The sequence below is a fragment of the Gasterosteus aculeatus genome, chromosome 8 (genome assembly GCF_964276395.1).
Source record: "Gasterosteus aculeatus chromosome 8, fGasAcu3.hap1.1, whole genome shotgun sequence".
In the NCBI taxonomy this organism is placed as follows: domain Eukaryota; kingdom Metazoa; phylum Chordata; class Actinopteri; order Perciformes; family Gasterosteidae; genus Gasterosteus; species Gasterosteus aculeatus.
Genome location: NC_135695.1, coordinates 13,744,684 through 13,816,521, shown reverse-complemented (window position 1 = coordinate 13,816,521; position 71,838 = coordinate 13,744,684). Strand labels below are relative to the sequence as shown.

Genomic DNA, 71,838 nt, shown 5'->3' with positions numbered 1-71,838 from the left:
CCGTTGCCACAATTAACAGGCTGCTCATTTTCCCACAATGCCACACAGGTAGTTAAAGTTGTGTAGTTAAACACTCCTACATAATGACTTCATAAAGAGATCAACAACACAAAGGTAGTTTAATGTTACTGGTTTCTAAAGAATATTGTAATTAAAATGTAGTGATGTATAACTTACTTCTCTCCACCATTTCCTTTGGTGCCACCATCACTTTCATTTATCCGAAAAAGAGAACATTTCCAACAGCATCACTTTAGATACTAGTATAAGTTGTACACTGTTTCCACCAGGCACCGGGGTGTGCACTTGGCAAAATGTTTCTTTTTCTTTGGGCTAAAATGTGACCATTTTCCAAACTGTCCTGCACAGAGTCGCTGGCCCTTCTGTTCTGTCGCTGAGCAACATGCAAACACACAAAGTTTCATTTGTAAAGCAGACGGTTATATGATACCCTTCCACTTTAGTCATGGTCTGGGTTCCTGGTTTTCTTATCCATAGCAGCAAGAAAAACTGAAAGTATAAATTTGACTTATTTTATATTTCAGCTTTTCTGTGTGCAAAATAACTTAACTGTGCTGTACTGTATTTTCAGCTATTTCAAAAAGTACAAAATATATTCCCTTTTCACCTTAAATTGATTGCATTTGGATATAACATAGAAATCCTGTCCATCCTGTTTCTATGTCTTTAACCTGAAGATCCTCCTTAAATGAATTGCTGGTGTGAATGGATGACCTTTAGGAATGGAGCATATCAAATGCAAGTGTTAAGTTATGTTTATGACAATGTAAAATGTTGTAATTTTATCTTTGCCACAAGTGGAAAAGAAAACAACAATTGCCCCAACATGCCTCCAAAAGCAAGGGCAGCTTTAATCTGGTATTGAACTCATTGCAGGCTAAATATCATGTCAAATATTATTACTATTATTATTATTATTAAGATGTTACACATCATTACTAGAGTACGTCCAATATTCGTTGGGGCGTTTTTAGGTTGTGCATATTATCCAACAGGCAGTACTTGCGGTGCCCATTGATCTTTTGAGAAAATGAAACATTACCTCAGCTATTCTCCAGAAGTAATACAAACTCCGGTCAGTTGTTTACATTTGATTTTTAACTGAAAAGGTGAAGAAGAAAGCGAGAGGGAGAAAGATTGTGGTTGAAGAAAATGTGGAAGGGGATTCAGATAAACTAATATTTCAGTGAATGTAAAATCAGCTGGGTTTATTTTAAAGCAGCCCACTATTTTTATAGTAATTTGTGCTGCTCATTTCATAATGTTAGTCTTGGACCTGGCCTGGTGAGAGTGCAGAGCCACATTAGATTAGCCATCTGCACAGTGTAAACAAAGACCTATTCTGCTAAGAAAACAAGTGCAGGGATGAGATGATGTTAGCACTATCATGTTAAAGTCCCATGTAGGATCAGTGGCATTACTTAGGCTTTATATTCACACATCATGTTGAGCCACGTCAATGAGAGAGGCAATTGACTGAGGCAGAGTCAATCCCCTGCATGACTGTGATTGACTATAATTTAATCATGTGTGCATACCTATAGCACGGGCTCGGCCACATCAAAACAGCGTGAACCCTCCCTGCTCAGAGAGAAGCTGAACCTGATGAGCACATGGCAAGGGCGTTGGCCATTAAAGCAAACCCCTGAGTTTTTCTCACAGCTTCCTGGGTTCGCACGGCGGCTTTTTAGGTGGTCCTGCGGAAAGTCAGGCACCGGAGGGCTCAAGGTCTGCACAGTCTTGAACAACCCCCCCACCCCCCTCCCCAATGTAAAGGCTAAATGTTATTTTTTTTTCCTTTCTCTCCCTCGCTACTCAGCCCAGTTCTCCCTTGCAGTCGCCTTAGTGAGACACCAAAGACGAACGAGCCGGAGCCGTGATCTAGTTGGCTTGGTTGGGTGAAAAATGCATGTTCGTGTTGAGTTAGCGAGTACGGTGAAATGAGAAGGTCCCAATAGTTTCATTGCAACACTGCTTTCTTTTTGATGTAATCTACAGTGGAAGTAGTTTGAGATTAGCTTCATATTCAGATTACAAATGTGATATTTGAATGCAAATGCGCGTAAAAGCGTGACTGGTGTGACTTTTAAGCAAATTACAGATGTCCTTTTTTGTGAAAGTAACATTGAGCATTAAAAACAAATCAGTATGGATCACAGCATAATAAGGTTTGAGTGAAAAATGGGAATATATAACATGATAAAAGAAAAATTGGGGTTAAATGTAACAAACTATATTTGAGTCTCCCGTCCTCTTTGTGTAATGTGAGACTGAGGAGCAGCTCCAGAAAATCTCTTCATTTCCTCTTTTCTTCGCCTCACACTAGGGGAACTTTGAAGTACATCTTGCTGACCCTTCCTTTTCCAGCCAGGAAAGGGAGGGTTCACATTGTTCCTCAGATCATATGTAAAGTTCAGTCTGAGACTAGGATTTTTTTTCTTCTTATTCTGACCCATATTTTACAATTCAATGTGAAAACCCCTGAAGTGGATTTCTATGGTTATGGATGGCAAATTGTTTCATATATTCATGCTTTTGGTTTGGATGGATGAAAATATGCAACAAAAAAAAAACTTGATTAATATCAAATGTGCAAATATTTGTAGGAGTGTCTGTGAGTAGTAAAACGTTGCAGATAGCAACTGGAGGGACTGCATCATCTTGCATTTTGTTCTAAATTTTAATTTCATTGTTGAAAAGTTCTTGACAGCACATGAACTGTATTCAAAGTTGAAGCGCACATTGTTTAACATGTATTCAATATCAGAATGGCCACATTCCCATTTAGGACTGGAACTTTAGTTAGTTGCAGCCCAGTATCTGCTCTTGTTAAAAGCGTAATAAACTCTTAAAGGTTTGATATTGTGAGTTATCAAGGAGTTTTCATGACCCAGACGACTGATTCAACTTAATCACTGTCTGAATTAATGAGGTCAAACTGTCACAGAGAGACTTTTACCTCGGGCATGGAAATAATAACCTTTGGCAGCTATCAAGCACACCATGTGAAGTCAATAATTAAAGTTCATGTCACGAGGACAGTGAGCGTAATACCAGCAGAACACAGAACTGTGTGAAAATGCATTTAGCATTGGCATTAATCCAAACTTTAATCTGTCCAACAACTAAGTCACTGAGTAGGATTCTATCTTACATTGACATAAAAACAAATACATATTTCTTTTCCGAGGGAAACATTCATACAAATATTTGTAAAGTATTGAGTGAACGCATTTGAAAGCATTTGCCAGATGATTGCACTGTGTGGACTTCATATGCTCTCCCTGCTCATAACACGATTACAGACTAATTAAATTATTTGATTTTGCTTCCTAAAGATATTCCAGACATCATTCCAGATTTCCCGTGGCATGCCTCTCCCTGAACACACATTTCCCCAAAACAGGTTAAGTCATTTTATTTGTTTGTTTCAATGGATCATTTTAATGTCGTATTGCTAACCTGCCGCGGCAAGCAACCATTTCCCAGCCAGGCACTCATTCGCTTTCCCTCCTACCATCCGTTCTCCGTGAGCTCATTACGTTTGTTAAATAGAAATGTTCTTCTTTGGAAGTAGCCTCTGAATATTTCCAACGTGGTCATATGTTGAAATGACCTCACCAGGGATTACTACACTTGATACGGCAATGAGAGGACATCCAATCACTGGTCGGCCCGGTGACGCAAACAGAGGAGAAGCTTTGGGATGCTCAGGCGTAATAACTTTTCGGGATGCTGGTTAGCGACACTGAGCAGTTGTGTTGATTGGCTTTTTGTGTGTCTTTTTAAAATGTTGGCTTTCATGAGCTCAAGGGAGAAAACTATTCAATCATACCATGATAGTTACTCAAAGGTACTTTTTGCTCCACCGTGAATCTTACATATAGTAGAATGGAGCACAGTATTTGTTCAACTCTAGAACTGTCAGAATATATTTATATGATGAAATGGTAAGAAGGATGTAGAAAATCAGTTCTGCCCTAATTTCTTGAGGAACAGTAAAACAGTTGTTTTATCACCACATGTAGTGTCTTTCAAATTTTTGGAACCACAGTATGTTTTTTGCAATAAAAATATCCCAGTTGTAAGACTTCCGGGGACCATGGCTCTGTGAGCTGTTCCCCACCCACTAAGCATAACGGTGTTGGTGAAATCTAATCCCCCATGAAAGTAAACCCAAAAGAAGGATAACTCAAGCTTCATTGCCTCGAGCTCGCAATTTTTTTTCTTTTTTTAAATTTAAAATATTTTGCTGTTCGTCTCGTCATCTAATAGCATCCTCTCCCGCGCATCATTCAAATCTGCTGTCTTAAATTACAAGGTCATTGCTGCATTACAGCCATCCACTGTTATGGAAGAGCGTTCAATTACTTACACAATCAACCGCTGGCAATCATGAATAATTTGCAGGAACTTGGACATTCTCCCAATTTAATTTCCTTCTTCTTTTTGATAGTTCTTTTGATTTTTGGGACATTTTTCCGCCGCACACCTGACGATCACACTCACAGGCACACTCTTGTGCGCGCTGTCCTTTCCAAAGACGCTTATTATGCACAAGTGGCTTATCTCTATCTTCCAGTGTCTCCTCTTTTATGGATTTTCCCTGCCTTTTAATGTGGGCTAAATGATCAATTCCATCCTGAGGGATTTACATTGACTCTGTTTTTCCATACTGTGTCTCACCAAATCAAAGTGATAGTCGTCAGTGGGGGTGAAGAAAAGGAGGGCAATAAGAAATAAAAAGAGAAAAGGATGGAAGGATTGTGTAATACAGCCCTAGGGATCCGTGGAAATGCTTTCTTCCTCCATAGAAGCTCAATAATGACCTCAGCTGTTTTTTTTAATCACAAAATTACGGCCATTAACTTCAGATAAATCATCATCCCTTTCACTGAGAGGAAGTCCATATTGGAAGAAGATTCATAGAATGGCCTCTTGTGGTTGATGAGCTCAAACTTAGTAGTAGTTTGTAAAACCGGTTGTCTTTCAGGTTAATGATACCAATGCATTCATGTGTTGTTATTTTCATGTTTTTCTGACTTAATTTGGACCTCTGCTGACCTGCTGAGAGACTTATTGTCCTTTTCCTTGAAGTTCCTGCCTTCATCTACGCATGACTTGCGTGCACTGTAAGTAGGCTGTGTATTTTCCATGAAGGGTGTTTCCCTTCCCCTAGGTGGCCCAGATACAATTCTGATTAAAAAAAGGCATTTGTAGTTTGGCTAGAGACAAATAAACTAGGGGAAAACATCTCTCAATAATGTGGCTGCAATATCTGAGATCCACTGCTTGTGCATAATTGTGTTAGAACAAAAGTTTCTCTGCCAAATACCTGGTTATTACACAGATGTATAACATAGTTACAGCAAATTGAATCAAATGTATTTTTCATGTGTAAAATACGTTACATTTTATCTAAAGCATGGGAATAAAGTCAGGTGGACTCTAAGAGACTTTTCTTTAAAAAAGAAAAAACATCCTTGTGAGTTGGCGTGATTTCTGAATTTACATTTAATGTCATAGGAGTGTTAGAGTTTGCAAACAGAGGTGAATAGTAACAGAGCTCTGGGCAAACAAAGCAATCATACGGTACATTTCAATACTTGTTGTCTTAGGTAATTATTCTTAAATGCACAACCTTGGTCAAGTTGCCTACTTAGCCTTCAAGGCCTGAGACAATATAATTTCCAAATCTGACATATGACATTGCACGATAATGCTGAGCCTCTTTCAAGTCTGTTCCTTTCTTAAACACCTGTCAACTCTATTATATTACTTCCCTGTACAGACATGAAATGTTTCATCAAAAACTAGGATATTTTTCTCAAAACATAAGATTCTTTAACTAATCGCTGTATATGCAGGACAAATGATCTGATGATGTGAGAAATGTCACTGCCAACCCACGCAAAATCTTAGGTGTGTACACTGGGATCTGTTACACACCACCCGTGAACCCCAGATGCACAAATACAGAAACAGTAATGTGATCCGCCATCTTTTCCCCACTAGGCAGATTTATGCACATAAATCATTTCCTAGGCTGTGTTTTGGGGGATTTGTAGCAATAATAGCCCATCTCTGCCATTCCCATCCTGTTCCCTCCCTGGGAAAAAACCTCAAAGTCTTAACTTTTGGTCACATCGGGTTTCCAGTTGCAACGTTACCTTTCCCTAACCTCACGGCCTCTAAACCTAATCGCGGAGTCTCTGCGGCGTTACCTGCCCAATCTCGACTCCGAGCACTTTAAAAGAGTGGCAAGCCGCTGCTAACAACGTTTTGGAACCTGCTGTTTGACCAAGTTGGTTTTACTGGTAACGTCTGCTGCTCAACAGGGAGAAAGCTTGACCAGTAATATCGCCGCTGTCATGTTTAATAGATTTCTTGATTGTGTGCGTAACTTTCAACTTTCATTCTCTCTACATCTGGACTGCAAACATTGAATTGCACGCACCCACGAAAAGAAAAGAAAAGAAAAAAAACAAACAAATATTTTCTGGGGCTGTAGCAGGACTGTATGTGTGATTGGGCCCAAATGTTCTGAGTGGACTGGCTACCTTCCCCTCTGTCTAACTACCCTCCATGCCCGCCTGCCCAGTCGGCCCGCCTGTGCGTATTTTACCAGTGCACTAATTGCCCGCCACTTGAGTCTCCCACATACTGCCGGCTAAAATAAAGATTGGCCACGAGTTGAAAGTTGTAAATAATCAGATGGGAAAATACATAAAACCCAAGAGTAGCTGTTCAGGGAATTAGCGGGAGAAGAACCAGACACCCTGATTTGATGAATCTATTATTGTGACGCACAGTTTAGCCGATGACGGTCATCTGCTGGGGATTAGTCAGCCATGTTGTGTATTCCCACTTTGTTTAAGACGTCAAACTCAAATTTGGTTCTTGACAGTAAAACTTTCCTGAAGACAGGGAACAGTTAGTTTCTTTGTAACCCTCAAAGCTTTTTAGACCCCCTCATTCAAACGTCAACAATGGATGACTGTCCAATCTCAATGACACGCTAAAGTATCACTGTGTATTTCAATTTCCAAATGCCACAGAACACAAACTGTTTATTTCCAGTGGACTCAACTCACCAAGTTTGAAGCCTTTGGAGATATGCTTCAAGTTGAGAAGAAACTGTACATATACATTCTCCCATGTCAGTTACATTTTTATCGTAGAGGTGTCACCATAATTTACTTATCATTAAACCTTTGCACAAGAAAGCAGATGGAGTCACAGATGAAGTTTCAGTTCAGCCTTCAGTGATGAAAGATAGAATTTGTCAAAACTGCTTCTAAGAAATGAATGTCCTTTTACTCCTAATGTACTGTTTGGTTGACCTCCAGAATAGTGTCAGCTGACAGGTGGCCGTCGGCACACATTTGATGTCCAAAGTCTTCCTACTCTCTTCCACCCATTCACATCTTGGGCATTTAGCCCGACGCTCTAATACAATAAGTCTCCAAATGAATCGGCCGCTTGGACATTTGAAGTGGACACGTGGCTTTACACGGACTCATTGACATTAGTGAAGAGCAAATGTGAAGTCCTCGGCACTGGGCCGCAGGGGGAAGGCACAGCGGGCTGAGCGATATATGTGGTGGGTAATAATGGGGGATAACATCATCCCGAAGGGGAGAAACCCATCAGAGTTCACTCCTTTTTATGGCCATCATAAATGGATACTGCGTACTCATTTCCCCTGAAGTACCTACATAACTTGTCTTGTGTTTTAATATCACCTGGAATTTATATCTTGTATTTTCTTTTGTATATAATTTAGACTTTATCGAATACATAATTCTACCCGTGTGTCTATTTGTTAGCCTTCAGTAGGATAGAGCAGAAATTTCAGAATAAAACCTGGTGTCTGCTGCTGATAAACTCTTGCTGAGTGATGCCGCGCTTTTGTGGAAGAATACAGTTTACTTCAAATGCTTTAGAATAATTCCAAACCTAAACATCCCCCGGTGGTAGTAACTGCATTCAGGCTGTCGGAGTTGCAGATGATGATGTGAGTGTGATTTTTTTGGTACTAGCTGTTTTAAATGTCATCAAGATCGTTAAGTTGATCCGTTAAACTAAACCAGTGGAGGAAAACACATTTTTTTTCCTCCACGGCCTTTGCGCACATCTCCAAAAGCTGCTTTTCTGCAGCGTAACAGTTGAGATGCTGCTGTGCCCTTCTGAAGTGAGCAGCCATCACCAAAGTAGCTGGAGAGATATTTTGGTTCAGCCACTCAATGACATCATCGAGGAGTGCACTGCCATTAGCAGGAGGGAGGGAGAGCAATTGGCCGGAGCAATTAACCTTTAAAAGGCTGCCTATCTGAAATGTGCGAGATTAATAATAGTTGACTCTAGTAAACCCCCCACCCCCTATCTGCCCTAGTGACTGCAGATGTGAATGGCTGCAAGGGCACCATTGAGGTGCTTGGTGATGCAGGCATGGAAGAGATTGCTAATGCACACATTTAAAAAAAATAAAACGTCCTACTAAGAAGTGTAAGTTAAATGTATTACCCTTTGCGGCGGTGTAGGAGGGAATAGCAGGAGATTCAGCGGGGGGGAGGAGGGGGCATGAGACAGTGGGATGAGAAACGATTCAGTGGGATGCCGCCATGGTGACGTCTGAGACGGCTGCTGGTGTGAGAGCAGATCTCGTGGGTGTGTGTTTGTGCGTGATAAGGGTCGCTATGCATTGTGGGTTATTGTCCATGCATTAATCTCCCTCCACCACCTCAGCTTGCCATCCACCTGCTTCATTACCGATGGACAAAGGAGGATGCATGTGAGTGTGTGAAGGCGATAGGGAACGGAGGATTGGCCTAGATTTCAATATTTTGTTCCTGTAAATAAAAAAGTTATCAAGAAATGTATGTGTGTTTTTTTATTGGCCTTCTTGTCTTAATTTTGTAAGATGACAAGCTTTGCAGTGGCGTGTGTCCTTTAAAGGGAATTTCAGATAAGGAAATGTTATATTAATCATTTCCTATTTTTTTGCTAATGCCTACTTTTTGAGTTTTCAGGGATCCAGTGCAATTTCACCGTAAACAAGAATCTGTGCTGCAGATCTCAAACATGAACACCACATGGTCTCAGACTGCGACTCCTTGTTTCCCTCCTACAGAGCGAAGAGAAATGATTGCTGCAGGACAATCACATGGGTGAGGAGGTGTGAAGAGAAGAACAATAACTCCAATTATCCATGCTAATTTGTTTTCGCATGCATTTACATCCATCTTGTCAGACTATTGTTCCTTATTGTCGGCAGGCTGGGTGCCCAACGGCCCAAAGTGTATTTATAACTATGACTAAATGCAAATAACCCCCATACTAAAGAGCCTCCATTTAAAGCCTAGTTTATGCTTCTGCGTTTTCAGAGCCACGCAGACGCAAGCCCCCCTTGAGTGTCCCTTGCGTCGCTTTTCACACCTCCTTGCGTCCTTGTGTGTGTAGAGCCATTTTTGCAGCGCAGCGCACCAGCCTGCGATTGGTCCGCTAACTACATCCTTTACAGAGTTTCACATTTCCGCTTTCATAGCCCGATACGGCCATTAATAAAACGAAGAATGTTTACAAGAGAACGGATCAGATTTAAGAACTTTTGTCGGAAGAAATGCGTAAACAGCCGTCATTGGCGGGTTGGATTCATGGTGGGAGATCGCCGCAAACGCCGGTTTGCCGGTCGAGAGGTGCACAAAGTTGTGGAGGAAAATACGGGACAAATGTGTCCGCGATGAAAAGCAGCAGTGGCGATGCACGGGGCAATAAAGTCTATGATAAATAAATAAACAAATAAATAAATAGATGTGACTCTCTAGGTCGTCTTCAACAAAAACACGTTACTCCGCCTGTTGTTCTGGCGGTGAATTGCTCTGCAACACACGCAGAACCATGAATTGAAACGAGTGCCTCGACGTAACGACGCAGACGGAAACGCAAAAGCATGCGCCGGCCCTAACACTGACTTTCCCCTACACCTTCTCAAAGTTTCGCATTAAACATCCCTGCTGAAATCACACGTTTGTAGCTGCGAATGTTTTACGGTGTGTTGACTGAAACCTGGAGCATGTCCTCAGATGTCACGCTAGACTGTAATTCACCCTGTAAGGGCATGAACAGTTTTCCGAGAGCAAGTGTAATGTTTTACAGTTGTCCTGCTGCTGCCAGGTTTGGAGTTTAGTTTAATGATATCTGGATAGTTTGACTGCGTTTTTTGGGGGGGGGTGCAGAGGTGTGAATTACTGATTGAAAGATCCAATTCCTCCCGTCAGATGATGGTAATGCTCAAAGCTGATGGAGAGAGGCATAAATATCTTGATGTAATGGGTCGCTCGTAAGCGCTGTGGACATCAAGTGAGGATTTATTGTTTTTTAATTGAAGACAAGTGCAGTGCTTTTTAAAAATGTGCCTATTTAGAATAAACTGATTTGCTTGCTGCTTGCAGTTTTCTCTAGTTTGCATCAGACGCTGGAGCTGCAGCCAGTATGCTACAAGATTGGTGGTATAACCTCTTTGCAACTGAAACACTTAAAAGGGGTCTCTCCTCAATACATCATACTGTTTGGTCATAACAAGCTAACAATAACTCTGTACTGTTTTGGTCATAACAAACTAACAATAACTCTGTGTGCTTGCAGTTAGCATTGTACTTCCTTGGGTACTCAGCCACATACCCGTTGGAAGATAGTTGGATGATCTGTTGGTGCGTTGAAGGACGGAAGAAGAAACTTTGTTTTCTCTATTTCATGAATTCTTTTTGCAACCTTCCACAGCACTAAAAACATGTGCTACGTGTGCATGGGTGGTTTGCTGTATGTGTGTGCCTGACTTGTTTTCAAGTAAGGCCACATTTTCTTTTTCTTAATTAACTTTAAGCGCTCCTCATCAAACTTGTTTTTCAGAATCGTCAGCTCAGCCAGATGAGATGCAGGATAACGCACGTAGCGAAATCTTATCAAAAACACTGAAACGGCCCAATCTCGCTTCTGCAGTGTTAAAGCAACATTTACAGACATCGTCCAAATCGTTTGATTCCCTGCCAGTTAGTATTAAATCAGGGCTGAAGCAGGTGTATCCCCATAGACAGAGAATACAAGATCTGCACAGCAGTGAGGTCCAAAGGCAACGCAAACACACATGGACACACATACTTGATAAAGACATATGCATGTTAAGTGATGTTTTTGCAAATATTTTCATGAAGTATTGATAAAGTTGATACCTGTAAATTGGGGCTGGATTAATGTGGAAGTGTTCACAAGAACTACACAAACAGGTAAAGCTCCAGTAACTCACATTAGTGGAGGTTTTCTGAGGGGCTCACTTTTTGTTTCTTTCAAACAGATGTGAGCCATTAGGGCACTGGTACACTGATTACTGCACAGCGCACACACACACCTATAAACCTATAAACACACTCACGCACGCACGCACACACACACAAACTTATTCACGGACAACTCTTGTTGTGAAGGCACTTTGCCAAGGACAAAAGGCTTCTACAAGGCTTGTTTTGTAATTGACTGAATGTGACAGATTGTACTGTTAACAGTCTGAACAAGCTGCCAAGTTGGGTCTAAAAGGTAATGGTGTATTTAACTAGATCATTTAAGGATAACAAGTCAACGATGTAACATCTGTAAGCGGAGTGATGTAGAGTTAACCAGCACAATTGGAGGGCAAGAATAAGTTAGATGTTAGATGCCGACAGAAAAGACAAAACCAAACACACAAACCCAGGAGACCACAGTGGAGCCGAGAGAAACCGACTAAACCGGACATCTTTTGCTTCATTTGAGCCAGCCGTCATGGTGCACAGCAATGAACATTGGATTTGTTTTGTCTGAATAGAAGTGTTTTACATAAACTGTTTTGCACTTGTTCCTCTACCAGGACATCTCGTGTGCAATCTTGTGTGCAGACAACTGCACTGATTAAACTGAGTGTCTGATTGACGGGAGGCATTTGTGGTTTGTATCACTTCACGCCAACATTACAGCAGTGGTCTGTACCCTCCTTAATTACTGTTCTGTTTACGTATTGATGTGGTGTGGATGATGAGTTAAACAGGGGAATTCACTGTTATAACTGTGTTTTTTGAAGTTCAGATTTGATTATTTGATCATTCAGATCCTCAATAGTAACCCTTATTATTTGAAGAAATTAGCTCTGTTGTTTTGGGGAAAATGGAAATGATGTATTCACGTTTATTGCTTGGAAACAATACATTTCCTCTTCGTGGTTGTAATATTATAGATTAACAGGGTAAATAACTGACCAGTAAGACAAAATAATCTTTCAGATGAACAAAAAACGCAAATTCAAATACTCATGTCGGAGTTAGACTCCTGATAGCTTCGACCTTAGCTTCGAAGCAGTCCGCATCAGTTCGGAACTGAAACCCTTTGATTTCACAAATGCAAAGGAAACTTTATTTTCTTTTTTTTAAACTATTTTTCTCTTCCCCCTCAAGCATTTTGTTGATACCAGATGGCTGATATTTACAGCATAAGGACAACTCCGATAGCCTCTGGTTAATTGTCAGTCTTGGAAAAGTATATGGAATTGACCTTTAATCATGTCTAAGTGGTTGTCTAAACTTTCCTGGATTCATTGTATTTACCCATATGGTAATCCCCGGCCATCTGGCAACAGATTGGACAAAATCATCTGCAGTTCCAAACTGTGTTTACACTAATGTCACAGTGGCATATTTTTGGAATGCCTTCTTTGTTAAACCAAACTTATTTTCGGCAACAGTTTTAACATTTCCCATGATTAATATCAACCCCCTAGCATACATTTACATTTAAAGTGTTTTTATGAGTACGTAGAATAACAAAATCTATAAATAATGCAACTTTCTTCCATCAACAAGGAGATTCCCTTTCTGAGTTCATATCTTAAAACGTTGGACGGACAGCAGGCCAGATATGTTTCAGTACATGACAGAATATTTTGTCATCTAATGTCTTTCAGTAGTTTTCTCTCCTGACCTGAAGACGCACCGTTTTTTAAGGGCCGTAACGTGGGCCTTAAGTGGTTTCCCATGAAAATGTATCCATACCTTTGGTCTCTGAGTTTAACAACTATTACTTTCTTTGATAGCAGGCGCCTGATGTGGCTCCCTTTGAACACTTGAGAAGAGTGGAGGTCATTCTGGTATAGGTTTTGTCACCTAGAAGATGTGTTGCACCAGCAGGAGGACGTGTGTGTCCTGAGTAGCTCCGCTGCTGGTGATCAAGGGTGAAATTGCTCAGATCTTGGAGGACGATTGCGCCAAAGATAAAAGGGAGTAAAAGAGGTGCAGGGGGACAAAGCTAGCAAGACTACACCAGTGACCCTTGGCTGAGCTCTCCCACCAACAACTCGCACCAGAGGAAACGGGGGAGGTTTGGGGAGCAAAAGCTGCAGTAACACTAAAGAGGGGAAGAGTGAAAGAGAGCGGGAGGCCACAGGGAGGGACGAACAGAAACACAGGCGAGGGCTGGAAATACAGAGAGAACGAGACAGAGTGCGCAAGGGTGATTAGAGGTGCAGGTTTACCAAAACATGACTTAAGCAATTGACTGTGAACGGCCCAGTGGAGGTCATCGGAAAAAGGTAAAGCCCCTGCAAAGGAATTTAATTGCAAAGGAGTTTTAATGAAATCATTCTACAGTTGTTAAATGAATGAATTATTTACAAGAGAATGCTGTTGTTGCTTTCACTGAGTTCCATATGTCATTTTAAATGACATTTGAATGAATCATTTTTTACTATAAGATTTGCAAAACCCACCTTCCTTCTTAGACGTCAACATGCGTTGCGTCCATTCTTCCAAGGACCTTTCATGGATAAGAGACACTACAGTTGCATCATTCCAATTTTATATCCCAATGCTTGATGTCTGTCTTGAAGTGTGTCACCGATGGATTATTTTTTCAACTGTTACGCCCCAGTCTAGGGGTGCCTAAGGTGCAACATGAATAGGCCCCAATCTTCCCCGTCTCCCAAATAGCCACACACACTTTAAGTTTGTATAGGGGATATTTATTGAAAAAAAGCTCTAGGTTGAGAAAAACCCAGTATGTTGAGGCAAAGACAAACCACGGCTTCGCCGTTGCCCATCCCCAATATAACAAACAAACCAAAAAACGAACCTAGCTAGAAAATAAGACGCTGACCTACCAAAACAAAGGAGAAAAATAATGACATCAGTCTTACCTACCTAACTACTTTAAAACAGGAGAAAACCAACTCAAAAGAAAAACAGGGTACTTATTCAGCTTCACGGTATGCTACAAGTGGCTGGTTGGAAGAGGAGGAGGAGGACGAGGGTTGTGCTCTGCTGCTGTTCTCCCCTGCTCTGGTCTGCTCCGCCTCGGACGCCATCTTGGCTTCCATTATATGCCGGCTGCAGCCAATCACAGGACGGGTGGGAGACCGTCCACCAATCCGCGCCTGGTGGTGGCACATCCCTGTTTGAATAAAGAAACCAGAAAGACACCAAAAGAAACCCACAAACACTACACAGATGACCCCAGTCATAACACCCCCACACCCAAGAAGTAAACCTTCCCCTAAAAGGTTTACTTCCTATAAAGCTGAGCACCTGGATAAGGCGTCTGCGATTACGTTCTCCGTACCCTTTTTGTGGCGGATCTGCAGGTTAAAATCCTGCAGAAGGAGAGACCAGCGCATCAGCCGCTGGTTAGAGTTTTGCATGTGAGCCAGAAATACCAATGGGTTATGATCTGTGAATACCGAGACAGGCTGTGAACTAGACCCAAGGTAAACTTCGAAATATTGTAAGGCTAACAATAGCGAAAGAGCTTCCTTCTCAATGGTACTGTAATTAAGCTGGTGCTTATTAAACTTTTTTGAGAAGTAAGACACGGGGTGATCAATGGACTGACTGTCCTCCTGCAAGAGGACAGCCCCTGCGCCACACGCACTGGCGTCAACCTCTAACTTAAAGGGTCGCGTAAAACAGGGCGCTGCGAGAACTGGTGCATTGCACAGTAATGCCTTGGCCGACTCGAAGGCAGCTTGACAGGCGGGGGACCAAATAAACGATTTTAAAGGACTCACAAGTCCTGTGAGAGGAGCAACAACGTCCGAAAAGTTTCGACAAAAACCCCGATAATACCCACACATTCCAAGAAAACGGCGCAACGCTTTCTTGGACGGGGGGACCGGGAAATCAATAATCGCCTGCACTTTTTCAGCCAAAGGACGCACCTGCCCCTGACCTACCTGTTTACCTAAATAGGTAACAGTGGCCCTACCAAATTCACATTTTGCGAGGTTGAGGGTGAGTGAGGCCTCACGGAGACGACTGAAAATGAGGGACAATGTGTGGAGATGGTCGGCCCAGGTGGAGGAGTAAGCAACAACATCATCTAAGTAAGCTTCGCAATTTTCTACACCAGATAACACGATACGCATCAACCGTTGGAAAGTAGCGGGTGCATTACGCAGCCCGAATGGCATAACAGTGTACTGGAGGAAAGTATCGGGTGTGACAAAAGCTGAAATTTCTGAGGCCCGTGGCGTTAACGGTACTTGCCAGTAACCTTTTAACAGGTCCAGCTTTGTCACATATTTAGCGGAGCCTACACGATCTATGCAATCTTCCATTCTGGGGAGCGGAAATGAATCAGGTTTTGTGACTGAATTTACTTTTCGGTAATCGTTACAGAAACGAGGAGTGTGGTCGGGTTTCGGAACCAAGACACAGGGTGAGCTCCACGCACTGGTACTGGGAACAGCTAATCCATGCTCAACCAGATAGCTCACCTCCTCCTGCATCATAGCCCTTTTGGCCGGATTTACGCGATACGCATGTTGCTTAATGGGTTTGTGACCCTCCACGTCAATGTCATGGAACAGGACAGACGTTTGCCTAGGATGGTCAGAGAAAAGCAATAGGTTATTCTCTATCAAATCCCTAACATCTGCAAGAGCTGAGTCCGACAGATGGGCCAAAAAACCCTCCAAGTTACTCAGTACCTCTGAATTTCTCAAACGCGCGGCTGGCATCAAACCACTTTTCTCTGCCAACCCATCATCGGCTAGGTGGTACTGAGGAGGAGTAGCGGACACGGACATCACGGGTGCAGCAAGAGACAGCGGGGATTCACTCACTCTGGAAAAATAACGTTTCAACATGTTAATATGGCACACTCTAGATTTTCTTTTCCGATCTGGAGTTTGAACAACGTAGTCAGTGTCACTAATTTTCCTCTCCACCGTGTACGGACCCGAAAACCGAGCATGCAAACTGGATCCCGGCAACGGAAGAAGCACCAAAACCTTGTCACCTGGTTGGAAGACACGGAGGACAGACTTTTTGTCATAACGACTCTTCATTTTAGCTTGACTTTGTGACAAGTTGTCACGGGCTAACTGACACACATAATTGAGACGCTCACGAAAGGAACTGACATAATCTAGCAGCTTATGTTCAGTTTTTGGCGACTCTGCTAACCACTTTTCTTTAAGTAGCCGAAGGGGACCGCGGACAGTATGGCCAAAGACCAAATCACAAGGACTGAACCCCAAAGACTCCTGAGGAGTTTCACGCACGGCAAATAACAGGAGAGGGAGACCTTCATCCCACTCTCGGTTAGACTCAAGACAATATTTACGCAACATAGATTTTAGGGTTTGATGGAACCTCTCAAGTGCACCTTGAGACCCCGGGTGGTAAGGACTTGAAGTTACATGTTTAACTTTTAGCTCTCTCATTACCTGTGCGAACAATTTGGACATGAAATTTGTGCCCTGGTCACTCTGGATAGTTTTAGGCAAGCCAAACGTTGAAAAGAATTTAGTGAGAGCTTTCACGACTGGTTTTGCTCTGAGAGTGCGCAGGGGAATAGCTTCAGGATACCTCGTCGCGGCGCACATCACCGTTAGAATATACTGATGTCCAGATTTAGTTCTGGGTAACGGCCCCACACAATCTATCAACACTCGTTCAAACGGCTCACCAAGCACCGGGATCGGATGCAGAGGAGCCGGCGGAACAGGTTGGTTGGGCTTTCCCACAACTTGACATGTGTGACAGGTGCGGCAATACTTCGAAACGTCAGTTTTTAATCCGGGCCAAAAGAAATTGCGCAACACACGATGGTACGTCTTTTTAACACCCAGGTGGCCAGCTAAGCTGGAGTCATGTGCCAGACTCAAAATTTGCGCTCGGTAGTCAGTTGGCACAACCACTTGATTTACAGCGCACATCTCACTGGAGTCGGGACTCCACCGTCTCATCAGGACACCGTTGTCCAAAAAAAACCGAACTGGTTTGCTGTCTTCCTCGGCGGCTACAACAGAGGACAGACACGAAGTTAGAGACGGATCACTCATCTGGGCTTTAGTCAACATTTCTCGGGTCACATTTAAACTTAGGTCTGTGTCAGCAGGAAATAGATCAAACTCATTGATGCATTTTAATACATTTTCACACTCATCGGATGACACTGAACAGGAGGGCTCACCCTCAACTAGCGTAGCCATAAACGACTCAGACAAATCCACATTTTCACCCAATTTACGAGCCTGTGCACGCGTAATTGCGCACACAGGAAACAGATTTGGCACAGACACAGCAGAAGAGGCAAAGGGTGAACAGCAAGCAGACACCGACGAAATTGGGTCACTAACTACTTCGGGCAGAGGAAACACTTTTCCTCCGGCCAAATCGTTACCCAAAATAAACGAAACGCCACTAATCGGAAACTGTGGGAGCACGGCAACTTTCACCTGTCCAGACACAAGCGCTGAATGCAAGTGAATCATGTGCAGTGGGGCATGAAGTTCACTCATTTTGATTCCCCACACTAGCAAATCAGAAGAACACGACGTTTCGTTGGAGAGCGGCAGCACATTAGCCAGCATGAATGAATGATAGGCGGCTGTATCTCGAAGAATAGTTACTGGCACTTTTTCCGATTGCTCGCCAGTTAAAGAAACAAACCCGTGAGATACGAACGGCTTGAACCGAGGGTCAACCTCCGCGTATTTTTCTTCAGGTAACAGCTCAGTATGTTTTACCGGTGGTGACACGGTGTTTATGAAACCCACACCGGCAGGAGGGTTAGTACCTTTGTGTGGTCCTTTTTTCCTAAGAATCGGACAAACCGCGATCAAATGGCCTGGCTCATGGCAATAGAAACACTCACGGCCCTCACCCGCTGTTGGTGAGGTGCTTTTACGCATCATCTTTGGCGACCGAACTCTGCGCTCAGGCATTACTTGAGAAACGCGAGGCGCCGGCATAGAAAAAACGCTTTTATGAGTTAGAATGAACTCATCAGCCAGAACAGCCGCTTTCGTTACCGATGATTCTTTTTGTTCGTTCAAATAGACCACAATTCTTTCCGGCAAACACTTTTTGAATTCCTCGAGCAAAATGAGCTCTCTGATTTCCGCCATGTTTTTAACATTACACGCCTGGCACCATTTATCAAACAGAATGCTCTTGTCACGCACAAACTCAACATATGTCTGGTTAGCAGTTTTATCACTATTCCTAAATTTTTGTCTGTATGCTTCCGGGACCAGCTCGTAGGCCTGTAACACTGTCTTTTTCAGTATTTTATAGTCAAGACTATCCTCAATAGACAGACTGGCACAGACTTCTTGAGCTTTCCCCACTAATTTACACTGGAGGAGAAGGGACCAGAACTCTTTAGGCCAACTCAGGGCAGCAGCTATCCGCTCAAAAGCGCTAAAATATGAGTCAACCTCTGACTCGCGAAACGGAGGGACTAAAGCTATGTGCCTACTAATGTCAAAGGCCGGAGTAGAAATAGCACTGCGGTCAAGAGGAGACATCGGGGTGGAGACTACCGGGGCTCCCTTTTCCAGTTCGAGAGCCCTGATGCGCAGATGCATTGCTTGTACCTCTAGCTGTCTGTTTTTGGTCTCTACCTCCTTTATTTGGAGGGCTATGCGGAGATCCTCTGTGGTCATGTTACCCATGACAGGATCTATGACCGGCTCAAGTCCTACACCCGTAGCGAGCATGCCAGCAGCCCCTGCCGCTTTCACGTCTGCCATCGGTGCGTCACCCGCCGCGCCGCCCGCAACAGCAACATCAGTAGCTGGTTCAGGTATGATGCCCTGCTCCACCAACTCTGCACACAGCAACCGTTTGATCTCCGCCTTATTGGCACTGTAGGGCACCTGCACATTATAACAATTTGCCACCATCAAAAGGTCCTTTTTCTTACATTTTTCAATTTTAGCAAAAGATGGACCAGCCACAAACTCATCCAGTGAAAACTCCATAATTCCCCCCACACACCAAATCACTGCCAACCAGACAAAAAATCTTCCATAGAACAACACAGAAAACGAGGCGAGACAAGAAGACGGACGAGCCCCCAATTCATGTTACGCCCCAGTCTAGGGGTGCCTAAGGTGCAACATGAATAGGCCCCAATCTTCCCCGTCTCCCAAATAGCCACACACACTTTAAGTTTGTATAGGGGATATTTATTGAAAAAAAGCTCTAGGTTGAGAAAAACCCAGTATGTTGAGGCAAAGACAAACCACGGCTTCGCCGTTGCCCATCCCCAATATAACAAACAAACCAAAAAACGAACCTAGCTAGAAAATAAGACGCTGACCTACCAAAACAAAGGAGAAAAATAATGACATCAGTCTTACCTACCTAACTACTTTAAAACAGGAGAAAACCAACTCAAAAGAAAAACAGGGTACTTATTCAGCTTCACGGTATGCTACAAGTGGCTGGTTGGAAGAGGAAGAGGAGGAGGAGGACGAGGGTTGTGCTCTGCTGCTGTTCTCCCCTGCTCTGGTCTGCTCCGCCTCGGACGCCATCTTGGCTTCCATTATATGCCGGCTGCAGCCAATCACAGGACGGGTGGGAGACCGTCCACCAATCCGCGCCTGGTGGTGGCACATCCCTGTTTGAATAAAGAAACCAGAAAGACACCAAAAGAAACCCACAAACACTACACAGATGACCCCAGTCATAACACAACGAATAAATATCCAGTTACTTTCATCTTACTTTGAAGGAGTCAGTGGTTGTCAAAAGTTGTGCACAGGAATATTAGATGTGGCGTACCAGACAGAGTTGACAGAGATACTAAACAAAGACGTTTGTCTGTCTTTAGAAATGAGCCCGAACTGCAGTTGTGTTTATAACTTTGTACCAACAGATTGTCGTGCTTCTGACGCGTTACAGCTGCTCTTTATTTTCATAGGATAGTTAAGTAAATTATTTAACACATCATTAAAGTACTCAGACATTCCAACCTGCAACCCTCTCTCACAGCTTACATCTTTCCACGTTAAACCTACTTTTAAAGTCGTCAGAGAACTTAATTGTTTCCTTGTTGCTAAAAATATACAAATAGGCTTGGCTCATTTATCCATTAAGTTGTCATCGTAAAACAAAAGTGTATTAAATACTTGGTGGAAAATGCTGAAATCCCAATGAGATTTTTTTAGTCATATAAGTAACCAATATTTCACTATACACTCTTGCAAATCTCTCCTGTAGATCGGATACCAGCTTCATATCCCGGCAGCTTGGTTTTAATCCGTGCATACAGATACTACAAATGCAAACAAACATTTGACATGCCTATATTTTAGAAGTCCAAATGATAAACCACTATGTAAACAAGACTACTGGCAATGTAGTTACAGATAGGGAGATGAAGTCAGATCTGTGGTTTTACACGCTCAAAAAGTAATACCTCAGTAGTATTTGTGTAAATCGCCACATCTTGACTAACCTTCGCAAAGCAAGAGTCTGTCCATGTGAGAGGAGCCTTAAAACAGGTTCATTTGTAAGACAAACAAAAGCTCGAAGACTGAAAAGAGAGAGGGGGAGAAAGCTGAAAAAGGCCTTTGAATCAGTGATCGATGAGATGGCTTTCCTTGACATCAAAGACTCATAGAACTGTTCAGACGGAGATTTTCGTTCCCTGTATTCTCTTTCAGCAATGCACGTGATGTGCCTCAGTCCTTGCTGAAAGCCTACCCCTGCTGTTGCAAGCAAATCAAAACAATGCTACTTTCTCTTCGTCTGCTGCAAAATTTCAATGACTTTCCCTAATTTCCCTCTTTTTCCTTCCTTTTTGGCATTCATTTTTATCAGTGGCCTTGTTTTGTGCCCATTGCCCAATGGTCCCAAAGTAAAAGAAGTTGGCATTCTTTCCCTGTTTTCATTTATGAAGAGGGGCATGCTGGGAATATCTATGGCTACTCATACCCTGCCTCCCCCACTTTGTGATTTTGGCGTCTTTCTTTGTGCTTGATCTGATTGATGTGGAGCATTGTGACTTAATCATGCAACAACTAATTTAATCAAGGAGGCTAACAGTTTTCATGTGCTAATGTTTGCTCTTTTTGGGCATGTGAAAAGGGTTCCACTTCCAATTATGAATGAAAAACATAATTTGTACGGAGCAGACAGATTGTAGCCTTAGCGTGTTGGTTTTATTCTCAGGCCTCTGCCTGGGCGATTTGACAAATATTAATAATGCCTGACAAACTGGAGGCAGTTGTAGAGGCATAAGTTTGAGCTACGATACACATTCACGTAGATGTCATCCCCTTGTCTGGCCTTGTACATGTACCTACTTTTACCTCAAAATACTTTTGTTTTGGTCAACCCTCCTGAAAATAATGCAGTCAACTAGCGGTCAACTAGCGGTTGACTCCTGCTAAGACCGCCAATACATTCTGATATGTGCACAAACTGAAATACGTATTTATTCATTGATGTACAAATCTAAATCATTTAAATACATTTTCACACAGATTTTAGATTGGAGCATGATATTTTTTGTGTTCTCTTATTTAGTATTCCGATTTAATATTATTGTTGTAAATAAGATACCTAAAAATACACATTTGTTACACTCTAAAAACCAATTCAAGTCAATATCGAAAAGGAATCTTAGTAATATGTTTGAGGCGATAACATCCTGAACTTATCTCTTACGCACTATGACCAATCTACCTCTTCACTAACAGATAGAGCCGTACTCTTCTCAAATCACAAGTACGCCTCACATATTGCACAGAGACTTGTAAAAAAGACTTCCTCATAACTTGCGCACTGATTACTGTAATACCAGTCTCCACATGTGCATGTGAGCACAAAAACCTCACTTCCTGTGAACTGTTTTCCTCTGATTACTCACCTCAGCGGATGTGTGATTCACCTTCTTTACAAGCTACTCTTTAAGATCCGGGCAAATGCATCACTCCAGTTCATTACTCCATTCATTGGAGTAATGAATGCAGGTGACGATAAAGGGACATGATGAAATTGTAATACATGTTTGCTGTCAGTGCATCAACAAGGCCCCAGCGATCTATAACGTCACATAGTTGGAGGGTTTTAGAGTGCGAGTGGGCTCTCACATCGAAATTATCACACTATTCTAATTTTGGATATGTTTTTCTTCCGTTCACTCCGTCAGAGTAAATCTCTGGTGCTTTTGGATGTATTCACTGCAAAAGACTTTACAGGACGGAATGCTAATTTTCTTGGCAACCTGGACCCCCAGGCAGCGGCGCTGAGCGCCATCCAATAAATCCACGACTGAAAGCATATAGCCTGCCTCCAAAATACAAAGCATCTTATGAATATATGTATAATAATTATTGCAAGCCAAGCACAGGTCCAATGCGAAGCCGAGATTTGAATCCTTCAGCACTTTGCATGTCAGAGATTGTCGTCTCGTGGGAGTATTGTTTCATGTTTCTTAATGTTTCATAAGCTCAGTCATAAGGTATATGGAAAAAAAAACATGAAATAGTACAGGGACAACTAGTGCTGATGCTGTTGTCATTGACAGTTAAAGAAAGTACAACTGCAACAAGGACAATTACTTGTGGTCTGTAAAGGTGGAAATGTACAGGGCTGTTTTGGAAATCAAGGTTTTGTCCAATGTTCGCTTCATGAATGGAAAAAGAACCAGATTTGAAATGGAATGTCGCTGGTAATTTTTTTTTTTTTTTGGAAAGTCCATCAAAACAAATGCATGCTGATGGACGGAATGTATGAGGTACAGGTCTGCTCTAGCATTTGACCATTGCTTTGACTCAAATATCTCCTGCTATGGATACAGTGTGGGACAACTGAGTGCATGTGGCATAGCATTACAGTGGTGGACGGTGGCTCCGTGAACCGGCGTCGTTTCCATAACAACTAGTTTTTGAGTAAGATCATTTTTTGACATAAGAGTCAGATCATAAAAGTTGACAGGCTGCCATGTTGTTATCCTGTGTTACTCTGTGTACAATGACGCAACGAAATCCAATTCAACTCGGAGACTTCTCGACTGATGATTGAAATAATCTGGTATTAGAGTGGAGCCGCCGCCATTAGATGTCTGTGTGAATAAGACATTGCGGACAGTGACACATCAAGGCTGTGGACAGGAAATCCATTATGGGCCCAGCACACTTTAACAGGGACTCGTTTCCTGCCTTATTATCATCTGCACAGATGTGACACAGAGGGTAGAGCGGAGTGGAGTAGAATAGCGCTTTCCCATACATCAGGTCTATTTTAAGAGGAAGGCAGGGAGCAAAGCTTCCATCCTGAGGTATGATTCGGAATCTGAGTTTGTCAGTGTTTCATTGCGTCAGGTCAGGGTGCAGTACAGTGCAGCAATGGACTAGTTTAATATTGGGGGTGACAACCCCAGCGCCAACAACCCATCGCTCACATGTCGTCTGCTTCCCTGCTCTTCTGCTTTCTAGTTTGGGATGCTGCAGGGTAATGCTGATTTACAACACACATTTAGATGCAGAGGGAAGCTGTCTGGGAATGATTGTGAGTCTTTTTAAGGATGACATATACTGTTTTTTATTATCTAATCTTAAACACTTGGAATCCGTGTTAGAAATATGCTTTACAGGTTAGTTTATCTTTCCAAGTGGGCTTCCTCCACCTGACAAACCTAAGATCATCCTTAAGGTCGTTAATATCCAGAGGCAATCTCTCCGCCGACCCTCATGCACAATGAATAAAGATTTTCTTTTGTGATGAATGCTCTGTAAAGTAATCATACCCGTTAGAAGCGAGTTTGTAACCTGGTTTTGTTTTGTTTCACTTAACTATACTATTTACAGTGGTCTGTATTTTTCTAACAACCGAGTCATTCAGTGTTTTAGTGTGATATAAATCTTGTAATGGTATTGTTTTAAGCTTGGGAAATTGTCTGTCTGTTGTCTTTAAATCCTTCACGGCAAGTAGAGTCTGTAAACTGATCTTTATTAGTTAAAGGTCCAGTGCTTTGACTGCTGAACTTGAGTTCGCCAGTCAGGCTTCTGTGTGATAAAGTTACAGTTTTTTTCAGTTTTCTTAGCATTGCCAGATCGCTACGTACCTGTTGGCGGAAGAGTACAAAGAGCAATTTAGTTTTCTGTGTGGATGGCGCCAAGATGCTGTTGATGATAAGGGGTCTAGTTGTCTGATTGTAAGAGTTCTCTGTAAATTATTTGAACCACTCCCATTTTAATCTGCTGTTAAGACACTTCTGACAGATTTCATGTTTTTTCAGTAAATCATTGTCTCTGTGATCAAAATGACGTCCCACGGACTGCCTTGTTTATTGTACTATACTCCTCCGGTGTCTTTTAATGGCTTTTGTGTAATGTGGTACATAAAATTCATTTATGTACACACTAAAAGACATTAAAAAGCTAAATCTGTGTTATTATTAACTTTTATTGCCAAAGTATTACACTACCATATTGAGTCCTTGAGAGCAAGGGGAGAACAGTTTCCCAGCCTACTTAGGACATCTGCCAGCAGGAGGATTGTCCAGTAGCAGGCTCCTTCCAGAAACCTGGCCCCGGGCCTCTCTGTAGAAACAAGGGACTCCACTGACTTTACTGTAGTGCTTGTGTTAGAGCTTCAGTTTCCAGAACGTTAGTGGAAAATAAGGCCTTTATCATGAAAAGGAGACCACACAAGAGCCGCATAGGTATTAAACTTTCCTACTAAAAGTTTATGGAGTTATTTTGGTTGCAACATTGCAATACCCAGCCCAGTATGGGCCCCCCAAAAATAGAAATCAGTGTAGTAGTTTTAACATGGGATCTCACAATAAAAGCCAAAGTGCCGGGCAGGTAAATGCTAGCAGGGAATCCTCAGGATGCTTCTGTAACGCACCACAAGAGACCAGAGTGAACTCAAGCGCAGAGCGCAGTTTTATTAGCGGGGTACAGACAAGGAGCAGGCGAGGTCGTAGCTGGAGGTCAGGCGGGGGGTCGAGAGCCGGGAGCGCAGAGGTAGGCAGAGGTACCGTCGGGGGTCAGGCAGGCGTGAACGAGGTCTGGGACAAAGGAGAGGTCAATAACAGGTAGGCAGAAACAGGATATCTAGAGAACGCTCAGAATGTGATGGCAACATGCACAAGACTTCGCACCGGACTCTGAGGCTTCGGCAGCTTAAATGCCCAGCCTCTCCTGATGAGAGACGAGCCACAGGTGCGTTGGTGGGAGTGGCCGCGCCCGCTCAGTGGGCTGATCCCGAGTGGCACAAACCATTGTAACGTGCCACAGAGGGGTGACTGGGATCCCGAGCTTCGGACCTTAGTATTCCGGAGACGGGTAACGTCGGTTTGTGACAGCTTCGCTGTGTGAAAGGATTTCCCACAGTTCAGGAAGTACCAAAGAAAAGAACTGCAGGCCGTCCCAAATGTGTTTTAGCTGCTGTATTTCTCCTCCTTTATGGTGGATCACTGAGGCTTCCTAGTCAACAACGTTGCCGGGAGAGTATCATTAGTGCTTCAGTCAAACCTTTGCCTGGCAATTTACTACGACTATGGGGGTCCTGCAGAGGCTGAAAAGCAAACCGGAGCTGTGATAAATCTCCAGACGTGGGCACTGGGGTGCTGTACAGACGTATTGAAGAATGGTTTTGCCTTCTCATTCTCAACTTGGGGCGCTCACGTGGGGATTTATGTGTGGCTAAGAGCTAGCGGGCCAATACTGCTAATGGTGGGACAGCCTGTGGGAATCACCGACCGTCTCTGGACGACAGTCATGGTAATACTCTGCTATTATTAGACAGTGAACCCTTGATGGGTGTGATCCCATAGAGCCACATCCATCAGACTGACATAACATGGCCAATGACGTCACTCTATCACACAAGGGGTTTTCACAAGGGCGCCAGTGTCATCCCCTTACCAAGATGGAAATCCCTGTTCATCGTTAGGTTTCCTGTTGGCTCCCTATTCGTTGTGCTATAAGTTAAGGAAAGATCTTATAGCCAAATAATAGAGGGATACAGAACAATTCCCAAATCATAACTCTATCGCACAAATACATGTTCCATTACAAAAGTGTGTAGTGCAAATGCCTAAATTACTTTTTCCCTTCCCCAGGGCAGTAATGGAAAATACGGTGTTGTTTGTCAGTTAAGGTGGAAACCTGGACAAATATGGTCTTCATCATAAACATAAAGTCCCCAGGTTAATGAAAGCAGGGAGCTGGAATTTTTGAGTTGGTATGTGCGGGCGAGTGCCCGTTTGGCTTCTACCATTGGAGGACATTGTGAAATACCTACAGCAGGGAGGTGACCTGTTTATAGGACGCAGGTGTTTTGATACAGTTTAAATTCAATTCACTCACCCTAACGAGAAGAAGCTCTCCCCCTACATACAGTAGCATATTGGGATGTCAATGGATCAATTGTCAGCTTATTGTTACCTTTTTGAAACCAAAAGTAGGACCAAATATCCATGCTACTTTGTATACAGATGGCGCTAATGCCTTCAGTTGTCACAAAGGACGAACAATTGCTCCTCTACCACTCATTGGCATTAGTGCAGCATGACATTATGGCTACTGTTACCAGTCTAGTCTAACAGTTTGGTTTTAATAATACATTTATATATAAAAGTATTTCATCTGAGGTCACTGAATTTTTCAGGGTGTGTATATATATATATCAGGGTGTAGGGATGTATGAACTAGGAGTTTGCATTTCCTTTAAGACCCCTTCAACACAATGCATATGGGGTATTTCTCATGTATTTAAATCATTAAGCTTTTGTCTACATGTACAAATGTGTTGTTTTGAGAATTTATTTGAATCGAAATTCAAAAACCTGAAAACAGACTAGTAACAGGTAAACATGGCAGATTAATGACTTGTTAAATTGTTTATGTGTATCATAATTCTATGTCTAAAGGCATTTGTGAGAGTACGTTTTGCTGTTAATGTGCCTCTAAACGAGACTTAATCCTCTAAAAATAGTATTAACATTCAAATATTTATTCCTACTCACCTTTTGACTGCTTTTAATTAGACAAAGCTTTGATAGTTTAGGTGTATTCACATAGATTTTGGAATCCTTACTTTCCAAAGTTATGGCAAATTGTAGTTGTTTACTTGCTCAGCCTTGAGTGAAAAGGCTCATTTCAGAACCGGGATGTCTTTGTCTCAACAGGAAGCTCCGGTTTTTAAATACAGATCAGTTTAAACTTCTTGGATAATAGCTCACAACAGTACCCACCGTCTAAACAAAGATCAGACAATCTGTAAAAAGGTTACCGGGTATTTCAGGTTTTCAATTTGCTCCATGTTGCCAAAGGGAAATGATTCCCTTACCGAACCGCTTTGAATTCTAATTCAATCTGTCAAACTGGAGGTCCAAAGGAAACAAGTTTAATCTTTTGATTCAACTGCCCCTCACTGAGTACATTTATCTTTAAAGTATGAGTTGGCAGCCTGAAGATCAAACTGTTGCTGTGATCAAAATAGTGACATCATCAATTTAAAATTGCTTAAATTGATTTTGGGGAGACGGGAATGTGGAAAAACCTCAAGGTTGACTGCTTTGGTTTCCAATTACTGTGACCTTTTTCAAACAATAATATATTCAGCCTTTGGATCAACCCCCGCCCAAGACATAATTCACTTACCACGTTGTTGTTTTGTTATTTTTGTTTTCATCCGGCGCTGCCTTAAGGACAAACGTCAAGCTGAGGAGGAAGAGAGTGTGCAGGAGTGTGTCCATTCTGGCAGTTGCCCTCAGAGCGAAGACATCTAGCTCAAAGTTAACGCAGTGGGGCAAAGCAAGTTCTACAGAGTTACACGTTTAGACAAACACAAAAACACACACACACACAGCAGCCATCCATTACCCCAGTCCTATTATTCAACCTCGCCTCCCTTCCTTTCTCCTATTTCTTAAGCTTTTGCTGTGTACTATGGTGCAGTTCCTGATTTTACGGGGACGGGACCAGAATGGAGATGGAGAAGCACTTCACTCTGAATTGTTAATCAGACATAAATTGCAGCTGCCAACAGAGCACAAAAACCTGAGAATGTAAATCCAGTTTGATTGATGATTGAACTGCTCCCTCATACTACCCTGTGTTACAAAGTAACGGTGTAAGTATCGGCCGCCACTACTGTTCAAATCCATTGAATGAAATCTCTTTGGTTCAGACTGAATTATTGTATGGTTGAGGAAGCGATTGTGGCCTAAATTACTTTAACTTTCTTGCAACTTATTTCAAAACAGAGTGCCTCTCTCGGCTCACAACTCGGGTGACAACATTTTAATGTTTACACACAGTTTTTCATGGGACACAAAAACTTTTTTAATGGTTCAAATGCTTTTTGTAACGTCTAAATGTTTTTCCATGGTTTGTATACTGAAACTCTTTTGGGAATAATGATTGAAGTCAACCTAAGATATAGAACTATAGAAAAGTGTAATAGTAAAAGTAAAAATCATGCTATATTTGCAGGAGGGGGGTTTCCCAGCAAGAGAAAAGCCAGTTGTATTTTGAACTACTGCATTACTCACAACCCCCACTGGCATAATTAGCCATAGAGAGAGAACGACGTGACCCTCTGCAGGCCGCGGCCAATCAGGGCAGTTCAACGCTGCCCCTTTCAGCACCAGGCCAGCCCTGGACTGATGGATGACCTCGTCTGCAGTACACCCCCTGCATGCGCAGACACACACACACACACACACACACACTCGGCTACTACCTGTGGCTGCCCCCCCTCCCCACACACACACCTTAAAGGAGCCCAGAGGAACATATCTCATCTGTTGCTGACGCTAAAAATAACGCAAGTTCATTTGGTGGGTTCTTATATCCAAAGAATGTATAAGCAATCCTATTGGAAATGGAACCCTTTACCCACTAAACGATTAGATGTTAAACACAGAGATTAGAGTGATCCACCCAGCACTCAGGACAGAAGCATCAAGCAACATCAAAGACTAAAGAGAATCTTATATCAGGAATGAGCCTGACTCAGTCTCACTCGGCCTTTTCAACCACTGAACAAACTGCTCTCCTCCACTCTGTGCCTCTTTAACACTGATCATTAATCATTCAATCATTAAGTTTGAGTCTTCTTTTAAATACAGTCAAGTTGTCGTGAGACAAGCAACATTAAAATAATCACTCCAAAACCTAAATAGAAATTGATATTATAAGAAACAAAATGCGTGTTTAGTGCTTTGAGATATATATTTCTAAACTTTGAACCATATGCGTTGTTGTTGTTTTTTTACTATTTTTTCAAATGACTGGGGGGAAGTTTTCAGCACCAAGGACAGTGCCGACGCTATTTTTTACTGTTAGTGTGCTATGGTTTGTATCAGGCTGGTAATGTAGCTGAAAATGTTTATCAAGAGTTTGTGGGTATAAAGTATGGGAAGAAGGTTTGTACCATTGTTACAACTATTTGTTGTTTTGTGTTTGGCTTGTAGGAGCCAGTTTAATTGTTGGTTGTTTCAATGATGCATACAAGCTTTGCTGTAGAGCTATTGCTTCATTGTTGTATATCACTGCCACTTATGTTTAGATTGAAATATAGAAAGATGTTCAAAGTGCATGCATATAATTGTCACATGCATGCAAACATCCAGATCCCCCTGCTGGAAATATGTTCCTTAGCTTTTGCAACAGGGTAAAATAGATCGATGCATTCTAAAATAAAGCTTATTCAATCAAGTATTAACGGTCATGATATACCTGAGCCACTTAAATCTGATTTGTTAAAAGAGAACCACGTGAAACTACACAATCCATTTTACCGAGACAGTAGATCAGGTTCAGGCGCCCTGCCTCCAATGGCCCTTTCCTTTAGACTAGAGTGTCCTCCCTCTGTACACAATCAACGGTAATTTATGTCCAAGGAAGGCTTTTAGTAGTTGTCCACCCACGTTCTCCCCACATCTGCACTTGATGGGTTAATTGTTAAGAAGGTGTCTGTTTGTATATATATTATTTTTTTTAAATTCACTGCACTGTTAATTACTAGAAGTAATTTGATACCAGAGTTAGTGTTTTCCCTGTTTTCCCAGTTTTAGTAGATGTGGAAAGAATTTTGTGCATCATTAACTGTATCACAGTTACGTATTTAAGAAAGTATTATCGTGTGTATGAAACAGATATTGATCAACACAGTAATATATCCATCCGTTAGCCATTAACCTTTTTGTACATCTTTTTTTCAATTTGTTCAGAGTAAATGAGTGGTTAAAGTGTTTTAATATTCATTATTGTAAACTGATGTGTGACACTTGTCCACAAGCGGAACTTCATGAAGCAAATTAAGCTCTAAATCTCCCCATCACTTTCAGCACTGTCACTGCATGTCTCATAGTCTCATAGACTCTTTCTTTATCATCATATGCTCTCATGTTCCAATTTTCCCTCCAAATCTCTGTGTCTTTCATTCTCTTTTTCCCCTTTTCACTGTTTTAAGTAAACTGACTTTCCCATGTGCTGGCGTGGTTTCACCCAAATCCAAGAGGGAATTATTGTGAAAACATCTCTGGTTACCATCATCTTTGTGGCTGTGCTCCTTACCAATTTTGGCAACTGGTCTGTTTGAAGTCATGAATGAAAAACGACAATACTCCAGCTCAGACCTAAAAACAGGTCGGTGTGGGCTATTCAGTGGGAATTAGTAGCCTTACACAAGTAATGAATACAAGTGCTGGACTGGCTCCTATTTGTGTGATTAAAAAAAAGGGTATTTAAGGATATTTAAAGTACTTCTACAGAAAATGTAGAAGTACTTTCAAAGAGCTACTCTTGTGCAGAATCTTAAATTTGCCAAATCTTTAATAAAAGTACGGTACAACCAACGTGGGGGGTTATTTAAGGTCATAGAATATCCTAATCAAGGGTGTTTTGTAATTAAAGGCATCCATCTAAGTCGTTATTATATGGTCATAATTTTAACCCCAAACAGGATGTTTACCACATTACATTTTACATAACTTACAGTTATTTTAACCCAGAATGATATTTCCCTACCAAGTTATTTTCACACTGGGATTTGTAAGGCCCAGACACTTGACATTGTCAATGATACACACGCCACATCGGTAAACTCGTACGCACAATGTAAGATTTGGAAGGCCAACTGGAGAAAAATACAATATTTAGTTTAAGGTCACCTTTTTAAAACATCTATAAACTGATTCAGCTTTTCCCTTCTTAGAAAACGTGCTGTCTAAAATAAACAAAAAGACGTCAAATGAAAAGAAATGCACATAAAAGAGGAACTCATGCAAAAGCTATGATTAAAGCAGCTAATACATTTGAGATTTAACAAATATTTACAACAGCTACTAGATGGATCTTGTGGGAGAGATTTGTTTTTTCTCATATTAGCTTGTAGATGGTGCAGAGTGGTGGGAAACTGCACGTCTGGCCACAATGACGGCTCAGACTGATTCTGGATCTTTCTGGTTCTCCCATAAACCCACGTAAAGACAGTCACTGAGGTTGTTAGAGCTGTGCTATTTTCTGACAGTGGTTGGAAGAAGAAGCCCCCCCTTGAGTTGAAGATAAACCAGCCTTCCCTGTGTGAACCACAATGATATTCAGACAGAGCTGTTTTGTGGTAAATTGCTTTTGTGGTATTCTGGTTATCCCAGAATGTACCAATTAATTGCTACAATACTAAACTGCATCAGTGTTCAGAATTTAAATCTAGGCTCATCACAGGCCAGAATGAATAATCAATCCTTTGAATAACATTTTAGCGAGCACAGGACTTTACTCTCCCCCACTGGCTAATAGGCTTTCCTCGGCCTCTTCCTCTTCCTCCTGCTTCTTCCTCCATCTCCTCTTTTTCTCTATCCAATTTTACGAACAATTTCACTCCAGGAAAACACCTTGAAAATGACACACGTCTGCTCATTTTGTCATCGGAACCGTGGGCAGTTTATGGGCAAGATGCCGCACTAGATGAAACACTTCAAAGTCAATTGCTCCACAGAGGCTGAATGTTGGATTAGAACGTCTCTCCACAGGGCAATCTTCTGAGGATGGCGTTTTAAAGGTTGAAATTCCAACATTTCAATTTGCTTTTTCCTAAATGTATCGTCCTAAAACACACTTTCATTTTGTCACATAGGAGAAGTGAGGTATGACTTAGTATTACTCGCTACACATTCAAAATGTACAGTGGTAGTTTACTGTACTACTCTAATTTGCGGAGAAAACCGCAAACTCCCAATTCATTTCTCCCAAAAATCTAAAAATAAATTATATGCTGAGCGCATATAAATAGAATGTGCTAAAATGATGTATGGTTTTGCAAAAACCAACACCATTTGTTGCTAAACTTGGTAAACACCTTCAACATCACTTGAAGCGACCAACAGACTGTAAAAACATTCATTAACATCTGTCACAAAAAGTGACGACATCTGTGCCAGTTTTCTGTCTTATATTAAGCTTTCCCTTCAAAAGAAAGAAGGGAGCTGAGGCTTGTGACAGTGTGACAGGACAAAAAACAATCATCTCCATCAAGTTCAAGCCATCATGCCCCTCCTGCCCTGTTTGATGTCTCTCTTACAAAAAGGGACAGAACAAGGACACAACACTTTCCATATAAATGTGGAATGGAAAGAACAATTAAAACTAAGAGTGAGCAGACGTGTCCCAACACAGAGATGACACCATGTTGTTCATCTGTGAAAAAGTACACATGTGTCTGATGTAAAAAGTCCATCGTCATTTGGGGAGCAGTGAGGAAAGACTTGTGGTGCTGAAGCTGTTGAGTGGTTGGTGATACATATTGGGAGTTTTTTTTCTGCCGGTACGTTGTCAGCAGTGCCACTCCTGCCACCTTCTGGACCTCAGTGGGACGGATGGATCAGGTCAGAAAAGGAGTGAGAAGTCAAAAGCGTGCGTGTGTGAAATCGACCTCTTCCAAACTGCCAATAGTAGGATTTTAAGAACAAGGTGATTGGGCTCTTCTCGGCGCTGAGGTGCTGAACACAACATGACGGAAACCTTTTGGAAAAGGCTGGTTTTGTCTGAGAGCTTGGGATGGTGTTCCATGTCATCTTGAGTTCAAATATTTCTTAATTGAGGGGAAGGAGTGTATAGAACCGATCAAAAAATAAAGTACGCTCACAGGCTACTGAGACGAGCACCTATTATTATTATTATTATGGAAGATGCAGTGAAAAATGAATAACAGTCACATTATGGTTATTTACAAATATGATCAAATTAAGCCCTCAACTCTGCTTTAAACCAGTTGCCATGATGATCACTGGATACGTATGAGAGCAGAGTGAACTTGGCAGAAATGTATCACCCATCATCCCTTTGTCACGTGGAGCTAAAACTTAAACAAAATAGTGGAATCCCAAAATCTTTCATAAGTGACACTTTTATTCATGTATTTTAAGCATGAATATGCAGACAAATGTAAGATTTACATCACGGTTTATGCAAAGATAATTGAGGTAGAATAATATACTTATAACAATATAAATCATTAAGACTAATCTGGAAAAACTCTTGGGAAATAAAATGACGAAGAAATGAAACGGTAAGCAGAGAAGCATCAGAGGGAGTTCTGGTTTACAGAACCGAGGCGTACACATCCTGCGTTCTGACTGACCCGTATTCCAGAACCACCATCACCTCCCCTGGCAGCCCGGTCCAACGACAGGTTAGCCGTAAAAAGACCTATCGGGATCCAATGCAACCCTGTTCCAATTCCCTGGTGAAAGCCACCCAGTCCGCCCAGCGATGCCTCAAAACCTCAAGGTTTATATGAACGAGCTCCACTCTGAATGGGAACCCAGGACCGAGGCCGGTAATAACAGACCTCAGGAAAATGAGCTTTTGACCAAAGCGAGCGCGCTGAGGAGAGACTCACCCCGATCGCCCTCTGGTTTTCTCTCTCAGCAGGTTTTGGAAGAATGTCAAACGTGCTTCCTGTAATGAATTATTTGATACAGCCCCCACTTTTGATGGCTGGGGCCTGCTGTCTATTTATCCTACAGGTCATTTACAACATTCGGCATGGTTTTGGGGGCCAGGAGAGGAAGAGAAGAACGAAATCTAAGCTGCGGGAACTAAATCGATTGCAAATGTATAGCCTCTGACTTGCCCCTTGGCCCTAATGCATTTTTAAAGGGTTTGTCTCAATGTGCTCCAAGATGCGGGGACGGCTTGCCTCTGAAATAATATTTCAACAGTGGTTACAGATGCAAAACCGGCGCCATCTCTCAGCCTGGGTTGTTCCCACCAAAGTGCAGCATAAGGGATTTTCGTTTTATTTCTGGGAGGATATGCTTTGCTGTGTAGCGGTGGTGTCCTTAAGGTTAAGAGGAGCAGGACTCACAACCAAAAGGTTTCAGGTTTGACTTCGCAGACCAAAGCGATCTGTATCCTTCTTCCACGGCTATACCACAGAGGTGCCAAGCCTTTAACTGTACGTGGAGCTGTGCACCGGCTCCAGCAGGAGATTGCGGTTGTGTTGGGTCGCTCCCAGGTCGGATAAATGTAACTGTGTGAATTTGAAGCAGGGCGTTGCTGGAAAAAAATAAAGAGCAAAAAAGGTTAAAAACAGACACCAGCACAGAGGCTACCAAGAAGCCCAAGCAACGTACGACAGTTCTATCAACAAATGCACGCGCTGAAAACGCACTTGATGCTAATGAGTTAATTTATCCCAATGGGGTGATTCTGGTCAGGTATTGTGCAGCAAGGTTTGACATCAAGATGCTCACATGGAGGCTGAGTCTCCGCTCCACTGCAGCTGAGCTCCCCAAAACATCCCTCTGAGCGTCTTATTTTCATTTAAATGGCTGAGTGGAGTCCCATTTGCTCGCTGCTTTTCCTGCAGCCCAACAGGCTCGGTAAAAACCAATGAGCTGATGAAAAGAGGAAAACTTAGTGGTTCTCTTCCACAAACAGCATATGGTTCGCTCAGTGTGGCTGCACATGGCAGCGCTCCTTCAACTTCATTTGTTCCTCTGCAGCAAGTTGTCCTCTCACCATATGGCCAATCGTGAAGTTTCCCACTCTCCAAGTTTCTTTTGTCAACACTTTACTATCGCCTGCAGCAAGCATATTAGGCATATAATGGCATTGTATATATACTCATACAGGTATGCTTGTAATTAATGTGCCATTTGTTTTTTAGAATTTATTAGTACTCGGCCATTTTTAACCATTCTCGGCCATTTTCTAACACAAGCTTAGGATATTTTTAGAGGTGACCAGTTAATCAGTGAGCTACAAAGTTGCTTCCTATCCTTCCTAAATAAAACATTTTCCAATGATTTTACAGCACGGGACATTGACTAGACTGAGAACATGGATCATGAGACATCACGTATTCTCAGTTCCCAGAGTTTGTATTGACTTCTTGACAGTCTCAGTTGACAAATTTGTTGAATCTGCCCTCTGAATATCTAAGGAGTTGGTGGAATAGAATCAAATAATTCCTGTAAACGGCCCTGGTTCCTCAGCACATGGTAGTCTGAAATGGGGGGTTACACTGAAGGTAGAGGGTGCGTTGGATCTCCCTGAACAAAATATAAATTAAGTAATTTCCCCCCTGACATTTACTCTTTTTGGGATTGTTTGGCAAAGGAAGCAAGAGAGAGGCAGTGTGTTGTAACACTCCCGTAGGTCTGTCTGTCTTTCACCAATGCACATTACAAGTTAAAGTGATGGCAGCTGAGTGGATTCAGCTCGGTAATCGACCGTTTTCACACCACGACCACTAGGCGGAGTAAAGACGGAGTGCAGTGGAGGGCTGTACCAGATACATTAAGTCTCTCAGATGAGTTAAGTATTAACGTATGTACATCTACAAACTGATGTATTCCTTCTGCCTCCTCTGGGCCCTTTTTCCTGTGCCGTCAATGAATCGTCTATTTACCTGATGCACATTCATGTTTCAATTTATGTTTGCGTAAAACATTTGAATGGTTCAGGATACAAGGAACTGTGTAGTTACTGAGCTTCACGTCCAAATTAAGACTCAGAATTATTAAAGTGTTGACATATTATAGCACAAATATTTATGGAATGTGTGGCATGACGTCATATTAGACAAAATAGTTGCTGATACAAATACCTCACTTTTGCTTTTCCAGTGTACAGAAATATGTTTTCTATATTTACCGTAGCCACACAAATACTTTTCATATTTAATTTTCAGAAAGATTACTGTCCTTTACCCTCACGTTGAAGGTGTTCTGCTGCCCTCTGGAGGAGAAAGAACTAGAGACAGAAGAGATACAAATATATATTTTACTACAATAAAAGAACACTTAATGGGGATGACTAAAAAGGTACAGACTGAAGAAGTGGTATATTGTGCATCTGAAATAAACAGCTGTATAAAGAGGCTCAGACAATGACGGCCAAAAACGTACACACAATGTGTGTGGAATAAAGTCTATGAATGACCAAATGATGAGGGAGGTTCTTCTTTGACAATCACATGACCAGCAGACACACGGCCTCACGAGCACCTCCGTAGGTTTCATTGTATGTAAAGCCGTCGTAGCTCAAGTACAAACTAAACATTTAGCCAAGTGTCAAAAGTACAACATCTCTTGTCTTGAAAAATTCACCAGTAGACAAAAGAAATATGCCACAGAATAAAAGTTACTGTTGTCCATGGCAACACTTGTCAAATCATGGTTGGGATTTAAATTGGTCCACTTTAAAATATTTTTGGGTACAAGTTCTAGAAATAAAATTTAAAAAAAGACATCGAAGGATGAAAATGTATTTCAGAGTAAAATCTACACGACAGCACACGGAAACATTATAAAGAAAACAAAATATAACAGATGTTCCCTGGATTTGTACTTTTTGAAATTTCTTCAGAGCATTCCAAAGACTTTTTCCCCCACTGGCATGATGGCATAAAACGTATCCGCTGTAGGCAACGTACTTAAGGGTATTTTTGGACTAATTCATCATTTAAACCCTTGATGAGGTGAAGGGCCTTATACCAAGGACCATTTTCATGGATGTTGGAGATCCCGACACTGTACAGTCAGTCCCTGTCTGAGGATTCACTCGAGCTGGAAGACGCAGAAGGGGAAGAGGAGGATTCTTGTTTCCTCTTCTTCTCCCTTTTTTTCCGATGCTTCCCGTGTTCCTTTTTGTTCTTTTTGCTTTTCTTCTTCCGACTTTTCACTTTCTTTTTCTTCCTCCCTTCCTCGTCCGATGAGGAGTGGGAACTGCTGCGCTTCTTTTTTTTCTTTGTAGTCTCGTCACTTGACGAGTTAGATCTGGAGAATAGAACAAAAATAATTCAAATCACTATAAAATGGTCCCAAATATTGCAAAAGGCAAACACATCTCAACTTCAAAGTCTGTCTGATCATTTAAATTTAGGGAAATGAAGCAACCAAGCATTCAATTGTTGGTGTTGATGGATTGCCACGTTAACGCATTTATAACGCCAACAATGACGTTAACAGCCCTTTTTTTGTGAGCATTGGATAGGGCTTAGACATATGTTTTTCCAGCACTAATTAAAGTATAAAACAGCGTTGGACAGGGTGGGACTGGATTGAACATAAAAAGTGCAAGGTAGGAAAACTACCTTTTTCTTGACTTTCGGTCACTGCTCTTCTTCCGTTTGTGTCGCCCTTTTCTCGCATCATTTTCATCATTACGGGAACCTGCACAGATTTGAAAACTGAGAAGTCAAGGCATGTTTTTAATGGATATAACGTAACGTAGGTCTAGTTTTAGAGAGGCCCATCGCTGTACCTCTGCTCCGGCCCAGCTTCTCATTGCTTCGGGCTGCAGGTGCGTCCTCTTCACTTTCCTCACTGCTGGTGCTGCTCACGTCCAGGACGATGTCTTTCTGAGGGTCAACCCGGACGAAGTTCCGGCACTCGAAGGTCAAGTGACCCGCTGAGAGAAAAAAATAAAATGATTGCAATTCCAGGAGGGCATGGATGAACAACTATGAACACTTGTATACAAGTTTACATTTGGCTAATTATGAGATAATTAACACATACAAATAAAACCCTCCTTTAATGACTCAAATGTCAAAGTTTTACTTACGATATCCACATTTCTTGCACCCAGCCCGGATGTTGTCCTTATTAGGACCTACGAGATGTTAACAAATACACATTTGTTAGGGTTTAGTTTGGTTAACGTTAGTTTAGTGCGTACAGTAGCAAGCGTGCACGTAGCTAACGTGTTATTCATTTCGTATGAGGGGGACAAACGACAACAAATATAACCTTCCCACAAAGAGTGGATGTCACGCTACACGTGTGGGAAGACAAATGCATCGACTACCATCGTCAATGTTAGCGCCACTTCGTTCGCCATCGTTATACTTCCGGGGCGAACTACACGGTTTATTAATCCGAGGACGTCTCATACCAACCTGGGGCGGCCATTTGGTTCTCCAGGGTAAAGCCGGAAAAGTAAACGTTATCAGACCGCAAATCAACTAAAATTTCCACCCGTCTTCACTGCAAAATAACCGTCGGCCGGAAACATTTGTTGAACGAGCTACTCGTTCTGTCTTCTTCTTCTTCTTCTTCTTCTTCTTCTTGGCCCACTTGCAGACTAAATTGTCGTCGTGTTGTCGCCCCCAGGTGGTCCGGAGTCCCAACAGATTGCGTTGGTTTAAGCTTTAAAGGACCTGCTCCTGCTAGTAGCCTCGCATAAAGCCAGTAGCGTTGAATAGCTGTAAAACAAAATGCAAACAGACAACAATTAAGGTTCGATGAACAAATAAACAAAGCCTTAAACACAATGTTCAGAACGTGGATGTGATGAGAAAAAATATATTGTCTGGATTTTATTTAAGTTTGTGTGAATAATGAACAGGCTTCTATCTGAACAACTAAGAGCAACGGGCTTTAGCTAGCATGTATCACGCGGTGGTGTTCGAAAGACCGAGCCTGCGGTTCAGTAGACAATATTCAGATATTACATCCAACTTTAAACTATTTAAGGAAATATAAACGATACAGGTTAATTTAATATGCGTTGAAACATGGTTTAAGAAACCGTTTGTTAAAATTACATTGAGTATTTATTTTTTTTTAAACTGAAAAAAAGTTACACTCTCCTAAAAATAACCCATATCCGAAACAAAATTTGCCAGATGCTTAATTGGTTTCCCAGTAAAGCCAGTTGTTGTTTTTGTCATTGTTAGTTGAAGGCAGGCAGTCATACCGACATGTTATTGTGGACAGATGTGTGGGCCTCATGCCTTCGTCATCGTGTCTGTGAATTTGATACACACAAACACACAGATGGACAAACAAACAATCTTGGTCTTTTTGATGACGTCTGTCTTAGTGACATTTCTGCTGAATACTGTAATTAACTTGATTTATGATAAAAACGGACAGATTTAGCAGTCAGTGTAACATAATCGGGTGAAGCCGCATAATAAGCTCCCTGACAGTTAAAGTTCCACACATGGGTAACGTTACTTGTTTTGAAGCCGATGTGCACAACAATGTAATTATGATAGAAAAACATTTGTGTTTTATCATCACTCTTTAAAGCCTTTTTTGTGCGAATACGAATGATTGATTTATTGATGAAATTGCAAATCATTATTTCTTGTACAACAATAGCTTTTAAGATTCCACTGATATAGACAGGAGGATATTTGTTATACATTGTTTATAGTTTATTCTGTTTGATAATGCCTGTGTTTTTATTTGTCAAAATAAGTCATTGTAGTGTTTCCGTGCATATTTTCTTTTGTGACAGTATCTCATCTAAAAAACAGCATTACTTTAGCAATATCCAACCAATTGGACAATTTTGTGTTAATTGATTGAAGTTAATTTCGTTTTATGTGTAGAATGTCTATGTGTAGACATAACTTGAATGAACTTATTTTCACTTTATCTTTGCCCTTTCAACACTGACAGAACACATATGTAAAAGAAAAAGAAGACAACATGAAGAAAAAGGGATCTGGATTACTCTGGCCTTTCAACAGGATAAATCATCCATTTATTCTGTGAGTTAGCAGTTCCTCATCATACATTTCAGTCACAGTTTTCAACCCTGGTTCTTGTGATGGTGGTTCTATCTTGTGCCATCTCTTTGTAAAAGCCTTTTAGCTGCTAGCAGCATTTTCTGCAGTTACCTGTCTTCTCTTGACACAGCATGTCCTGTCATATCACCAAATTAAGTAATTCACTTTTCAACCACTGGAAGGTGCAAAGACCAAGCAAGTCCTTTGAGAGACAATTTGTTGAATGCAATAGGCTGTAAATGCATTGACAGTACAGAGAACGAAGACGAAATGATACAATAACACATGTGCTTCCAGGAATTTCCGTTTCAAGCCCAAGACAGGAAACTGCTCAACACACACTCACTAGTTAATAACTTAATAACATAGACTACTGCTCCGGTTACAGAACTATGGGCCCTTAGTAGCTGCTGACAGGCTTATTCACCTACTTGACCTAATTTCTGCACATCATAAAAAGCTCATTCACATAGATAAGATAAAATGTTCCTCATGGGCTTTACTGCTGTTATGTGTATTCCTGACCCTACCTTCAACAACATTGTCCTCCATGTTGCCCTCTGTTAAAATCTACAAAACAAAAAGGGTCATTTGTATAAATGTAATTCTAGTTTATCTCCAGGAAAAAATGGCACTGTATTTTACACGCTGGAACATCTTTTAGTAAATACCTAAAGCTTCACTCGAACGTTCTAAGCATCATTGATTATCAGCCATGGCCATGTTAAGAACGATGCAGAGGCAAAAAAGTGATGCTCTAAATTCCGCACCCATTGTCGTCCTTTTTGACCAGCCTTTGTTATTCACTCAACAATTGAAAAGGGCCTCTGCTCGTTCTTACCATGGTGCAACAATGAAACAAAACATGTACAAATGTCATCTTACTCTCTAGATCTAGTTTAGTAAATGATGTCTTGACTGATGTAACCTGCTCAGTTACAAATAGTGAAATGAGACATTGTTGAACAAAAGACCCATCAGAATATTAAATGGATTTGTATTCCTCCAACTGAAGCGAATCAGCCGTTACACACTAACATCAACTCATTGCAAAGTATCTGATGAAAGGTTGGTAATGAGTTTATGATCAAAGGTTGACAGTTAAAGATCTTCACTTCACTGACACACTGCACAGCCAATTAAATGTAAAATGTATTTCCTTGTTTGCCAGTATTGAATCTTTTTCAGAATTCCTTTTCACATGTTTGTGCCACAAACACACGTTGAATACGCATCTTCAAACATCGGCCTCCCACAGAGTACTCCGATGATGAATTGAACCTGTTTTGCCAGCATCAATGTTGTTGTCACCCCGTTGCACCTTACCTCATCAAGCATTTTGGAGGATTGGGCTGGGGGATGTTTTACCACGATGAACGTTTTACTTCCGAAAAAAGCAAAACGTTATTGAGCAAGATTTTCAAACCTTTTGTGCTCCCTCATTTACTGTCAATCAGTAAACAATGTTTTATCAGGAGGAAGAAAAGCAACAATACTAAAGGCCTACGTAAATACTGGTGTCTCTGTAAGGGGGGTGACCACGGTTGAAAAGTTTAGCAGATGAAAGCAGGTGAAACAGATACTGCACAAGGCATAGTGTGTCTGTTAAAGGTGGGTGTGGGCACAAACGGTCATTCAATGTGATTAACAAGATTAACTGTTGTCTCTCTTTCTCTCAACGACAATAAGCAACATAAAGAAGCTTCAGGAGGATGAGATTCCCCCTTTCCGCCCACATACTACATAGTTTGCTAACCTTTCAAATGCTAAACAGCTGGATATCCCTACAAAATAATCCAGCCTCAAAAGAGTAGAGAAGTGATTAAGTAAGTGCTTCTTTCTGGATTTAATTGGCTCCCTGAAACAACAACAACTGACTGGAGAAATACCACTCACCAAACTCTTTCAAGACCTCAACCATCTTCCCGGCCCCCTGCAGACCAAGAATTAACGGGACCAAATGATCAGAGGTCCATCGACCCTGACCTCTGTGGTAATGAGGTCTTCTGAGCGCCCTCCCTACAGCGAGCGTACACAGCCAACAGGTCGGTGCACATAGCAGTCAACATGGCCCTCCAGCATCTGCACGGCAGAAACCTACGCCACGTTTTTGTCGTGTTTGTGGACCTCAGCTCTGCCTTCGACTCTATAATCCCGTCACTGCTGCAGGACAAGCGTTCCCATTTGTACGTGTCCGACTACACCTGAAAGTGGATCGCAAACTTCCTGTCTGACTCTCTCCCACCAAAGCAGTATCCCCCCCCCCCCCCTGCTCTTCTCTTTGTACACCAACGGCTGCATCCTCCAGCCGGCAGTCCCTCATGCTCTTGCAGCTCATTGGACTCATCTCCGGTGTGGATGAGCCCTTCCCACCAGACCATCTGTTCACCGGCAGCAGACTTAACGACTTACAGCTAAACACAAAAGACAAGGTAGATGGTTGTGGTATTCCGGTGGAATGCAAAACCAAATGGCCCAAACACCCCGTGTGAAGGAATTCAACAGGCCAGCGAGGAGGGCGCACTTCACAGGGGGCAGACTGCAGCGTATCAGTGGCTTTGCTGAGAGGGTAATTGGCTGCAATCTGCCGTCCCTCCATGACTGGGTCGCCTCCAGGACCCTGAGGCGGACACAAACTGTTTGAGTTCCTTCCCTCTGGCTATTTCTTCTCGACTGCAGTACAAACCTTTGCACCACTCTGACCTGTATACACACCTCTCACTTTAACAACATAGTTGTCTTAACAAGCTCTTTGTTTTTCATATGCTATTGTAAATGTTCATCTTTTATATTTTAAGATGATGTCTTTTACTGCTTATTGTCAAGTCACCAAGCCACATTCCTGGATATAAAACCATAAAAATGGTCACTCGTAATGTTACTGCGGCAACAAATGTATCTTACCACAGCAACATTTATTCTGGATGAAAGAAGATTGACCTCTTCAACAAACATTTTTCTCAAATTTCTCACGTGCAGTTCCCCCGGATGGTGCAGTGTACCCCTCAGAAAGCTTCCACCCCATTCCTTATTGGTTATCCATGCATGAGTGTGTGACCTGAATGCTTAAATTGTAAATGTAAATGTATACCACCACGCCATCTAAATACGAAGACGGCGTCCAGTTCTCCTTCCGCTACTGACATGCTCTGTCTGGGCTGCACCTGGCGGACACCAGGAGCGCCGTGGAGGATGGTTTTGGACGGAGGTCTGAGTAGCAAAATAAACCTAAGTCTGACCTCAAGCGCCAGTCGACCTCACCACCTTACACAATGTTCCTGCCGCAAGCACAAGCACCATGCCCGGGTGGCCATGTAGGAAAAGGGAACTCTCTCTTTTAGCATCTTTCAGAACAAAAAACAAAAGCTGGGAGGAAAAAGAGCAAGACTCTGATTTTCCGGATGTTCCACACTGATTGATCTCCCTGTTTTATAAAGAAAATCTTATTGGCCTTCATTTCATTTGACAAAAGGAGTAAGTAATCTTTTTTCGCTGAGTGTTTTTTGGCAACTTCCTTGTGTTCCTTACTGGCCAAGTTAACGTAAAAAGCAGCTGGAAAATTTTTCTTTTTGGTGGTTGCGCTTGCGCTCCCTCACCACCCCTGTCCTCCCATCACCAAACTTTCCTCTTGGCTCTCTCTTCCCTGAACCTTTCAGGGCATGTTTGAATGCATTTGTAATAAGGGCTATTTTTGTGTGGAGGAGATCCAGAGTAAGCAGTGGGAGGCGAGGAATGCAGGGCAGGTACACCACCATTGTGTGTATTGATTAAAACAATTGCCTCTTGAAACCAAATGCATTTCACTGGGTTTTTATGGGTTTCTGTGTTCCACACGCTCCTGGATTTCAATCAATATTTAGCTGATCAGCGCAAATCTGTTGTATATTCATGTCTTTGTAATGTATAATATCAACAGACTTGTTTATTCCCTTGCTTTCCTGAAACCCTTCGTCTCCATTTGACTCCTCTGAAACCAATTCAAACATTTCCTGCAGCAAACTACAAAGCCATAACTGACCCATGTGAGCTGCTGACAGACGTGTGTCCACAAAGGACCAAGAGACAAAAAAAAACCCTTTGATTTGATGCATCGTGGAGGATGAAGATGGGGAGGGAAATGGGCCTGCTCTCTGATTTGATGGATATTTCTGACCCAAACCGGGAAAAAGGTGAATACTGCAAAAAGTGAGTTTACCCTCTTTCTCTGCCTCAAACATAATATGCAAGCCAAGGCCACTAAATTATAGGGGTGGAAGGAAAATAACCTCTTTTTTCTTGACACCTTGGAGGTGGGAACATTTTTATTTAACTCGGCATTTTGAGTCCCAAGAAAACAGGAGAAGGGGAGCAAGAAAAGCAAAGTGGGCAGCTTTAGATACTACAGCTGATGAGGTTTTCCGGCTTAGCGGCTAGATGATGTTGTTCATGAGTTTACTTCTCCTCGCTGGATGTGGCCACGCAGGTGAGTCAGAATTTTCTATTCATGATGTTGCTAAGAGAGCGAGAAAACAGGCCTAGGACAGCAAACCAACAACCCATAGCAAAACATTTGATGTGGTCTCTGTGTACTCATGAAAGCCTTTCTTCATGACATGATGTCAAATGCATTATATTCTTCAATGCAAAACTGCTGTTAAAAGCCTGGATATGAATTTACACGTCACGACTTTTACGTCTGAAGTCAGAAATAACAACACACACGCACAGTCTGTCTCGTACAAATGCAGACTCTTCTTTTCATTAGACCCGCTCGCATTGGTCTTTTTAATTTACTCTCTCATTATCTCGTGCACGTGTACACGTGCCCACACTCCGAACTCTCATGCACATACAGCATATTTCCTTTATGAGTACAATAAAAAAAAATTAGAAGGCCCTCTTTTCAAAGCTGTCAAATGTTTGATGTCTGAAGCTGCTGTGAGCTCTTGAGCTCTGGAATTGGGACAGAAGTACCTTTTTGCAGTTCACTTGTAATTGTCCCCCAATTGAGTTGCATGTCAGTCGTAAAATCTTTTATCATCCGTTCAACTGTTCTGAGAGGGAATCTCAGTCAACAGTGCTTCACATAAAAAAGGGTTACATCATTTATGATACCTCTTTAAATTGAATTGAAGATATATTCTTCATCTGCCTTCTGGAGGTCACTCTACAAATGTGTGTCATATTCGTGACGGGGCCAAAATAGATCCCAGGCATCGTTTTTCCACTAGGGCCGTGTTTTTATTCTATTTAAGTTCTGGCGGGCCACCAGACTCCTACGTCTTTTTCTTTCCCCACTGGAAGTCTGCCTCACTCCCTTTGTTTTTATACCATCTTAAGCATCTACAACTTTTGCCATCAATTTCCACAGCTTCATCCCCCACCACCTTCGGCGTATCGGGCATTTTTAAAAAGCCAGAGAAAAGGATTTGTCTCTTTCTTTGAAATTGTATGTGTGTGGTCTGGCACCACCCACATGTATATCCTCGCTCGGACCTGAGCCTAAACATTTCCCTCTATAAATTATAGTCTTGAAGCAAACATCTGGCTGATTACTGTAATTCACACAATCTATAGGTGAAAGGAGCCTGGCGGAGGGAATGGAAGCGGTGGGGCGTATAGCATTTGTACTTTACTTTTAGGAGAGTCTGAGTCAGGGTGCAGATGCATGGAGCGAGGGGCGGCTTCTGTGAGGGAGTAGGGATTCGTGTAACTGTAAACTGGCCTATATTTCTTTACCCTTTAAAAAAAGGTCTGCTTTATGTTCCGTACGTATCAGTCTTACAGGGCAACCCCTGAAAGAACATTTTTCAAAAGGACCCAGGAATCCCAAGAAACTTGAATGTCTCGCTTTTCAATCTGTTGCCAATTGACGACTCAATCAGAGGACACAGAGGCGATTTTCAGTGTGGAACTCCAAGGCCACAATACATTATGGCTGAAACTCCCCCAAAGCTCTCATGACAGTTGGTCATTTGATCTTCAATGTTGTTTATTATGTTCAGAAAGGGATGTGGATTTGAAATAGGATTCAACTAATTAGATACGATGATCTCCACATGCTTTTCTCTTTTGCAAAATAAAAGACTCTTTGGCATAAATGTTCTCTCATTCCAAAGAGAAATATCCACCATTTGAAAATACATATACTTCCATGAGGCAATCGATTGAATGGATTTAAAATAAACAATATTTTAGTAACGGTTTGTATCCATCTCCAATGTAGATTACAGTTATTCAGAATATATATCAGATTCTATATATTTCTGGGATGGATACAACAGGAAATTGAACACATCACAGAGAAGCCGACAGAGTACGGTTTCCTCTGCGCTGTCAGCTCAACCGTCAACATGTGCTGCACTAAAAATGTCCCACTTTAATACACTTTCTATTAGATGCCTGGGACATTTTTCATACAAAGGTCAAGTTTGAAATAAGGGTATAGTTGGGCATCATCCGTAGTAGTATTCATTGGGATTTTTATTTTGAAACAGTTATTGTGTTTTGTTTTTTCTTAATTCCCAGGATTTCCCCCCCTTCTCACAAGGACTCAGGCCTCTCATGTAATCATCCAACCAAAGCTACTAAGCACCTCTCGGTGGGCGGATGATCCACTCTGAGACCTTAAACAGCCACCAGGTGTTCACACTTGTCGTGCTTGAAACTAATTAGACTCTCTCCCAACATAAGATCAACCTTGTATCAAAAGCAAACCCATAACAAATGGAAAGAAAGACATGCCTCAACAACGGCTCCTGCTTTTTCACTCTGCTGCTGGAATTTCCAGTTCATGTGGTGGGAGCCGCATCACGTGAGGCCTCTTTACCCCCCGATCACTGCTATGATTTTATTGCAGGCTTGATTAGGCACATGTGACTAACTGCAAAGCCCTGTTGGCAACGGGTGAGCGGTTGGCAAAAAGCAGAGGTCTTGCAGGGCTCTGAGATGTAACGAGATTCCGCCTAACAAGTTCACGAAGCGAGACGGGTTCCTTGGGAAATTTGATTCCTCTGGCGGTGTGGAACGCAGTTGGCCCAACTCACTTCATTTCACACATTAACTGTTTGCGTAGAGGAGAGACATTTTCATTCCACAGGCGGTCTCCACTACCTCACAGAGAGAAAATGCTCCCCCTGCTTCGCTTCCCACAGAAGGACCAGCCAAGACGACTTGGTGAGGGAGGTAACAAATTGGGGTCTTTTAGCAGGGGGGGAAATGGAAATATGACCATTTTTCCTGAAATGAAAAGCAAAGCAAAACCATTCTCAGTCATGATATTTCTAGAATAGGTAGCTTCCCCTCCCCGTCACCCCCCCCCCCCCCCCCCTTGGATGTTTTTCCAGGGGATGGGGTGAAAGAAATGGAAAAAGAGATTTGTGTCATGATGGATGCCAACACAAATTTTTCTCTTCCTGTTAAAGACTGCTGCATAAAAAAGACCCATTGCACACTACCACATCAAAGAACCATTCCAATTTCTATCATATGCAGTTCAGAGTCGGAGAGCCAGGGAAAAGAAGAACAGCCAAATTAGAGCAACCTTTTAAAACAACCAAGTGGGGGTAGTGCGTACTGAATCAAAGTGAGCAGAGGTGCCGGGATGGTAAAGAACTCTTGTGTGGTCTCAGCCTCTCTCTCTCTCTCTCTCTCTCTCTCTTTCTTTCTCTCCTGGCTCTCTCAAACGTTCTCGTCCCTCTTTTATGGCTCTAAGCCTATGAGCTGAGTCGGGCCCGTCCTCACTACACACCCAGTAGAGCTTTAAAAAGGCAGGGCCAGTGGTCTTCGCAGCCCCACTCACTCTCTGCCTCTGTGCATCTTTGGGTCTCGGCGTGCTGTGGTGAATAGTCGGCTGTGTCAGCCCTCTCCAGCCTTCCAGGTTGTTAGGATTAAAGATGCCGACGGCAAAATGCAGGGCCAACCATCACCTGCTTATCCTTCTGGGCCCCATACTGTTGGCTGTCGGCCGGTCCGCTATGGAGAGCCAAGGTGAGGAGACGACAGACTTACTATTGCTGCCTGCCGTCGGGATATTAGTAGCGTTTTGTGGGACGTGCAAGCAGGTAGCTTCAACCTTGGAAGGGGCGAGTGTGTGAGGACAGACATGTGGTTGAGCACCGTGCTCTGTGTGGAGGCATAGAAGCATCTGTCAGTATATTTTCGCCTGTCAATGCCTGTTTATTTAAAATGTGTGGTCGGCTGTTTGTTTTTCTGTTGTTTTTCGTGTGCGGCAAGAAAACAACCGTTTGTATTAGAAGTCCTTCACCGTGGCTCTCAGTGGGCACGAGAGCACGCAAAAAGTGTCTTCATGGCCGCATTTGACATTTGGACAGCTCTTGAGAAAACCGTTGTAACGTGTAACCCAAAATTAAATATAATTCAAACTTTTAGAAAGAGACAGAGAAATGCATGAGGGAGCAGGCACCCACGCAAATTTACTTGAAGCTTTTATGCACCGAAGCTGTAAAATTCCAGCCATGCAGAGACCAAGGTGCAAGATCTCCTCTTACGCATCCACAATCCCCACATAACTATTTCATTCCGCACTCGTATTTGTGTTTCCACATAGCAGCACTGTATGAACTTGAAAGGGAACCAGCCTATTGGGATGCTCAGGCAAAAGCAACGCTGGATGCTGCCCTCAAACTCCGCCCCCGAGAGCACCAAGCCAAGAACCTCATCCTGTTCCTCGGCGACGGTAGGTCATGCTATCATTGTGAAATCTATTCCAGCAGACATTCAACATGGAGATGGTTGGGATGGAAGATCCAGCGCCAATGACAAACACAGCTCAATATTCCATGCATGACAGTGCTCAAGTGTCCAGTGTTGAATGTGCACAGAATGGATAGAGGGGAAGTTGTTTGGAGAGCGGACCGTAACTGGTGGTGCAGGTGTGTATCTACATTTAGGCAGAGCAGGTGAACAAGTGGTTGTAGTAAAGCTTTTCACGGATAGTATATTATTCAATTGATTAAAATTGATCATTAATCTTCCGTTCAATCACAGGGTTCTTTTTAGCTGATTGACCAGGACATTATTTTTTTTTTATGCACTTTCTTCCCCACAAAATACTAACAAACCTGATTATTATTTCAAATTTCCTATTGTGCATTGTTTTCATCCATCTTTCTTCCTATCTTTCTTCTTCCTCACCGCCTTTTTTAACACATTTGAATCGTGGCACGATGATCTGCTTATCAGCAGAGTAGTGTGAAACCAAATGATGTGAGTCACTACACCCGGGTACTTGTGCATCTACATCCTCATCCTCACATTATTGAAACAGAATTTCAACCCATCCCCATTGACCCATAAAAACATTGTGCCACAGAGTTAGTGCTCAGCAACTTAATAGTGTATATTAAAGGTATTAAAGGTAGGAAAGGAGGTTTGTGGTATCGATCTCTTTACTTTGTATTGTGGTCGGGCCTCTCTGGGCCTTGGCAAAGAGCCGTTAAGGCTCCACATGGAGGTGTAATCCCCAGCCAAAAGCAGTGTGCATGGTCTGTGTGCAGGGTCTGCATCACTGTGTTTTCCCCTGCTGCTCCCGTGCCTCTGCTGTGTACAGAGCAGCTCTGTTTACCAAGGCACACACACACACAAACAAAGAGGACAGGATTTCTATTTCTCATTTTATTTCTGTTATTCACTGCTTTGTCCCAGTTAACTCTGCTCCTCACTCCTCCTTCACTGTATCGCTTGCTAGATCTCATTCATTAGCTCAGGTGATCAGCAGTAGCTACATTTGAATGTTTACTGAGTGTTTCTGCAGGGTAACCTGGCATTGATTCTGGCATCTCAGTGACTGTACTATTTACCAAATGGATAATTATTGCCAGTTGTCAAAACTTTCCATCTGGACTGGATTTCATTTATAATTTATAATTCTTCACAGTAATTGTCTCGGGTGTGGTATATTTACAGCTGGTGAGGCATGAAATATATATATATATATATATATTTTTTTTTTTTTGAAAATGAAGCTAGTTAACCAAATCTATATTTAAGTGTCTTCCTCTGAACCCCTAGAATGTCTGCTTTAAATCAGATGTCACAGGCATGTTTCTGGGTGGTCTCGGCTGAGGTTTCTGTGTGCAGAGCATGTTCTTGGTTTTATGACTATGATGTCAAAGGGAGATTGTACATCTGTGTCCTGGGCTTCGGAAAGTATGGATATAACGTCAGGAGTGAAGTACAATACTGGACCACAGTCAGAGATAAAAGAAATCCCTTAATTGTTTTTGAAAATCAATGTTGACAGATTGTGACATGGTAGCTACACTGTTATAAGACATGTTTGACCAATAGTCGTCTGATTACATGCCCGCAAGAGTCAGTGTCGGTCTCTGCTATGAGTTTGTTTGAAAGTTTAGTTCTCCTAGAAAACAACTGCTTAAAATGCTCTTTCCATGAGTGGATTCATTATTTTGGTTCCTTCAATCTGTCTGACACATTTACAAATATTCCATCTGGGTTTTATGAATGTTCACAACAGGGCCGTGTTTGGCTGCGTCAGTTTCTACAAGATCGAACTCAAACCACCGGAGGACTGAGATGGCAGAGCTGAAAAGCCATGTATATGAGGCCTATCAGTGACGTTGCCTGTAAATCATTGTCTCCCGTGCAGGAATGGGTGTGTCCACAGTGTCGGCAGCTCGAATCCTGCGAGGTCAAATGGAAGGCAGATCGGGGGAGGAGACAATGCTCGCCATGGACAACTTCCCATACTTGGCCCTGTCAAAGGTGACATTACGACACTTTTTGAGCCATTGCTTATCAGGCTGATCAAATGCCTGAGTTCAACTGCAAGTAAACTTTGACACATTGAGAGAGAGAGAGAGAGAGAGAGAGAGAGAAAAAGTGATGTGGGATGAAGGAATGGTGGGTCAGGGGCTGAGTGTGTGTGGTTGTGTGTGTGCTTTTGTCTTTTAACGCGTTGCAGCTTGCTTCGTGCCGCTCCGACCTAAATCCTCAAACCTTTGTGTCAAAAGGCATTTGGTTAAAAACAGCACTTTAACTGAAAATGCTGACACAGTGGTAGAAACCACTTTGATTGAGCTTCAGGGACAAGTATGATCCCTAAATTATTGTGGCTTATAAGTAAGTGTTAGTTTGAGTGAGTCTGAGTATTGAGCGTGTGTCTCTCTATCATTTCCCATCAAGGCGTTTGTGTTTCTACTCCACAGACCTACAGCGTGGACAAGCAGGTAGCGGACAGCGCCAGCACTGCCACGGCCTACCACTGCGGGGTGAAGGCCAACGCTAAGACGGTGGGGCTCAGCGCCAAGGCAGTGGCCTACGAGTGTAACACCACCTTTGGCAACGAGGTCTTCTCGGTTCTACGACGTGCTAAAGCTCAAGGTAACCTTTGACCCCGGCTGATGGGTGTGCTGTGTGCTAGAAAGGGCGACTGGTTTGAATTACATTGTTATCTCAAGATATGCAATGACTATATTGGCTTTAAAATAACGTGCAAGGAAAAAGGTTCATCTGTTCGCTGCTACTTGAGCGGCATTAGTGCAATGTTCAGAATACGTCTTCTTAAGAGATTAAGGCATTTTTAGGATTTGTTTGTGAATGATTTTACCCTTCAATGTACATTAATAGAAAGATTTCACCCGCTGTAGTTATGTGTGCTGTGCATTATTTGTTTTATGGTCTGCATTCTGCTTTAAGTCCAGCGAGTTTTAATTATAGAAATTTTTAGTTGTTAACTTTGAACTTCAAAGGCTGGTAACGAAAGTTCTATGTAAGCAACCGTTTCTTCAAATTAAATGAATGTATTAAATGGAGCGCAAACCGCAACAAATCATACGTAAAGAGCATTGAATTCAATTTTTTCCGTAATGAAAAGCCTTTCTAGTGAAAAAAAAGTCATACACTTCAGTACATTAAGGGGAAGGTTTGCACTCAACATGAACGTTAATTTGCAACCTTCTCACAAAAAAAACCCCAACGTCACATTGTGCATCATGCCCTTTTGCCTCTGATTTAAGCGTCTCTCTGCTTCGTCCAGGTAAATCAGTTGGTGTAGTGACCACCACCCGCGTCCAGCACGCCTCCCCGGCCGCTGCTTACGCGCACTCTGTCAGCCGCAGTTGGTACAGTGACGCAGATCTTCCTTCCAGCGCCCACCAGCAGGGCTGCGTCGACATCGCAACCCAACTGGTCACCAATGTTGATATTGATGTACGTGAGAACGACACCGCTGGGTGCATTTATTATCAAGCCGAACAATCAAATAAGTATTCACGTATGAAAAATAGGGTGAATGAAGTTAAATTCTTGGTAGTTTATTCAGTTTTGTGAAAACCATCTCCAATGATCGTCACAAGCCAGTGAATACTATGATTCCATTTAAAGGTGATTCTGGGGGGAGGGAGGATGTACATGACGCCAAAAGGAACTCCAGACCCAGAGTACCCCACCTCCAACTCTCGCAAAGGGGACCGCAAAGACAAAAGGAACCTCATTGACGTGTGGCTCAAGGCCAAACCGGTAGGATTCATTTACAGTGATTTCTGATATCAAAAAACATTTTAAAGCACTGAGTCAAAGATTAGAATCAAAGATGTCTTCTGGTTTGACTTTCAGAACAAGAAATCCCACTATGTTTGGCACAGGAAGGAGTTTGACGAGATAAATGTTAAAGCTACTGACCGGCTGATGGGTGAGTATCAACACAGGTAGAAAAAAATCACAATATACAACAACATAGGCACATTATGTACAATAATTTAAAAACACACACACAATATGTTCAGTTGTTGACCGGTTAACCTTCTTTTAATTTCTGAAACCATCTCCATGGCTTAGAAACAAGAAGAAAATAGTGATAAATTAATGTGAGATTGATTTGCAAATGAAAAGATGTAATCTATATAAATGAGCAGATTTTTCCAGTATGTTTTTTAGCTGTGGTAACACCACCATATGTTCTATTTTATTTCTGCAGTGCCTAAAAAATTCTTCTTTTTGTTGGTTCCAGGTCTGTTTGAGCCAAAGGACATGAGGTTTGAGGTTTTCCGAAACAGAACACGAGACCCCTCCATTGTGGAGATGACAGAGAAAGCCATACAAATCCTCAGCAAGAATCCAAAAGGATACTTTCTGTTTGTTGAAGATGAGTACTACATCAAACTCTCATAAGAATCCACAAGAATTATGCTCATGGAAGACTCCATCGTACCTTGTGGGACGTTTTATTGTCAATATAAAACAACAAATGCATTCTGTTATTTATTTAAATGTGAGATGTATTCATCTATACAACCCAAGAGTTAATACAGAATTTAAGGCTTAAAGCAACATGGAACGTAATCCTACTGACATTGTCCTTTTGGCCACTTCTAGAATGAGTCCAGTGTAGTTGTGCGAGCGAGACGTTTGGAGGCAGGTCTAATTCCCTTGTTCTGTTTCTCTTGTGTTACGAGGGAGAATTGATCATGGCCACCATAGTGGCATTGCCAAATTGGCCCTGACAGAAGCTGAGATGTTTGACCGAGCCATTCAGCGTGCTGCGCAGCTAACGAGGGAACACGACACCCTCACTGTGGTCACTGCTGACCACTCCCACGTCTTCACATTTGGCGGTAACACACCTCGAGGAAATCCCATTTTCGGTATGGATCAAACCAAGAATTGTAATCAGATGCAAACCCTCATCAATTTGCCTAAAAATACACATTTTATACATTCATTTACAACGCAATATTTGATGTTGTGATTACGCATTTTGCAACTTTAAGCCTTAGTTTTGTATTTGTGTCTTAAAGTACATCAGAGTTTATTTAAATAGATACTGAGACCTCTTTTTTTGTGTCCTCAAGGTCTGGCACCAAAGAATGCTGATGACAAAATGCCTTTCACCAGTCTCCTGTACGCCAACGGCCCCGGCTACGTCCACATAAATGGAACCAGAGGGAACATCACAATGGTGGATTACTGTAAGCACAAACTAATACATTTCAGATGTTTCACTCGTCCGCAGAAAGAGTAAGCCAATGTGGTTACGGCTGACTCTCGCATGGGTTTTGCTCTGGAAAGCAAATATGACGTCCATGGCACTGCCGTCCTCTGTTATGTTCTCAGCGTAGACCGCTATTTTGTAAATGTAATTGTACTTAAAAAATAGATGTTTGTATTTCTTTTTAGTCTGCAACTCTAGGCGGCAATGATCCAGTTCCTCCGCCTCTGGTTCTGCGCCATTGGCTTTAATGTTTGCATGAGTGTGTCTACTTGAAAGTGGAAACACTAATACCCAGGGTTGACTTACCTTTTAAAATGTTGTCCTTTTAAAATAGACCAGTGTGAGTTTATGTTTTTTGGCATCTTAAGTACAAATACATTTAAAAGTAAGGGATTTATTTCATTATGTATCCCTGTGAATGAATATGAAGCATTGGAAGTGAGCATCTATACTCCAAATAAGGCAACGTTTGTTAGTTAGTTAGTGTAGTTATTTGACCACAATGTGGATGTAAAATTGTTGGAAATGTTGCGACTTTCAATGTGGGTGATATATGACCCAGTCAAAGTGAAGTTAATATGGCCAGAAATGGTTCACTTTTATTGACGTAGTCTATAACATAGTCTGTTTTGTATTAACGCTTGATGGTCCAAGCAGACAGTTGCCTAAAACCACGTTTGTTTACATTCTACAACCCGCACGTATCTCTGCAGACGACGAGGAGTACATGCAGCAGGCGGCTGTCCCGCTGGATGTTGAGACGCACGGCGGGGAGGATGTGGCCATCTACGCCAAAGGCCCAATGGCTCACCTCATTCACGGGGTGAAAGAGCAGAACTACGTGGCGCATGTCATGGCCTATGCTGCCTGCTTGGAGCCCTACAAGAACTGCCCTCCTCACCCCCACAGCCACACCTCAAGCGGGTGTGCGACCCCTACATCAAGCCTTCTGTTTGGCCTGCTCAGCTTCCTCTGGTTACTCAGATGACCCCCTAACGCACACACGCACAGAAATACTTTGTATGTATACAGCGATGCAGACACTGAGTACATATACACACAAACATTTTACTTACACAGGCTGACAATTCAGAATGCAGGGACGGACAAATGCAGTTAGCAACTAAGAGAGAATCCAAAGTGCAGGCTTCAGCATGTAGGTAGTATTCAAATACAAACTTAGTCACCACAACATCAACAGAACGTGACTACTAACTTGCACTAACTATTTCTTTCATTAGCTTGATTTGTACTTTTCTTGTTTTTTGAATTTATTCTTTGTGGGCACTGTCGTTGCTGAAAAGCTAGTTAAAATGAGCTAAAAGCAGTAATTTACTGTTTCCATGCAGTATTATGTGAGGCTTTACCTAGAATAACTTGAAACAAACAGACCAAGGGCTCACTGTTGAGCTTGTGGACATTTAGACACACAGCGGCTGACGTACATCATCGTCATTGTCCGGGTGGAATAAATAATTATATGATGGTAAGAGAAACCTAAACTACAAGCCACCACGGCGTACCGAGCTGCCACACCAAAAGACCTTACAAGAACTCAGGAAGAAACTGTACTTCTGTAAGGACTGAAATATATGTAACAATTGTTCAGATGTAATCAATTTGTATCTTCACCTACTTGGTTCCAAATAGTAAATCTGTTCTCTTTCAGATCTATTTAGATTGTACAAGAATGTATTTGTCAGCAATATTTTTTTTCAATGAATTTTTATACTATTTTCTAAATGTTACTTAAATAAGGATAAAGAAAGAAAAGATGGTTTTTTTTTTGCTGAGTCCTTTCTTTAATTTGACATATTGCCAAAAAATAAATAAAGGATCATGAACATTTAAGGCAAGGCAAGGCAATTTTATTTGTATAGCGCTTTTCATACACAAGGCAGACTCAAAGTGCTTCACATCATAACATTTCATACAATAAAGTGAAATAAAATGCAGGAATTAAAAGACAATTTAAAACATAAAAATCCATGAGGGGACCATGACATCAACAGAACAGAGCAATAAGCAGAGTTTAGTGCATTATTGCATCAATGCACACACTTCAGTGCCACTTCAATCTCAGTACAGAAAGCATTGGCATATTAAATCGTCTCCCAAAGGGCATCGGCCATTTGGAGACATCAAAGGTCATTCTGTGTGACTTACACAATCCTCGAGCAGCTGTGTCCATCTTGTACTTATTGACATTTAATATAATTATTTTGTCGAGCCGATTTACTGTGAGACATCCATGTTTCTGTAAAACATCCGAATTCAATCAGATTCTGCCCCCCAAATTTCATTGAATATGACTCTTTTTTTCTTTGGGCTCCACATTCTCTAAATACTGTTCCGTTTTTACAAATAAAAAAATATACAAAAATGTAGAAGATAAGGAAAACACAAAAAACATATAAATACATGTATGCATAAGTGCAAGAGGAGGTGCACTATGTCTGATTATTTCTCATAGGGGGGACGGCCTGTTTTTGTGTCTGCGGGTTTTGGGGTTCAGTGCTCTGTAGCGCCTACCAGAGGTAGACCAACTGGTCTCAAACCTGCCTTGGTCTCGCCTTTGCAAGTGAAAAACCTTTTGTAACGTTTTGGCATTTTGTCAGGTGGCCATCGGGGAGAAACTCCTCTGGTTGCAGAGAGAAGTCTGAAATGAGCCCATTTCTTAGTTGATGTATAACCTTATGAAAACATTGGAAACAGAGTTGATGGTCCCAGTGGTTCGATTCAAGTGTTGCTAAATTCAGGACGATTCATTTAGCATATTATGATCCTATTTAGTCTGAAATGTACTTCACAAGGTGTACTTTAGGGCGGGACCCCTTTTGTTTGGCAGGGCGCTGACCCAAACTAATAAACTAATAAACAAAAAAAGATAATGGATAATTAGAAGACACTTTAGATAACCGATTGTGAAACGTCGTGGCCATGTCCCGTTGCAGGCCGAGCGGCTCCTCCGTGTGCCCTTTGCTCCTTGCTGCCAGCGCTGAAGAAAAAGCCCGTCTTTGCCTTTCTTAAATTCACATACACTCAACGCCATGGCCAGCATACGGGAACTCCTGTTTACTGGGTTATTCCTTCTTATTTCAGTGCAGTGGACTGTGTCCATTTCAGGTAAGAACTATACACAGTGCTGCTGTTAGATAGATTTTATATGTCATGTTATACTTATACAACTGTATTTCAATGACAAAGACATATTATAGTTCGTACACAGTGCAGAAAGTTGTAGAGACGAAATAGTGATGACAGTTGTTTTACTTGTTAAAATATATATATTGTTAAATATATATATATATATATATATATATATATATATATATATATATATATATATATATATATATATATATATATATATATATTTATAACAGTGTTCCTATAGAGAACAATGACTGAGCAAGGTCACATAATCAGACATTGTTCATTCACTTTAATAGCATCTTGTCCTGTAATTGTCCTGTATTATTATTCCAGCATCACTTGTAAAAATGAATGTTATTTATGACTTTGCTAATTGGATTTCTTATTTCTAATGGCTGTGATGTAAGAATTGATGTTTATACACATGCAATTACAAGACGAAACAAAAATAAAATAAAAATCACCTGGTGGGCACAGATGTAATCGAACCACGTCCGATTGAGTATAACATTCTATGACCTTTCCTTGCTTTTAGAGGAAGAGCTACATGCCAGCTACTGGAACAACAAAGCGAGACAGACTCTTCACACTGCTCTGAATGTTCAGCGTAATCTTAAACGAGCCAAGAACGTCATCCTCTTCCTGGGGGATGGTGAGTCTTTCTTCAGCATCAAAGCGGCTTCTTTAATTAGTTGAACATGTTTCCTTTCAGTACAGTTTGTTTGTTGAGGCGAAGAGAAGCCATTATCTCTCGAAAGTGTGAATTCTGTCATCATTGTGCTGCAGTTCAACTAGATCGAGAGAGAATGCAATGCAAAGAAAATGAACTATGAACTACGAAGAAGATGAATGTTCATATGTGGACACCAGTAGTTATTACTGCTTGGAAGGGGGAAGGAGGCTAAACCACAATCTACACTGCATGTGTATGTCCACATGTGTCAGCTGATCTAATACATAACTGCAGCAAGTTTAGAAAAAAGTCTTTATTGATAATTATGGATCAACTATGGATTCATGGTCACGGCTGACTTCACCAGAATCCACATAACTGCTCATAACAGCATGTTTAAGATTGTATCAGTGTTTTTGAACAGGATGCCCTGGATTTTTAATGTAAGTGACTAAAGAGAAGTATCATCAGGTTAGTAAAGGCGTAGAATGGTGGAATATTGCTGTACCTGCTTTGCATTTTCTCCACTATTTGTGGTTATGTAAATTACACAGATGTCTGTCATCACCTTTAAAACTCGTTAAAAACGAGTTTAACGTGTTAAAACACGTTAGCTGAGCGTTGAGGCTACATGGTGCACAATGGCCACCCTGTACCTGCCTGGCCTGTCATTGAACACTCAGGTGTGACTCCATCTGCTTCCAGGTATGGGACTACCGACGGTGACGGCTGCGAGGATCCTCAAAGGCCAGTTGGCAGGGAAATCTGGGGAGGAGACCAGTCTGGTTATGGACACCTTTCCTCACCTGGGCTTGTCTAAGGTCGGCCCACTCTCTCTCTCGACACATTCAGACTGCTGTGTGTAGTAATGAGGATAACATGCACGCACTTGTGAAATGAAAATATCATTATAATATTCTAACACACCGAGTGTTATCTAGCTCTTAACAGAATGCCATGAGTCAGTTTGGCAAAAACTAGAAATCAGAAATCAATAATCTGACTCTGAATGACCTCAAATCAAACAGCATTAACAAGCCAACCGAACGTGTTCCTCTTTTGCTGAATGTGAAGAACGGTTTTAGTTTGAACAGGCTGTATTTTGAGTTTGGCAAGGCTGTCATCATAATTATGTTGGTGACACAAGCAGCATTTCATCAATATTTCAGCCATCACACTCTTGGCCCGTTACACTATTTCATCCAAAATCCATTATATGCCAAGGCATCCTGTAATGTGTGTCAGCATGGACAATGAACACGAAGAAATGGCCATGTGTCTTCAATGGGCGCACTACATGTTGAAACAACTGAATTGAGTTTAGGCAAGTAAAATAAGGATAAAAAAACTCTTGATACCTGTTATTTGATTAAAAACATAGTAACTCAATTGCAGTTATCTAAGTTCCTAATCTCAAGTCTATTGCATGTATGAGTCTTGCTAAATGCCTGAGATGATGAATACAAACATGTTTTATGTGAATATATATTTGGGCCCTCCAGACGTACAACGTGGACCAGCAGATGCCAGACAGCGCTGGCACAGCCACAGCTTACTTGTGTGGTGTGAAGGCCAATTACGGCACCCTGGGCGTCACTGCCGCCACCCGGAGGAACGACTGCAGTGCTACATACGGGAACGAAGTCGAATCGGTTTTGAGCCGTGCAAAGAAAGCAGGTAGGTATCAGCTTCACACAGCTTTTACTTTACTACACTGGTTATGCTGTTAAGTTGAGTCCCTGCTTATGTGTTCTTCACTATGGACATTGAGCGAGACCGATCAGTATTACTCTGTACGTCACATTCTCGCTGTTTTTTTTACTTGTTGTCACTCACAACATCTGTCCTTTTGACCTTATGCAATGCAAAAGCCTGTCAGATATTTTTAGAAAATGTGAATAATAAGAGAGTTCACAGTGTGTGCCTGCTTAGCTCTTTATCCCAATATATAATAATACACAGTTTATCTTAAATAGAATCTGAATTGTGCCCACAAATGAGAGATCTGTCTTTACTGTGGCTTGATCTTTCTTAGATAACATCTCATAAGCGTATACGTATCCATGTCAATAAATATATTCGGTGTAAACAAATATTGACCACAGTTCATCTATGTGTTACAGGAAAGTCTGTGGGAATTGTGACTACAACCAGAGTGCAGCACGCCTCTCCTGCTGCAAACTACGCTCACACTGCCAACAGGGACTGGTATTGTGATTCCGACCTCACCCCTGAGGCAATCCAAAATGGCTGCCAGGACATTGCTTACCAGCTGGTTAATAACACCGAGATAAATGTAAGTCTTAATATAAAACTAATTCTGAAGCTATCCAGAGCAGTGATTTAATATAATATCTATGCCTGGGAATATAGGCATGCACAACTCTCAAGTCTGGTTCTATGGATTTACTAATTCTGGGTTTTCTATGCAGTGACATTTTTTTTTGTTGGCAATAATAAACCAATAAGTCTTATCAATCCATATAAAGTCAAAACCTGAAATGTGACCATCGGATTCGATGATTACCTTGCAATGAAGTGAATGATCATAACGATGGTTACTTACTAATCCTAATCCGGATTTGGGAATCTACTAAAACCTTAAAATACATGAAATATATAACTGTCACTGTGTCATTTGATTCCAGGTCATTCTTGGTGGAGGTCGTCGCTACATGTTTTCGAGAACCACTAAAGACCCTGAGTATCCAACTGAGACAGGAAACCGAAACGATGGGCAGAATCTTGTGGAAGGGTGGTTGAAGAACAAAAAGGTAAATGGTCACTGTGCTACTACACTTTTTAATGAGTTGTTAGAAAGAATTTTCCTCCCAAAACACTTCCAAAAACGGATTTTTCTGTTTTATTACAGAAGGCAAAATATGTGTGGAACAAAGTTGATTTTGATGCTGTCAAACCTTCAAATACGGACTTCCTAATGGGTACGAAATAACTTTTTCATTCCCCATTCTGTCATCAATTAATCACTCAAGACACTTTTAAGTAAAACCCATATGACTGCACCCAATTTTCTTTGACAAATTTGTTGGATGAAACAATATTTTAAAAAGAAATAATACAATTATCTTAATTTTTACAATCTCAGTTAGTATTTCAGAAGAACTCCAAGTATGCACATTTAATCATACCGAAATCAAATTCAGATTTGGAAGGTGTTTCTCGGTTCTTAAAACTTGTTTTTTCTGTAATTAGGTCTCTTTGAGCCCAAAGACTGCCGTTATGAGTTGGAACGTGATCCATCCATGGACCCTTCTCTTACAGAGATGACGGAGAAAGCAATTAAGATTCTCAGCAAGAACCCAAAAGGATTTTACCTTTTTGTAGAAGATGAGTGTTATCGTTTTCTCTCCATATTTCCCAGACAGCAAGACACTGCTCGGTCTCCGGTAAATGTAACTGTCTCTGTCACACCGTTGATGAACTTTTAAAAGTCAAGCACTCTGAAGACCAAAATCTAAAACCTTGCTTACCAATCAAATCATATATGCATAATAAATTCAATTTACACCTTTGAAGTTGTGTTGCAGCTAAAAATTGTGCAAATGCTTATTGGAAAATTGCTTTCTTTTGGACCGCAAGGGGAAGAATTGACCATGCTCACCACGGAGGTACTGCCAAAAAAGCACTGTATGAGGCTGTGGAGTTTGACCGGGCGATCGGGCGCGCAGCTGAACTCACCAGTGAACTTGACACCCTGACTGTGGTCACTGCCGACCACTCCCACGTCTTTGCCTTTGGAGGACATTCTGCCAGGGGAAACTCTGTTTTGGGTAAAATTCCCTCTTAGAATTTGACCCGAGTTCCGGGGGAGGTCTGATAATTGAATAACAAATCTGAGAATGGTAGATAACAATTTGTCCTGTGAATTACAGGGGTTTCCAGGTCAAAAGCTAACGACAACAAGCACTTCACCACTGCTGTGTATGGAAATGGACCAGGATACCGGAATGGAACTCGCCCTGACATGAATGAGACAATGTCATGTAAGTGAAACAAAGTTATTTAGTAGCTCCATCTTGTGGTGTCACAGCATACCTGGTGTCAACTACTGTAGGGGCTTTAAGAGTCTAGGCGAAGAGTGACACGAGTGTCATCATGAACCACCACATGCTCACTTTAAATGCTTTCACGAATTTTGCAGTAAAGCTGTCCATAATCAATTTTTGTTGACAGTATGTCAAAAATCTAAGTTCTTTGCCATTTAGCTGCATTGCCTAACATTGTTGTTTATGTGCTAGAAAACTACATTAATGCTCCTTTTGTCCTCCTCTTCCTCAGCGGATAATAATTACCTTCAGCAGGCTCCTGTCCCTCTGGACTCAGAGACCCATGGCATAGAAGATGTGGCCATCTTTGCCAAAGGTCCCATGGCACATCTTTTCCACGGTGTCCATGAGCAGAACTACATTGCCCATGTTACTGCTTATGCTGCTTGCCTGGAGCCCTACGAAAACTGTGAACTGCCCGACCACGCTGGATCCATCCACCCCAGCCTCCTGCTCCTTCTGATGGGACTCCTTTTCCTTTCCCTCTGCAACGTCTAAGACAACTATCCTCAGAGAATTAGTCCTGACCTTTCAAATAGCATGTGTTCAAATAGCATGTGCTGTATGTGATATTTAATAGAGAAAATAATAATTGTTATTGACATTGTATGTATTTATAGTTGCACAATTTTGAGATCACTTACCTTTTATGGGATTTCTACTGTTTTCGTTAACCTTGTTGGGAAATCCATCAACCACAATTTTGCTGTGTAGTAAAGCTCATATTTGATTGCTAATTGATTGATTTATCAATGGATTGATTGTGAAATTCAAAAAATTGTCCATTCATGTTGTTACTGCCATGGATGTAACACCATTAGAAATGTTGCTGTAATTCACATAATGTACTCTTCATGTATGTATGCAAATTACTTATTTTGAATTAGCTGCATTTGCGTCTTATTGCTGCAAAATAATTGTATACATAAGTATGCACTGAACACGTAAGACACAGCTTTTATTCTGCTGATAATGCAACCTAAAACATAAAGTATATATTTGCATAATAACTGTTAGTAGCTAATAATAACTAGAAAATGCATTTCCTGCTGAAAATGCGTTGGAATGCAAAAAGCTGAAAGCTGAAATGAACTTTTTAAAATAGCTGAAAATACAGAAAGTTGAAGGGAATTTGAATACATTTGCTGAAATTATAGATATTAGAAAAGCTGAAATGAATTTGAAATTGCTGAAAATACAGAAATGGGAGAAGCTGAAAGGAATTTCAATAGATTTGCTGAAAAAGCAGAAATGAAAACAGCTGAAATAAATTTGAAATATTGCAAAAAAATACAGAAATGAATATTGAAAAATTGCTGTTGATAGAGGCATAAGAATAGCTGAAATTATTTTAAAGAACTGCTGAAAATACAGGAAGTGGGGAAGCTGAATTTCAATAGATTTTCTAAAAACAGAAGTTGCAGGAGCTTAAATTTGTTTAAAATTGTTTGTAGTAATATTAGTAGTAGTATTAGTTATAATTGTGGTATTAGTAGTACTAGCAGTAATAGTAGGTTTAGTATCAATAGCAGTAGAAACAGCTGTAATACTATTAGCCATAGTCGTATTTGTAATAACATTAGTAGTAGTTGTAGTATTAATAGCAGTAGAAATACTAGTAGTATGGTAGTAGAAGTATCAGTTGTAGTACTAGAAGTACGAGTAATATTCGTAGTGGGAGACAGAATGTTTGTTATTCAAACTAAGAAGTTTTTAATTAATAGGCCTCATCACAAACATTACAGTAAAAATTCCCTCCATGTGGCTTTTATTTTGAAATTATTGGATTGGGTGGGTTGGGGGGGTGTAGATAGAGGGAGGGAGGGTGAGAGGGTGAGGAAGGGAGGGGTGGTGAGGAAGAGATAGAGGGAGAGAGAGAGGAGGAGAAATAGACAGACATACTGACTGACTGAGTGATTAACAGTTAGAAGAGGTCAGGGTGGAGGGGGGAGGGGGGGCGAGTGTCTTTATCATATTGGTCTGTTGACAGAAAGCATAGCTGCGTCATGTGACTCCACTAATCACGTCATTGGAGCAGCTGTGAGTCACACACAGAGATACTGCAGCGTGTTTACGAGTAACCACGGCAACGGCGCACCTATTGCATTGGGTGGGGTGGGGGGGTGTAGATAGAGGGAGGGAGGGTGAGAGGGTGAGGAAGGGAATGGTGGTGAGGAAGAGAGGGAGAGGGGAGGAGAATTAGACTGACTGACTGACTGAGAGTGATTAACAGTAAGTAGAGGTCAGGGGGGAGGGGGGAGGGGGGGCTAGTGTCTTTATCATATTGGTCTGTTGACAGAAAGCATAGCTGCGTCATGTGACTCCACTAATCACGTCATTGGAGCAGCTGTGAGTCACACACAGAGATACTGCAGCGTGTTTACGAGTAACCACGGCAACGGCGCACCTATTGGATTGGGTGGGGTGGGGGGGTGTAGATAGAGGGAGGGAGGGTGAGAGGGTGAGGAAGGGAATGGTGGTGAGGAAGAGAGGGAGAGGGGAGGAGAATTAGACTGACTGACTGACTGACAGTGATTAACAGTAAGTAGAGGTCAGTGTGGAGGGGGGAGGGGGGGCGAGTGTCTTTATCATATTGGTCTGTTGACAGAAAGCATAGCTGCGTCATGTGACTCCACTAATCAGGTCACAAGGAGCAGCTGTGAGCCACAGACAGATCCTGCAGCGTGTGAGTGCTCGTAACCACGACAACGACGCACCTGTGCGGCTGCAAAAGTGCAGACACAGGACAGCGAGTTACACAGAATCCACACCTCAAACAAATGAGAACCAGCGCAAAACTATAACAGCTATCTAAAAAATACGGCGTTTGTATGAGACCCAAGACTCTACCGAACGCGTGGATGTGTTTTTATGTCTGTCCGGTAATAAATACGGCTCCTATGGCCGTTGACAAAACGTGTACCTTGTGGATTTTTGTGAGAAATATGTCGGCAGATTTGTATTGGAGCCTATGGGGCTTTTGCCAGAGGTTGTGTCACTCAAACACTCCTTGCGCCAAAACTAAAAAACTCTGGGATTCCATGAACACATTAATCCAATCAGCACAACCATACCCTCATTAATCTGAAGAAATGAAGCCTCTAGAGTGTATACTTTGGCTGTAAGGACAGAAGTTCCATATTTTTTTAACCAGATTTTCGCGCTGCCCCACACTCTAGCCTGCGAGGTCCCCCTCTAGCAGACGCAATACACACTCATGTAAAAGTCAGAAACGGAGCGAAGAACTAGTGAAACATAATCAGTGATTATGAAAAAAGTACAATAGATATCAAGAAGCAGTTTTTTTCATAAAATAGTTGAGACTTGTGTGAACATTTGAGAGTTGAAATGGTGTCTGTAGCTGAAAGATTGGCGAAGCTGAAAAATCTGAAAGTTGAAGAAGTTGAAGAGGATTTGAATACAAACTCCATTTGAAAACCATGTTAAAATATTAATGATTATTGATTTATATAAATTCAAGCTTAAGAGGTAGAAAGCTGAAAAGTCATAGCCCCCAAGCCAGAAAGAAGCTGAACATTTTAATATTTGAATGGTTTTAATAGCTGAAAGTATGAAGGAGTTGAAAGGTGCGGCGGAAGAAATAGAGGAATAAGTCGGAATAAAGATTAGAAGAACAATACTTGGAATGCTTAAAGCATTCCAACTAACTAGAAAAGGCATTTCCTGCTGAAAATGCGTTGGAATGCAAAAAGCTGAAAGCTGCACTGAATATTTGAAAATAGCTGAAAATACAGAAAGTTGAAGGGAATTTGAATACATTTGCTGAAATGACAGATATTTGAAAAGCTGAAATGAATTTGAAATTGCTGAAAATACAGAAATGGGAGAAGCTGAAAGGAATTTCAATAGATTTGCTGAAAAAGCAGAAATGAAAACAGCTGAAATAAATTTGAAATATTGCAAAAAAATACAGAAATGAATATTAAAAAATTGCTGTTGATAGAGGCATAAGAATAGCTGAAATTATTTTAAAGAACTGCTGAAAATACAGGAAGTGGGGAAGCTGAATTTCAATAGATTTTCTAAAAACAGAAGTTGCAGGAGCTTAAATTTGTTTAAAATTGTTTGTAGTAATATTAGTAGTAGTATTAGTTATAATTGTGGTATTAGTAGTACTAGCAGTATAAGCAGTAATAGTAGGTTTAGTATCAATAGCAGTAGAAACAGCTGGAATACTATTAGCCATAGTAGTATTTGTAATAACATTAGTAGTAGTTGTAGTATTAATAGCAGTAGAAATACTAGTAGTATGGTAGTAGAAGTATCAGTTTTAGTGTAGAAGTACTAGTAATATTCGTAGCGGTTGTAGTAGTATTTGAAAGAGCAATACGTATTTCAACGAAACCGCTTCATGGTTAAGGTACAGATAATCATTGAGGCTTTTAGTTTGTAATGATGGAATTGGGTGAGGGGGGGTTGGGAGACAGAATGTTTGTTATTCAAACTAAGAAGTTTTTAATTAATAGGCCTCATCACAAACATTACAGTAAAAATTCCCTCCATGGGGCTTTTATTTTGAAATTATTGGATTGGGTGGGGTGGGGGGGTGTAGATAGAGGGAGGGAGGGTGAGAGGGTGAGGAAGGGAGGGGTGGTGAGGAAGAGATAGAGGGAGAGAGAGAGGAGGAGAAATAGACAGACTGACTGACTGACTGAGTGATTAACAGTGAGCAGAGGTCAGGGTGGAGGGGGGAGGGGGGGCGAGTGTCTTTATCATATTGGTCTGTTGACAGAAAGCATAGCTGCGTCATGTGACTCCACTAATCAGGTCACAAGGAGCAGCTGTGAGCCACAGACAGATCCTGCAGCGTGTGAGTGCTCGTAACCACGACAACGGCGCACCTGTGATCATTAACGAGCGGCTGCAAAAGGCAGAGACATGGCAGCGAGTTACACAGAATCCACACCTCAAACAAATGAGAACCAGCGCAAAACTATAACAGCTATCTAAAAAAGACTACGTTTGTATGAGACCCAAGACTCTACCGAACGCGTGGATGAGCTTTTTATGTCTGTCCGGTAATAAATACGGCTCCTATGGCCGTTTACAAAACGTGTACCTTGTGGATTTTTGTGAGAAATATGTCGGCAGATTTGTATTGGAGCCTATGGGGCTTTTGGCAGAGGTTGTGTCACTCAAACACTCCTTGCGCCAAAACTAAAAAACTCTGGGATTCCATGAACACATTAATCCAATCAGCACAACCATACCCTCATTAATCTGAAGAAATGAAGCCTCTAGAGTGTATACTTTGGCTACAAGGACAGAAGTTCCATATTTTTTTAACCAGATTCCTGCGATGCCCCACACTCTAGCCTCGAGCTCTCCACTCTAGCAGACGCAATACACACTCATGTAAAAGTCAGAAACGGAGCGAAGAACTAGTGAAACATAATCAGTGATTATGAAAAAAGTACAATAGATATCAAGAAGCAGTTTTTTTCATAAAATAGTTGAGACTTGTGTCAACATTTGAAAGTTGAAATGATGTCTGTAGCTGAAAGATTGGCGAAGCTGAAGAATCTGAAAGTTGAAGAAGTTTAAGAGGATTTGAAAAACGATCTCCATTGGAAAACCATGTTAAAATATTAATGATTATAGATTTATATAAATTCAAGCTTAAGAGCTAAAAAGCTGAAAAGTCATAGCACCCCTCTCCTGAAGGAGCTGAATAATTTAATATTTGAATGGTTTTAATAGCTGAAAGTGTGAAGGAGTTGAAAGGCGGCGCGGAAGAAATAGAAGAAAAATAATAAGTCGGAATAAAGATTCGAAGAACAATACTTGGAATGCATCTCAATGCATTCCAACAACTAGAAAATGCATTTCCTGCTGAAAATGCGTTGGAATGCAAAAAGCTGAAAGCTGAAATGAACTTTTTAAAATAGCTGAAAATACAGAAAGTTGAAGGGAATTTGAATACATTTGCTGAAATTATAGATATTAGAAAAGCTGAAATGAATTTGAAATTGCTGAAAATACAGAAATGGGAGAAGCTGAAAGGAATTTCAATAGATTTGCTGAAAAAGCAGAAATGAAAACAGCTGAAATAAATTTGAAATATTGCAAAAAAATACAGAAATGAATAGTGAAAAATTGCTGTTGATAGAGGCATAAGAATAGCTGAAATTATTTTAAAGAACTGCTGAAAATACAGGAAGTGGGGAAGCTGAATTTCAATAGATTTTCTAAAAACAGAAGTTGCAGGAGCTTAAATTTGTTTAAAATTGTTTGTAGTAATATTAGTAGTAGTATTAGTTATAATTGTGGTATTAGTAGTACTAGCAGTAATAGTAGGTTTAGTATCAATAGCAGTAGAAACAGCTGTAATACTATTAGCCATAGTCGTATTTGTAATAACATTAGTAGTAGTTGTAGTATTAATAGCAGTAGAAATACTAGTAGTATGGTAGTAGAAGTATCAGTTGTAGTACTAGAAGTACGAGTAATATTCGTAGTGGGAGACAGAATGTTTGTTATTCAAACTAAGAAGTTTTTAATTAATAGGCCTCATCACAAACATTACAGTAAAAATTCCCTCCATGTGGCTTTTATTTTGAAATGATTGGATTGGGTGGGTTGGGGGGGTGTAGATAGAGGGAGGGAGGGTGAGAGGGTGAGGAAGGGAGGGGTGGTGAGGAAGAGATAGAGGGAGAGAGAGAGGAGGAGAAATAGACAGACATACTGACTGACTGAGTGATTAACAGTGAGAAGAGGTCAGGGTGGAGGGGGGAGGGGGGGCGAGTGTCTTTATCATATTGGTCTGTTGACAGAAAGCATAGCTGCGTCATGTGACTCCACTAATCACGTCATTGGAGCAGCTGTGAGTCACACACAGAGATACTGCAGCGTGTTTACGAGTAACCACGGCAACGGCGCACCTATTGGATTGGGTGGGGTGGGGGGGTGTAGATAGAGGGAGGGAGGGTGAGAGGGTGAGGAAGGGAATGGTGGTGAGGAAGAGAGGGAGAGGGGAGGAGAATTAGACTGACTGACTGACTGAGAGTGATTAACAGTAAGTAGAGGTCAGGGGGGAGGGGGGAGGGGGGGCTAGTGTCTTTATCATATTGGTCTGTTGACAGAAAGCATAGCTGCGTCATGTGACTCCACTAATCACGTCATTGGAGCAGCTGTGAGTCACACACAGATACTGCAGCGTGTTTACGAGTAACCACGGCAACGGCGCACCTATTGGATTGGGTGGGGTGGGGGGGTGTAGATAGAGGGAGGGAGGGTGAGAGGGTGAGGAAGGGAATGGTGGTGAGGAAGAGAGGGAGAGGGGAGGAGAATTAGACTGACTGACTGACTGACAGTGATTAACAGTAAGTAGAGGTCAGGGTGGAGGGGGGAGGGGGGCTAGTGTCTTTATCATATTGGTCTGTTGACAGAAAGCATAGCTGCGTCATGTGACTCCACTAATCAGGTCACAAGGAGCAGCTGTGAGCCACAGACAGATCCTGCAGCGTGTGAGTGCTCGTAACCACGACAACGACGCACCTGTGCGGCTGCAAAAGTGCAGACACAGGACAGCGAGTTACACAGAATCCACACCTCAAACAAATGAGAACCAGCGCAAAACTATAACAGCTATCTAAAAAATACGGCGTTTGTATGAGACCCAAGACTCTACCGAACGCGTGGATGTGCTTTTATGTCTGTCCGGTAATGAATACGGCTCCTATGGCCGTTGACAGAACGTGTACCTTGTGGATTTTTGTGAGAAATATGTCGGCAGATTTGTATTGGAGCCTATGGGGCTTTTGGCAGAGGTTGTGTCACTCAAACACTCCTTGCGCCAAAACTAAAAAACTCTGGGATTCCATGAACACATTAATCCAATCAGCACAACCATACCCTCATTAATCTGAAGAAATGAAGCCTCTAGAGTGTATACTTTGGCTGCAAGGACAGAAGTTCCATATTTTTTTAACCAGATTCCTGCGATGCCCCACACTCTAGCCTCGAGCTCTCCACTGTAGCAGACGCAATACACACTCATGTAAAAGTCAGAAACGGAGCGAAGAACTAGTGAAACATAATCAGTGATTATGAAAAAAGTACAATAGATATCCACAAGCAGTTTTTTTCATAAAATAGTTTAGACCTGTGTCAACATTTGAAAGTTTAAATGGTGTCTGTAGCTGAAAGATTTGCGAAGCTGAAAAATCTGAAAGTTGAAGAAGTTTAGGAGGATTTGAAAGCAAACTCCATTTGAAAACCATGTTAAAATATTAATGATTATTGATTTATATAAATTCAAGCATAAGAGGTAGAAAGCTGAAAAGTCATAGCCCTCAAGCCAGAAAGGAGCTGAACATTTTAATATTTGAACGGTTTTAATAGCTGAAAGTGTGAAGGAGTTGAAAGGTGCCGCGGAAGAAATAGAAGATGAAGAATAAAGATTCGAAGAACAATACTTGGAATGCATCTCAATGCATTCCAACAAACTAGAAAAGGCATTTCCTGCTGAAAATGCGTTGGAATGCAAAAAGCTGAAAGCTGCACTGAATATTTAAAAATAGCTGAAAATACAGAAAGTTGAAGGGAATTTGAATACATTTGGTGAAAAGATTAGAAAAGCTGAAATGAATTTGAAATTGCTGAAAATACAGAAATGGGAGAAGCTGAAAGGAATTTGAATAGATTTGCTGAAAAAGCAGAAATGAAAACAGCTGAAATAAATGTGAAATATTGCAAAACAGAAGTTGCAGGAGCTTAAATGAATTTTAAAAAGTACAGAAATAACAAAAGCTGAGATGAATAAAAAGAGGTTTAAAATTGTTTGTAGTAATGTTAGTTGTAATTTGGGTATCAGTACTAGCAGTAGAAGTCGGTTTAGTATCAATAGCAGTAGAAACAGCTGGAATACTGATACTATTAGCCATAGTAGTATTTTTAATAACATTAGTAGTAGTTGTATTAATAGCAGTAGAAATACTAGTAGTATGGTAGTAGAAGTATCAGTTGTAGTTCTACTGAGGTACTAGTAATATTCGTAGTGGTTATAGTAGTATTTGAAAGAGCAATGCGTATTTCAACGAAACCGCTTCATGGTTAAGGTACAGATAATCATTGAGGCTTTTAGTTTGTAATGATGGAATTGGGTGAGGGGGGGTTGGGAGACAGAATGTTTGTTATTCAAACTAAGAAGTTTTTAATTAATAGGCCTCATCACTAACATTACAGTAAAAATTCCCTCCATGGGGCTTTTATTTTGAAATTATTGGATTGGGTGGGGTGGGGGGGTGTAGATAGAGGGAGGGAGGGTGAGGAAGGGAGGGGTGGTGAGGAAGAGATAGAGGGAGAGAGAGAGAGGAGAAATAGACAGACATACTGACTGACTGAGTGATTAACAGTGAGAAGAGGTCAGGGTGGAGGGGGGAGGGGGGGCGAGTGTCTTTATTATATTGGTCTGTTGACAGAAAGCATAGCTGCGTCATGTGACTCCACTAATCAGGTCATAGGAGCAGCTGTGAGCCACAGACAGATCCTGCAGCGTGTGAGTGCTCGTAACCACGACAACACCGCACCTGTGCGGCTGCAAAAGGGGAGACACAGGACAGCGAGTTACACAGAATCCACACCTCAAACAAATGAGAACCAGCGCAAGACTATAACAGCTATCTAAAAAATACG

General features: G+C 41.6%; 3 protein-coding genes and 1 long non-coding RNA gene across 5 annotated transcripts; 2 read left to right on the top strand and 2 right to left on the bottom strand.

Moving 5' to 3' along the window:
• Window positions 1–25,208: 25,208 nt before the first annotated feature.
• On the bottom strand, window positions 25,209–25,635 carry LOC144411404 (uncharacterized). Its single transcript, XR_013468564.1, has 2 exons — window positions 25,568–25,635; window positions 25,209–25,356 (listed from the first exon to the last, which is right to left on the bottom strand). It is a non-coding gene; the product is annotated as an uncharacterized LOC144411404 (long non-coding RNA).
• A 10,943-nt stretch (window positions 25,636–36,578) lies between these two features.
• srek1ip1 (SREK1-interacting protein 1) lies at window positions 36,579–38,950 on the bottom strand. The gene is made up of 5 exons (XM_040185015.2): window positions 38,712–38,950; window positions 38,378–38,425; window positions 38,075–38,221; window positions 37,905–37,983; window positions 36,579–37,587 (listed from the first exon to the last, which is right to left on the bottom strand). Exons 1-5 carry the CDS (start codon window positions 38,722–38,724, stop codon window positions 37,350–37,352), a joined length of 525 nt encoding a protein of 174 aa, XP_040040949.2. The 5' UTR covers window positions 38,725–38,950; the 3' UTR covers window positions 36,579–37,349.
• Window positions 38,951–47,973: 9,023 nt separating this feature from the next.
• On the top strand, window positions 47,974–56,058 carry alpi.1 (alkaline phosphatase, intestinal, tandem duplicate 1). 2 transcript variants are annotated; one of them, XM_040185236.2, is made up of 11 exons: window positions 47,974–48,302; window positions 48,883–49,011; window positions 50,944–51,059; window positions 51,503–51,677; window positions 52,333–52,505; window positions 52,680–52,814; window positions 52,911–52,986; window positions 53,305–53,439; window positions 53,747–53,938; window positions 54,146–54,262; window positions 54,999–56,058. In XM_040185236.2, exons 1-11 carry the CDS (start codon window positions 48,209–48,211, stop codon window positions 55,271–55,273), a joined length of 1,617 nt encoding a protein of 538 aa, XP_040041170.2. In that variant the 5' UTR covers window positions 47,974–48,208; the 3' UTR covers window positions 55,274–56,058. The 2 variants fall into 2 exon arrangements, with proteins under 2 accessions (XP_040041170.2, XP_040041171.2); XM_040185237.2 differs by having other exon boundaries at window positions 48,027–48,302; window positions 48,886–49,011.
• A 1,156-nt stretch (window positions 56,059–57,214) lies between these two features.
• alpi.2 (alkaline phosphatase, intestinal, tandem duplicate 2) lies at window positions 57,215–63,067 on the top strand. Its single transcript, XM_078108285.1, has 11 exons — window positions 57,215–57,411; window positions 57,977–58,093; window positions 58,820–58,935; window positions 59,617–59,791; window positions 60,238–60,410; window positions 60,763–60,888; window positions 60,987–61,056; window positions 61,328–61,466; window positions 61,715–61,905; window positions 62,008–62,118; window positions 62,414–63,067. Exons 1-11 carry the CDS (start codon window positions 57,336–57,338, stop codon window positions 62,677–62,679), a joined length of 1,560 nt encoding a protein of 519 aa, XP_077964411.1. The 5' UTR covers window positions 57,215–57,335; the 3' UTR covers window positions 62,680–63,067.
• The last annotated feature ends 8,771 nt before the right edge of the window (window positions 63,068–71,838 follow it).

Bases quoted from the DNA above. Each gene is read 5' to 3' on its own strand.
- srek1ip1 (XM_040185015.2), bottom strand. The intron at 38,222-38,377 runs GTAAGTAAAACT...TTTTTCTCTCAG, and splicing joins GTGCAAGAAATGTGGATATC to CGGGTCACTTGACCTTCGAG. The intron at 37,984-38,074 runs GTACAGCGATGG...AAATCTGTGCAG, and splicing joins GAAGCTGGGCCGGAGCAGAG to GTTCCCGTAATGATGAAAAT.
- alpi.1 (XM_040185236.2), top strand. From the start codon at position 48,209: ATGCCGACGGCAAAATGCAGGGCCAACCATCACCTGCTTATCCTTCTG. The intron at 49,012-50,943 runs GTAGGTCATGCT...TCTCCCGTGCAG, and splicing joins CATCCTGTTCCTCGGCGACG to GAATGGGTGTGTCCACAGTG. The intron at 51,678-52,332 runs GTAACCTTTGAC...TGCTTCGTCCAG, and splicing joins ACGACGTGCTAAAGCTCAAG to GTAAATCAGTTGGTGTAGTG.
- alpi.2 (XM_078108285.1), top strand. From the start codon at position 57,336: ATGGCCAGCATACGGGAACTCCTGTTTACTGGGTTATTCCTTCTTATT. The intron at 59,792-60,237 runs GTAGGTATCAGC...TATGTGTTACAG, and splicing joins GAGCCGTGCAAAGAAAGCAG to GAAAGTCTGTGGGAATTGTG. The intron at 61,467-61,714 runs GTGTTATCGTTT...TTGGACCGCAAG, and splicing joins TACCTTTTTGTAGAAGATGA to GGGAAGAATTGACCATGCTC.